At 42.6% G+C, this 70374-nt stretch overlaps 6 protein-coding genes across 10 annotated transcripts; 5 read left to right on the top strand and 1 right to left on the bottom strand.

The window, feature by feature from the left end:
* The first annotated feature begins 13128 nt into the window (after positions 1–13128).
* On the top strand, positions 13129–16219 carry LOC133893347 (uncharacterized). Its single transcript, XM_062334348.1, has 2 exons — positions 13129–14252; positions 15928–16219. The coding sequence occupies exons 1-2, from the start codon at positions 13903–13905 to the stop codon at positions 15983–15985; spliced, it is 408 nt and encodes a 135-aa protein (XP_062190332.1). The 5' UTR covers positions 13129–13902; the 3' UTR covers positions 15986–16219.
* A 598-nt stretch (positions 16220–16817) lies between these two features.
* LOC133893109 (folate-biopterin transporter 1, chloroplastic-like) lies at positions 16818–22831 on the top strand. Of its 3 annotated transcripts, XR_009904447.1 has the most exons (10): positions 16818–17121; positions 17929–18227; positions 18377–18441; positions 18523–18685; positions 19853–20001; positions 20088–20336; positions 21135–21303; positions 21382–21474; positions 21839–22354; positions 22439–22831. XR_009904447.1 is itself a non-coding variant. In XM_062334072.1 (9 exons), the coding sequence occupies exons 1-9, from the start codon at positions 17001–17003 to the stop codon at positions 22121–22123; spliced, it is 1593 nt and encodes a 530-aa protein (XP_062190056.1). In that variant the 5' UTR covers positions 16818–17000; the 3' UTR covers positions 22124–22831. The 3 variants fall into 3 exon arrangements, 2 of the variants coding, with proteins under 2 accessions (XP_062190056.1, XP_062190057.1); XM_062334072.1 differs by having other exon boundaries at positions 21839–22831; XM_062334073.1 differs by having other exon boundaries at positions 16819–17121; positions 17971–18227; positions 21839–22831.
* Positions 22832–27363: 4532 nt separating this feature from the next.
* LOC133893647 (uncharacterized) lies at positions 27364–28735 on the top strand. Its single transcript, XM_062334730.1, has one exon. The coding sequence runs from the start codon at positions 27551–27553 to the stop codon at positions 28055–28057; it is 507 nt and encodes a 168-aa protein (XP_062190714.1). The 5' UTR covers positions 27364–27550; the 3' UTR covers positions 28058–28735.
* A 1785-nt stretch (positions 28736–30520) lies between these two features.
* LOC133893646 (FRIGIDA-like protein 4a) lies at positions 30521–33978 on the bottom strand. 2 transcript variants are annotated; one of them, XM_062334729.1, is made up of 4 exons: positions 32947–33978; positions 31712–31890; positions 31172–31497; positions 30521–31141 (listed from the first exon to the last, which is right to left on the bottom strand). In XM_062334729.1, exons 1-4 carry the CDS (start codon positions 33863–33865, stop codon positions 30793–30795), a joined length of 1773 nt encoding a protein of 590 aa, XP_062190713.1. In that variant the 5' UTR covers positions 33866–33978; the 3' UTR covers positions 30521–30792. The 2 variants fall into 2 exon arrangements, with proteins under 2 accessions (XP_062190713.1, XP_062190712.1); XM_062334728.1 differs by having other exon boundaries at positions 30521–31497; positions 32947–33977.
* A 16251-nt stretch (positions 33979–50229) lies between these two features.
* LOC133893603 (uncharacterized) lies at positions 50230–59720 on the top strand. Of its 2 annotated transcripts, XM_062334668.1 has the most exons (12): positions 50230–50398; positions 50576–52981; positions 53114–53228; positions 53325–53419; positions 54362–54600; positions 55009–55095; positions 55336–55435; positions 56130–56343; positions 56488–57159; positions 57454–57633; positions 58230–58377; positions 59323–59720. In XM_062334668.1, the coding sequence occupies exons 2-10, from the start codon at positions 50645–50647 to the stop codon at positions 57609–57611; spliced, it is 4017 nt and encodes a 1338-aa protein (XP_062190652.1). In that variant the 5' UTR covers positions 50230–50398; positions 50576–50644; the 3' UTR covers positions 57612–57633; positions 58230–58377; positions 59323–59720. The 2 variants fall into 2 exon arrangements, with proteins under 2 accessions (XP_062190652.1, XP_062190651.1); XM_062334667.1 differs by having other exon boundaries at positions 56488–57633.
* Positions 59721–60164: 444 nt separating this feature from the next.
* On the top strand, positions 60165–63190 carry LOC133893673 (small ribosomal subunit protein uS13z/uS13y/uS13x). Its single transcript, XM_062334763.1, has 4 exons — positions 60165–60315; positions 60398–60558; positions 62374–62562; positions 62874–63190. Exons 1-4 carry the CDS (start codon positions 60313–60315, stop codon positions 62977–62979), a joined length of 459 nt encoding a protein of 152 aa, XP_062190747.1. The 5' UTR covers positions 60165–60312; the 3' UTR covers positions 62980–63190.
* Positions 63191–70374: the final 7184 nt, after the last annotated feature.

The raw sequence follows: 70374 nt of genomic DNA, 5'->3' as shown, positions 1-70374 counted from the left end.
ATCAAACCATAGTATGTCTTTGACCGAGGATACAGCTATCTAGATAGGTTTAACACTCTGCAGAGATTGTAAACTTTACCCAAAAGATATGCACAGACTCTAACCTTAACAACTGGCGGAACTGTCATAACGAGACGCAACGACCTCACAACGTAGTCACAATATCCACCTATAGGGCACTAAGATACCAAGGTCTTAGAAGATCCACGAGAAGAACCACTTAGCAATCTCAAGGCTTTGACATAGCCTCAACAATATCATCAGCCGGACCTTGGCTACGTACTACCCAAGTCTTATCCTAGTTGCCATTGCCACTACCGGCCTCCGAGTGGATACCGAACTAAGTTGGAGGGGTTGGGTCAAGTCTTACCCAATCAGGTCATGTGGTTGTACGATTGGATACTATGTAGGATGTCACAGTGAATCAGTCCTTATACGACTGAGACAAGTGTCTCCCAGCAAGAACACCACAAAGGCGAACCTTCCTCCAAGGTAGTTTTCACCTTTATGGGGTACCTTACTCACCCTCGTCAATAATACTCTAGAGTTTTTCAAGAACATAAATCTTACATGCACACACTAAGTACACAACACTTCATATTTTTTAAAAGGCGTGATTTGTAAATACCTTGATTCTTTCTTTTGAGGAAAACAATCCTAAGCATGCTAGTAAACAGGTATTCATCCAAACAATTGTTATAGTTGATGTTTGGGAACTTATAGGGTTTCAACGGAATAAAGGTAACAATATCAAGGCATATCATAAACAAGCTAGGTCTTAACTATATTAACATATTCTTTAAAGTTACAGTCATTAACTTAAATATGCATATCCCTATAGTTTGAAACAATGGCTCTACGGGTTGTATTTGAAAATATATGATCAACATGATCAATGGTATAGGACTTGCCTTTGTTGAAGTCCTCGTCCGCTCCTTCTTCAAACTCCGAATCCTCTGGGTCTTCCTCGAACACGCCTTCCTCTAACAATCGCAACATATGATAAAAGCGCACACAATCAATCAAATAATTATATTAAAACTTAAATAAATTACAAAATTATGGAATTGACATAATTGGGTAGATCTTGAATTTAGATGAATATTGGTGGAAGAATCGTCGAAAACGGAGTTAGGACGGAGGAGAAACGGGTTTCGACAGTTTTGCCAGGAGAGAAAATCAGAAGAAAAAAAAAAGAGAGAATATTCCTGAAATATTCCAGTTTTGGAATCGGCTCGGCTCAGCAATCAGCTCGTCTTAGCGGCTCGGCCGGGCCCACCTATCAGCGAGGGAGAGAGAGAAAACAAGGGAGGGAGAGGGGAGCCGGCCCGATAACTGACAGGGAGCGCGAGAGGGCGAGAGGGAGAGAGAGAGAGAGGTGACAGGGCGGCGGCGAGCACGGCGGAGGCTCTGCTAATCGGCGGAATGAGGCAGCGGTGGCTGGATCCGGCCCGAGTAAGGGCAGATATGGCCGGTGGAGGGGCGTGGGTGTCGACTGGTGACGACGAAGAAGGTGGCTCTGTACGCTCCTCTGGGGGAAAGGGAGATAGAGAGGGAGTGACGGTGGAGCTCACCAGTGGTGGCTTCGGAGCGATGGCGGCGGCGATGCTCGGAGAAGAAGAGAGGGAGGCGGTGGAGGTGAGTGAGAGGAGGGTGGCACGGTACGGACGGTGCGAACGGGGAAGAAGGGAAATGGTACTGTTCACCTTTTATAGGGGGCGACGGCGGTTGCATGGCGCGCGAGGCGAGGCAAGGCGTGGGACACGAGGAGGCGGCGCGGGGCCTAAGGAAGCGGCATGGGGCACGAGGTCCACCTACAACGCGCGGCGACGGGACGGCGCGGTGCGGCGCAGCGTAGAGCAGGAGCGGCGCTGGGTCAGGGGGGAGAGAAGGGGAGTGAGAGTAATTTTATCTTCTGAGTTTTTTTTTAATCTTTCTGAGAGAACACGGGTGTGACAGCCATACTAGCCCATCCAGACACCTGGATAGGGTTTTCACCCGGAGAAGCATCCAGGATGGAGGAGACACAATAATGTCGCCACTAGGGAGGGAATGATGCCCGAGGACGTTAACGACATTGGCACCAATAAGCCAGATAGAGCTTTTGCTCATGACTCCTTACCCCAAAAGCGTGCACAAAAGGTGGCACGGGCCACAACAAGCCGCAGGTAGAACCCTGCGACAACTCAAACAAAGGTAGCCACCACCTCCACACAGCGCCACCCAGGGCCACCACCATGCCGTTTGTAACATCCTGAGTTTAAACATGCCAATTAATTACAAAGTTCGCTCCAAATTAAAACTTTTAGGATTAATTAAGCTAGATAAGGGTTAAGAAAATAAGTGTGTAGATGTATATATATACTAGTACATATATGTGCATTCATGTTTACGAGTGGTGCTAAATTGCATAAGTGGTTCAAGGTGCACTAGAATCAATTTCAGAGAAGTTTATGCATTAAGTAGGTTCATATGCTCTAGTTTGATATTTTTATGGTTCTTTGTGTGGATATTTAAAATTAAATATCTTTCAATTTGAAATCTACTCTTAGATTCTATTCAGCTCAAATTCCTTAAATTCAAATCCTCTCCCAAAGATCTTTATCCAAATCCAAATCAAAGTTCAAATATTCCAAATGGAGTTGATCTTAATCCCAAATCAAATTTCAAATTTCAAATTCAAAATTTCCATTTTGAATTTTTCCCCAAAATCCCTCTCTCTTTTCTTTTTCTTTCCCTCTTTCTTTTTCTCCTTCTATTTCTTTTCTTTTCTTTTCTTGTTCCGGGCCGGTTTCCTTTTTCCTCTCTCTTTCTCGGCCTGGCCTGCTCCACCCCCCTTCTCCGCGCTCTCAGGACGCCGCAGCCTCGCGCAGCCCATTCCTGTATCGCACCAGCCTGTCCCCCCCCCCCACGCGCTCCTGCGCGAGTGCCCGCACGTGGCCAACCATGTGTCGCCAATCCTGCGAGCGCCCGCGCCTCTCCTCCCTCCAGCGTGGTGCACTTGTCACCCGCCGCCGTTTTCTCTCTCCCGGGGAAATATCCCATGCCTCGATCGGCCTCTGCTTCTCTGCTCTCTCCATCCTCTCTCCACCCATGCTCGCATGCCCATGCCGTGCGACTTTCGTGCCTGCAAGCGCGTGGCCGGCGCAGAGCGCCCACGCCGAGAGGAATATGGTGGGCGTCGTTCCACCACCTCACACCGCACCGCTCGCCGACGTCCTCCCGACGTCACGCACGCACCGCCTCTGTGCTCCCTCTCCCTCTCTATAAATAGCAGGCCCATGTCTCTCTCTCCCCCTCTTTCACCATTTTGCCTCGCCACAGCATTGCCGCCGTTGCCATTGTCACTGTTGTGACCTCTTCATCGCCCATCCACCGTCAACGTGCTACCGGGGAGCACCGGGGAGCCTTCACCATCCCTGTGCTGTCACCCGTCCGCCAGAAGCCTGACAAGAGCCACCCGTGCACAGAGCCGAGCCATTCCGCTGTCACCTCTTTGCCAAATCGCTGGCCACCGCCCTCTTCGGTCGCCGTTCACCCACTCGGTGAGCCTCCCTTTCCTTCTTGCATCGCATAGATAACATTTAGACATCTCTCGAGCTTCCTCTTAGCTTTTTGCCACTCGTCGTCATGCATTGCCTCCGCCGTGCTTCTGCTCTGTGTTGTGATCCGAACATCATGCCGTGATGCTTAGAGGCGCCGCGACCTCTTTTCTTTGCAGGATTGGCCCCTCCCCGTGCAGGGGAGGTGCTGTCCAATTCGTCGTGCCGTTGTCTCCTCTCTGGCGGTGATCTGGTGTTGTTCTCGTCGCCAACCGCCATCGAGATGCTCCCTGCTGAGTCTGTCGTATCACGTAGAAGGCCGGCATCCGCTCTTAGTCGTGAAGCTCCGATGAAAACCCAACCCCAGCGACCTTTCCGGCAACACCCCGCCGATTCTCCCCCCTTCTCCACCGCGTGCCCACGCGAGCGTGCAGCTGAGTCATCACCCACGCGCGCGTGGAAATCGGCCTCGGGCCGTGGCTCAGCCTGGCTCGGCCCAGTGGCCGACCTCGCCAACCCAGCCGCCAGACAGGCCACTTAGCGGGCCAACCTGCCTCCGTGGCCCGTTAGCCAGCCAGCCCAAGACTCGAGCGGGCTTACACGATGCGGGCCCAACACTGTGCAGCCAGCCCATCCAATCCAAACCCAGGCCATCTAGCCCCATTTAGGCTCGGATCCGGCCCATCCAAGCCCATTCGGCCCAAACTCGTATTGTTCATATGGGTCCCACCGATCATTGTTCATGTGAGGCCAGGTTACTGTTCAGTGGGTTCCACCCGTGGGCCCCACCTATAAACAGTGCTATTTCTTATTTTTCCGATTTAAATTCTGATTCAATCTTTCAAGAGCTATAACTTCTCCGTTCTAGCTTCGATTTTGGTGATTCTTTCACCAAAATTCATCTAAAATTGAGATATACTCATCTATCATGTTATGGTATCCATTATGGCTCATTTAGCTTTTCATTTAGTGTTAATTGATTCTTCTTTAGTATCATCGTTATTGATCATAATCGCGATTTCAGAGCAACCAGAGTTCTGCGAGTGCTACGCAAAAAGCATCAGGAGCGAAGAAGATCCTGATTAAAACTAAGGTTTTAAAGAAAACTCCGAAGAAGGAAAGTCTTATCTCTTTGATCATATTGAACCTATGTTTTTAAATAATATATATGATCAACTAAAATCGGACTTATTATCGCATGTGCTATATATTACGCTTTTACAAAACTACTTGTAATAGTTAATCCTATCAAACACATACTATGTCATAAATATTATCATCCAGAATACATATCACCCTAGGATTACCTGTCGTTACCTATATTAACGTCGGACGATGCCATAATATCTAGCATGCTCAGGATTGAATATATCTCATTGGAGATGTCGCTTTTAAAACACCTCTCCTCGGAGATAAGATTTATTGTTATCAATGATAACTCATATACTATAAATCCTTGATGGTTGTGAATTCTATGATGGTTGTGAAATCCTTGATGTCGTGTGAGATATGGATGGTGATGTGTAAAAATGGGTGAGAACTGTTTTGGCACGGGCAGGTAGAGTGGTCCTCTGGGGAGGATGCTCTTGGGGGTTGAGTTACATGATGGTATTCATTGCTCATGAAGATGCCTAGCCTGGCCAATTAAGGATCGAGTCTTGCACCATCATGCTTAGCCACTCCCGTGCAACTATACATTTTGTATGGGCAGGACTTGACTTTTTTTTCACTGAACTGAGTTGGGCATCATACCAGGAGGCTGAGAGCAACGAGCAGCAAAGGGTCCATCTGTCCCACTGTTTGGAGGTTTCAGGGACCGGCTTAGGCTTAAAAAGGGATGCTGATCTTTGAAACATGCAGCTCTGGGACTTGGCATGTCTCGTGGAAAAGCCCGACAGGAAAGATGTTTGAGAAGTTTCGGTATGATTCACTCCTTCGCTAGCTACAGTTAGAGGCTGAGCATATCGCATGGGTAAAGCTGTACAACCTCTGCAGAGTGTAAATCTATTCGAATAGCCGTGTCCACGGTCATGGACGTGCGAATGCATGGTCACACTTGAATAGACTCTGGGTGCGTGAGTCTTGATGAGTGAGTGTGTGGACTAGATGTCCGTGTGATGAGGTTTCTGGCTCATCCCGCCAGAAGCTGTGTGGTACTAGAGGTACACCGGATATGATAAAAGGGACTTTAGAGTGAGGTATAGCCCCTGTCAGAACCGAGAAACCCCAGATACAGCTCGTTGCGTATTTTTGAACTACTTAAAATGTTTTGAAGTCGATCATAGTTGATACAATTGGTAATCTGCATAATCTGCTTTACGCTTAAATCCAAACTGTAAAGCTTATCCTTGAATAAACCCTTTATGCATCTATCAACCCTTTGAAGTAGTATAGGGCTTGCTGAGTACCTTCCGTACTCACTCTTGCTGTCATTCAGATGAAGATCACAATGCCGACTTCGCTACAGGTGAAGCCGGGGATGAAGAATAGTCCCTGAAGTCGCGTCCGCACCCTCGCTACTTGTGGCTTGAGCTTTTTGCTTCCGTGATGTGTTTTGACGGCCGCTAGACCAGGCTTGTAATATTCGGTATGGCTTGTAAGCCTTTTGCACCCAGAACCTTACTATTTACATACGAAGTTTGACTGTGATATTACAACTGTTATACTGTGCATATTAGGTACGTAATCTAGAGACTGATACAGGAGGCACATGAGATCTCGATAATGGGGGTCTTACACCGTCGAGCTCCCGCGGGCCAGATTAGGGGGAGAGTAGACCAATCTGGCAACGGGAGGAGCACAAACAGTAATGGGGCCCAAGAAGCAGGCATATGGGTAGAGAGGGCCGATGACCAATGTAGAACCGCTAACGAACCAGCCATCACGCCAACGGGTCGCCCATCGAGCCACAGACCGAGCCATTAGGCCGTCAGGTGAGCAGATCTAACCGACAGGCAACCCATCGCACTGTTGGGCCAACCACCAAAGCAAGACACGGTGCCAAAATGGTGACAATGGCACAAGAGAAGCACCTACAGTGTTGGCACTACTTGGGCATAGGTGGAGCACGTAGCCCCAGCTGAGCACACCAACACCACGAGCGACCACCATGCCATGTGCGCTTGGCATGACCAAGCCGACCCTCATGGCCAATGTCACCATGCCACACATGACACATGAGCACACACTTGGAGAGGTTGGAAGCACAGTGAGGCGGAGGAGTGGATGACTGCGACGCGAGACTGACACATCGAAAGGTGCCCACATCATCACATCTAGACGATGCCGTCGCAGGCCGCCACAACCAGCCCTCGACAAAGCACGCCGCACCAACGCCGGATCTGCCCAGATCCAACCCACTGATGCCTCGATCCACCTAGCAAAAGGCGGATCCGCCCACTGCCACCTCGAACCACTCCAGAAGGAGAGGGATGCAGAGGAAGGAGGGAGAGGGGAGGGGGAGCACACGACGGACGCCGCTTGATGTCGCCGGCTGGTAGTGGCGGCAGCGGCCGCATGAGGCCATGGAAGAGAGGGCTCCTGGTTGGCGACAGCGCATCGCCCCTTGGGAGAGCGATGCGGGGCCAGTTCCCTCGAGTGAGCGCAAATTCACAGTCCTAAATTCTGAACAAAGCAAAATGTATAGTAAACAGTGGGCTGTTTGTTTTCCTTTTCGGCCTGCTAATCGAAAGGGCTCCTATCTATCTCAGCACTGGAAACAAACATAGCCTTTGTTGCAGGAACTGGTTTGTTAGTTTGAATTCATTCATTCTTCAGGTAAAGGCTCTAGTTGGGCAAAAATTCGCTGACATTTTGACTCGACACCTGTGTACACGGATACGAACACGGGTGTTGGAGTCCAACTCGGGTGTGGGTGTCTGATTCGGCAAACTATAAAGAGGATTCGTCGAGGATTCGTCAAGGATTTGTCATATATATATATATATATATATATATATATATATATATATATATATATATATATATATATATATAGTTTTATTTTTTTTATGTTTGAAACCTAAGTATAGACATAATATATATATATAACATAGACATCTACCTCTTCTTTAATACATTAGAAGGGGAAATAAAATCATAGTTCTAATTTAGAATCAAATTCACTGGAGTTGTCAAAGAAAATAGAAAAGAATAAAAGTGGAATGGGCTCAATTCATCATTTGTTACCCACTTGGCCCATCCAGTCACTGGCTCATCTAAGCCGCACGCCCTAAGCCTCCAACCGCACGCATCAGTCATCACGCACACAACTGTCTCCTCAGTCCTCTCGAGTCCTCAACGCCGCCGCCTGTCGCACGCCTGCTGTCGTCGCCTCTCCCCTGCTGCTGCCTTCACCTCTCCCCCACCTGCTGCCACCACCTCTCCCCCACCTGCTATCGTTGCCTCTCCCTGCCTTGGACACGGCCACACCGCGTCGGATGCGTGTTGCACCGCGTCCGACACGAGTCGACACGATGATACGTGTTGACACGGTAAAAAATTTGTGGATACGCGTGTCCTAACACAGCTCGACACTAGAGAGTTCGTGTTCCAAAAAGGTAAAGTTAACCTTGAACTTCTCCTGTTAGAACTTGAAATGACAGTTTATGAATCCTTCACAATGGCTCAGATACTCCCTATCTATGACAAAGGGGTAGCGTGCAAGCAACTTTGGCAGGCGTAGGAATGTAGGATGCATGGTGTGCAACACATGTGCTTCTTTTCGTCAGTGCTCACACTTTTTGATTCTTTCTTTATTAGAAAACAAAAGTACGTGATCTTTTTCTCACTACGTAAACATAGTCCGGGAAGCCCTTGGATATACACTCCATCGAAAACAAAGATGCATTACTGCTACGAATGAATTCGGTTGGAATTTCACGGGAAACAGCATAACTCCGGTAAGAATCCTGCGAAGTCCGGAATTTTCCATACGATCGTTGTAGCTTTAGGCCCCTTTGGATTGCAAGAAAAACTTAGAAAAACCATAGGAATAAGAACCCAATAGGAACATTCAGTGTTCACCCTTTTGTTCACAGGACTGGGGTAAAGGAATAACACGTGAAAATTTCCTTTCCAATCGATTCCACAGGAAAAATACCGGGGAAAAAAGAATCCACTTCGAGCACTTTTTCTCTTTTTATCAGATAGTATCGAGTTAGATTGGGTGCTGATACTGCTAATCCTAGAAATAGGAAGAAGAAGCTATAGTAGATTATCGGTGAGGAAGCGGATCTTGATGGATCCCGAAAATGGAATCTCCTTGACGTGTGAACACACTGATGGTGACAATTTCCTACGTTTTTACACCTCATCCAAACAACTTTCCAACAAAAACTATGTGTTTTTCATTCTCTATTTTTCACATGCATTCAAATCATATTCCTATATTTTTCCTACTTCTACGTTTTGGCTATCACAATTATGTAAAAAATAGATATAGAAGATACTACATAAATGACAGATCAAAATATGATCCGTCACTTATGATAAAAATAATAGATCGTAATTGTGATCCGTCACTAATACTAGTTATTAGTGATGGTGAAAATTTGACTCGTCACTAATAACGACTCATCACCTACAGATCATCGTAGACCAGTCATTGATGACAAATCAAATTTTAACTCGTCACCAACTTGACCCATACTAACTCATATCGCGCCTTCCAAATGGGCCTTAGCTTGAAATAAAAAAGAAGTTCAATGACAACCGGAACCAGGAACGAGCTGCAGCCTGCAGCTGCCCATTTCGAGCTCATAACACCTCGTGCTGAACCTATCTATCGCCACGAGGCTGACGGCTGACGAGACAGAAGAAGAGGAAGGGAAGCTGTTGGCCGCACGCTGCCGATAGGGCGAAAGGTCCCCCCTTCCCGCGCCCGCGTTGGCCTCTGTCCTCTTCACCTGCTGAAAATTCCTGACGTGAGAACACCATGGGGGAGCATCATCGAGAATCCGATCCTCTGCGTCCATTCCAGCCTGCTGCCTCTCCATGCATTTCCATTGCCTCACATACTCACTGGAACTGAAGACGAAATTTCAGAATACCAGGCATGTGCAGGTATTCTCTTCATACAAAAGATGACCCCTTTAAAATATGAGCTTTTTTACGGTGATTCATACTAGGTAGGAGTTAATATAAATTTAATCTAATTATTCATGTGATTGGACATTTCTGTAATTACGATAATAATGTTAATATTTATTCATCATACCATCGAAGTGCACTGCAATCTTTTTTATACCTAATCCCTAAATAATCGTTCAACCAAATAATTAGCATTCAGACCAGTCTAAACATTAAATCTATAAATTTGCACAATATAATTATCATGCTATTTTTTTCCAAACATATTCTTATACTATATATACTTTTCTCATATACTACTCATACTAACTCTAAATAATGAGTAATATTCTAACCAATCTAGATCATTCGATGAAAAAATAGATGGCTCAAGTTCCTCCAAGACCACCGTAAAATTTTTCTTATATATATAAAAGATGATGTCTAAAATTGGTTAATGTTTCGGGTGATGACGCGTAAAATTGGTTTCTATATGTTTTGGGCAAATACAGACAAACAGTGTTGCTGATTTACGATAGATAATCGCAAAGAGCTAGGCCCTGTTCCGATACAAACTCTTTCTGGAATTTTGGAAAAATGCTATGGTTTTACAAAATAATTTGGTTTTGAAAAACATGAAGGCGTTTGTATGTAAGAGATCTTGCAGTTTTGAAAATTATAGTGTTGCTAAAACTATAGTGGTTTTGGAGTTTTGGAAACTCCACCCCGGACCTCTCTTTTTTCTAAACCACGAAATTACGTGTTTCTGATTTCGAAAACTGCAGTTTCTCAATATCATAGTTTTTTAAGACTGTGACATCCAAACAGGTTTTTGTATGTACGAAAAGTCTTTGCAAGGTACTTCTACTTTGAGGTTAGGTTTCTGAAACTATAAAATGTTGATGGGCCATCTGGTTAGTATCTAGGATAATGATGCTTAAGTGTCATGCACCTTATTATATCTGGGTCACTATCTAAACTGAAATGTTCACGGAATGATCGCTCGTTCAGATAGCTTTCACAGCCAGTGGCGATATTCATTATTGCGAAGGAAATCCACATGTTCTATCTAAATAATTGGATTCGTATCTCTTTGATTAGGTCAAGTCATGCCTAGTTGTCTCGTAGTACATGTCTATTTTCATGTTATCAAATGCAGATAAATAAAATGTTTTGACAAGTTTTGCGGATGCATTTAAATACAACTTGTTTTGGAAAGACAAAATTAGATGTGGATAAAAAACGATTTGGTGAGTTTTACGGATACATCTAAAACACATATTATTTTGTGAAGATAGTATTAAATGTGGATAAGAAAACGCTAGGCGATTTTGCGGATTCATCTACAACACAACTTGTTTCGCAAAGATGGTATTAAATATGGATCAAAAGCACTCCAGCGAGTTTTGCGGATACATCTAAGTACAACTTATTTTGCAAAGACATACTTAAATGAGGATAAGAAAATGCTTTGACTAGTTTGCGGATGCATCTGAAATACACTTTATATTGCAAAAATAATATTAAACACAGATAAGAAAACGTTTGGTGAGTTTTGCAGATGCATCTAAAACACTACTTGTTTTGTGAAGGTAGTATCAACTACGGATAAAAAAAAAACATACCTCGAGTTTTATAGATGTATCTAAAATATGGCTTGTCTCACAAAGACATTATCAAATGCGGATAAAAAAATTGCACTGAAGAGTTTTATGGATACATCTGTAATGCACCTTCTTTTGCAAAAGCACTATTGAATGCGGACAAGAAAACACTCGTAGAGTTTTCTAGATGCATCTAAAACACATATTATTTTGCAAATATAGTATTACATGTGGAAAGAAAACGCTAGGCGAATTTTGCGGATGCATCTGCAACACGATTTGTTTTGCAAAGATGATATTAAATATGATCAAAAGAAGCACTTCGACAAGTTTTGCAGATACATCTAAAGTACAACTTATTTTTAAAAAAATAAATGAGGATAACAAAATGCTAGGACTAGTTTGTGGATGCATCTAAAATACATCTTATATTGCAAAAATAGTATTAAACACAGATAAGAAAACACTTGGCGAGTTTTGCGGATGCATCTAAAACACTACTTGTTTCGTGAAGGTAGTATCAATCTCGGATCAAAAGAAAACATACCATGAGTTTTACTGATGCATCTAAAATATGGCTGGTCTTGCAAAGGCAGTACCAAATGCGGATAGAAAAAACGCACCGATAAGTTTTATGGATTCATCGATAATACACCTTCTTTTGCAAATGCACTATTGAATGCGGATAAGATAACGCTCAGCCAGTTTTTTTTGATGCATCTAAAACACATATTATTTTGCAAAGATAATATTACATGTGGATGAGAAAACGTTGGGCGAATTCTGCGGATGCATCTACAACATGACTTATTTCGCAAAGATGATATTAAATATGGATCAAAAGAAGCACTCCGATGAGTTTTGCGCATACATCTAAAGTACAACTTATTTTGCAAATAAAAAATTAAATGAGGGTAAGAAAATGCTATGACGAGTTTGCGGATGCATATGAAATACACCTTACATTGCAAAATAGTACTAAACATGGGCAAGAAAACGCTTGGCGACTTTTGCGGATGCATCTAAAACACTACTTGTTTCGCGAAGGTAGTATCAATCGCGGATCAAAAGAAAATATATCACGAGTTTTACTGATGTATCTAAAATATAGCTTGTCTCGCAAAGACAGTATCAAATGCGGATAAAAAAAAACGCATCGACGGGTTTCATGGATACATCTATAATACACCTTCTTTTGCAAATGCACTATTGAATACGGATAAGAAAACGCTCAGCGAGTTTTCCGGATGCATCTAAAACACATATTATTTTGCAAAGATAGTATTACATGTGGATGAGAAAACATTGGGCGAATTTTGCGGATGCATCTACAACATGACTTGTTTCGCAAAGATGATATTAAATACAGATCAAAAGAAGCACTCCGGCGAGTTTTGCGGATACATCTAAAGTACAACTTATTTTGCAAAGACAAAATTAAATGAGGATAAGAAAATGCTACGACGAGTTTGCGGATGCATATGAAATACACCTTATATTGCAAAATAGTATTAAACACGGATAAAAAAACGTTTGGCGAGTTTTGCGGATGTATCTAAAACACTACTTGTTTCACGGAGGCAGCATTAACTGTGGATTAAAAGAAAACATTCCGCGAGTTTTATAGATACATCTAAAATATAGTTTCTTATCCGCAAAGATAGTATCAAATGCGGATAAAAAATAGACCGATAGGTTTTATGAATACATCTATAATACACCTTCTTTTGCAAAAGCATTATTGAATGCGGATAAGAAAACACTCGGCAAAGCAGTACTAAAATACGTGTAAAGATGTTGGATATGTAACAAGTTGTGTAACCAAAAGATAGACGTCAAAACTCAAAAGCCACCACAAACTCCATATATAAAACACAGGCTGGGCGATCCTGAAAGCAGTGAAAAACTGAGTACGGAAACCCAAAGAAGAAAGGCAGCGCACACTACACCGAAACAAACAAAATTCACGTTGTTTTCTCTCGGCACTTGTCTTCTTCCACTGGAGCAAATGGAGATGCTACCACTCCTAGACCGCCACAATTATGCATTTCCACGTCTATAAGACCACCACCAGTTTTTATCCTTTGCTTCCACTTGATCTCTCTCTCCACTCCTCTCCATCAAGAATTCCACCTGCAGAAGTGAGATTTGTGCGATTTTTGCTCGGTTTCTTGTGGGGCAGGCTGCGAGCCTGCGAGGCAAGGCAAGGCAGCAGCAAAAGTTGCGATCTTCATCGGCTGGATTCCTCTCCCCATCCTCTCTCTCTCTCCCCTTCGGCCCTTCCTTCGTGCTTCGTTGTTGAGACCCACTTGCCTTTCTCTCTCTCTCTCTCTCTCTCTCTCTCTCTCTCTCTCATCCCCCTTCCAACTCCGTCTGGTCCCTGGAAAAAGGAGATCTTTTGGTGCAAGATTCGATCTGCTGTTGCCGCCTTGCTGCGTAAAGATTTGCTCCTTTCTTGGACTGTTTCTTGGCCGGTTTAGCTTGGTGGTTTCTTGGCTAGCTTGTGCTGTTCTTGATCCAGACACAGATTGAGGTGGTGAATGCTTGTTCCAAGGTCGTGGTTGCTGTTTTTGGTGTGATCCTGGGTCGCTTTTGGTGGCGGTGGCCTCCCTTGATTCGTTCATCTGGGAGATTTTGGTTGATGTGGTGGGTTTTCTCGGAGTTCAGTTCCCCAATTCGCCATTTTGATGAGGAGTTCTTCCAACTGTGAGAGCAACTGCGCTCCTCCCTTTTGCTGCCTCCCTTGCCTCCACAAATCCAAAGATGATGCAGACGGTGATCCGGTGTCCGGGTCTCCGAGTCCGGCCTCTGTCACTGAGGACAAGCCGCCTCTGGTCCAGAAGATTGAGTCGGCTGCGGCAGCCACCGGCGGCGATGATGATGATGATGATGAGGGTTTTAAGCAGGTGGCGGTGGCTCCCAAGAGTAGCCTGAAGAGGGTTAACTGTGTGGACAACAAGAATGTGGTGAAAGGCAATGTGAAGTGGATGGATTTTCTGGGGAACGAACTCACACAAGTCAAAGAATTTGAGCCAAGGTACATGTTGTTTTCTTGCCATGTTTCTTTACTAGTACTGTCTAGAAGAGATTATGGGTGAATTTAGGTGTGATATAGGTTCATATTGAAGAATGGTTTCCATGTGATGTGCTTGTTCACCATTTTAGGTAGAGGTCAATTCTGCTAGTGGACATGTGGCATGCCTCTGATCTCTAGGTGTATGTTCTTGTTTTAGGTCTCCGCAACACACATTTGCATATGAGTCATGGTCACCTGCAGTTGAGTTGACATTAAGAAAACACTTTCTAGTGGCAAAGTCAACGGCCGTCGTATGCCTCATGTCCCTTGGCAATGGTGGCCATCTTTTGTTGTTCCAAGGTGGTGGATTAATTAGATAAGATTAGGCAAGTCATTGTGTATTACACAATTCTACTATATTTGACCTTGGTTGGAGTGTGAAAGTATGGATGTGGATGCATTGGGCTTGCTGTCTATCTGTTCACCATCTGATTGAGAATCAAATGGTCCAGATCGTGTTTTAAAGATGTAAAGATACTTTAAGCATTATTCAGAATGAGTTCGTTGTAATGAAACCCAGTTTTTTTGTGTCTGGGCGAATCTATAGACCAAAGTAATCATCCACTTTCTGGTTGGATGGTTGCCCAAGCCTCCTTCCTAACTGGGATCTGCTTTTTCTTCAGTGTGCCCTGACAGTTTTCTTCAATGCATCAAGGAAACGTAATCAAACAGTTAATGTGGTTTTGTCGCTATCTAGATTTAGGTCAGTCCACCTGAGTAAATCGAGGCCTTGCAACCTTTTTTTTTTGTTTGCTTAGGAAGGTCTGTTAAGTACTTTGAGCGTGTTTTGTGCTGGTATGTGGAATGTAAACCGAAAGATGCTTTCAGCTTGATACGTTTTCTTTTCAGACCACAAATATATCTGTGCACTAGTCAAAGTTAGATTTGAGGTGTTGGGTGGACATGGTCTTTGTAAATATGGGTCATGTCCATCCATGAGTGAAATGACCTGGGTGTGCTTCTCAAGTAATCAACGATAATTGGTGCGTTCACTCAGCTAGTTATTTTCGGAAATTGCATATCATATTGCATTTGCCAGCAGTTCATGTTCATATATTAAGCCACAATCTGTTTGTTTTGTTTTGTTGTTTCCTTGTTAAGAAAAGGTTTTGTTGATATGAAATCTGAAGCGTGCCAATGTGCCATGTGGTTGATTGAATATGACCTTGTAATAATCCTTTGCAGGAAAAAATAAAATACTTAGCTATAGACCAATCAAACTTTCAATCCAAGTCAGCTCATATTTTTAAAAGAAATGAAATCACCTTCATTTTCCGCAGGTCATTTTGCTATAGTTGCTTCCAGCTGCTTTATAGGACCATATCATGACTGGATACGTTGAATGTTGATTAAGTTTGCTGCAGTCCCGTCACTCATTTAAACCTAGTAATGGTGCACTGACACAGCATTACTAACATCATTTTCATTATTCTGCTGTGATGGGAATAAACATACAGATATATTAACTGTCCATTCTTGTGTTAATTTCCATCCTTTTCAGAGGGGGGTGTGTGTGTGTGTTCAAGTTTTTCCACACTAGAGTGTGTACCTTGACTGCCCAACCTCAACTATATCAGAATAAAAGATATATCACATATCTAGCCTTGATGCTTACAAAATCTTTTCTTCCACGCAGCGAATCTGGAGACTCCGACGATGAAGACGGCAACGCCTGCATCTGTGTCATCCAATGAGCCCAGAGATCTCCACTGTAAATTCTGTGAAAAAAAAGCAAAACAAAAACAAAAGAGGATTGTCTAGTCAGCCATTAGTCCTTGTCTCTAGAGACTAGAGAACCCCATTATTGTGTGTGTTGGTATCTGGATGCCATGGCTTCGATTGTGTTTTATCATCAGCTTCAACAGTAAAATGTTGTTACAAGTGCATAGCTTTAGAAGATTTTCTGCCAAATGTGTCATTTTCCTGTCTGAGTTTGTTCTGGTTGTTGTGGCAGTCTGCCACATTCCTACTCTACCAAGATTGATTGTGTGGGCTGGTAATTTTGCTGACAGGCTGGGCTGGACTTGGCCCTGTCCAATCTGATCGGACCGATGGGGCTCGGCTGGGCATTTTGGGACGAATGCAATTTTCTTCCTTTTTTAATTTCATGCGCAGCAATATTATGGTCACTGGAATCGCAAAAAGAAAACAGTATTGTTGACATAACTGCATCTTTCGCGAAGGGATCCTCGTTCCTTTTAGCGTTCTAACGATTTATTTGTAGGACGAGATTCTCTTATTTTTCTTTACGAATCTTTTCAAAAGTAAGTTGTTGAAGATGAAAGAAAATAAAAAAAATAAGAATGAGGAGAGAAATTAAAAAGTGAACGAAATAAAGAAAATATGGTTAAGATGATCTTGGTGAACCTTGCATATCAAAGACGAAGTTATCCTGTGCTGTGCAGTTACGTTAGAGAAATTGTGCGGGGCCCACTGATCAGAGGGAGAAACGCAGGGCTGAATGGCTGATGCTTCACTCGGCTACTCTCAGCTCAGCACCTCAGCTCGACAAACAGAAGAGGGAGCGGGCGTGGGTGGGCCCATTTGTCAGAGAGAGAAGCATCGGGCAGATGTTACCGCTGCGCTGCGCAAATCTCGCTTCCCACTTCTTCGGCCCGTGCTCTGCATTCTCCATCTCCGACCACCGCATCCGCCGCGTGCCCCCATCGGCATCGCCGGAGACTGCGCCGCGGCCTTAGGTAGCGCGGGATGGCCTCAGGTAGCTCGGCCGGCCGCGACCCGTACGACGAGGAGGCCGCCGTCCGCCGGCCCCTCGAGCTCGACGCCCGTGACGCCGCCGCCGCATCGTCATCCTCCGACCACCGGTCTGGTGAGCTCGAGGTTCTCTACCCGGGGGTTGGAGCTGCCTAGTTGCGAGGGATCTGGTGCGGGATTGCGGTTTGTGGTGTTAGGATTGGGGAAATTTCAGCGTATCGTTGGATTTTTTGTGGTAGAAGAGGGGATCGAGCTGAACTGGGAAGAGGAAATGGGAACTGAGAGTGTGCTTTGCTGAGGTAGCATGTTCTGACTCCTATGTGCTAGGGTTGTGGGCGTTTGATTGTTGGCTGGTGCAATGTAGTTGCTGTGTGCAGCTGCAATTGGTGAATTAGAGCTAGAAGAGGCTTTCTGATGCATCTCCATTGAGCCTCTGTTTTATGTCCCGATCAAATCATCGATAAGTGGATTGGGAATGAGAATTTGGGGTAGATAGCATAGCAAGAGATTGGTGAACAGAAGAATTAGGGAGGAAGTCACACGCACTTTTTCGTTTATGAGTTCACCCGGGTTTGGCCAAACACTCACACATGCTACGCATACAACTGCCCATGGCCCAAATTACAATTCAATTCAATTAGCTTGGGTGGCAGTCTGAATCTTCTTGGAGCACTGCGGCTGCTGCGTCGCAAGGCATGACACTTTGGTGGCTGTGATGCCTAATGCGTAACAGTGGGCACCACTACAAAATGTGCTAGAAAGTTAAGGCCAGTTTGCATATGCTTTTCTGCACCGTGATATCTAGTTAGTTAAGGAAATCTTTACTAGTTCTAGTTGGACACTGCTGTTAGCCTTATGTTTTCAGACTATGTTGTATGGATTAAATTCTTAGCTGTATGCGTTTGTTCCGCCCCTGAATCAGGATCATCTCAAATGCTCATTCCTGTCATGTTACCTATTGTAGCAAGTGTCATGCCTAGATATCAAGCCTCAACGAAGGGTGATGCAAGTAATATATACTCTGAGGAGTGGCGGCAGCCTAGTACAGATGTTGTGTGCAAGAGCAAGCCTGGGTCGAGATACTTCACGGCATTTGGAGTGGATTTGTCCCCTGATAATATGGCTGTTGCCATTGTATATTTTGTGCAAGGGGTTTTAGGTCTTGCCCGACTTGCTGTGAGCTTTTACTTAAAAGATGATCTTCATCTCGATCCAGCTGAGGCATGTAGTGCTCACTCCTTTTTTTTCCTAAATATATTTTTCTATATGGTCTTTGTATTTACAGACCTGCTTTTATTCCATTCATGCAATAATTTCTCTTTCTAAAAAATAGGTGTTGGTAAGTATCTAAGATGGTTTCTATTATATAGACTGCAGTTATATCTGGTTTCTCATCCTTACCATGGTTGATCAAGCCCCTCTATGGCTTCATCAGGTCTCATTAAAACCCCCCACATACATTTCTTTCCTGTATATTATGTAAACTTGATTATGATTCCTCCCTCTCACCTTTCAGTGATTCCATTCCACTCTTTGGATATCGACGAAGGTCATACCTTATTCTATCAGGATTCCTTGGAGCACTTTCGTGGAGTTTGATGGCTACAGTAGTGAACAGTAAATACGGTGCAGCTTTCTCTATTCTTCTTGGATCACTTTCTGTTGCCTTCTCTGATGTTGTAAGTACAAACTGAATATTATACTCTCAAGTTATCTTTGTCAATCCTGTATATTGATAATCAATAATATTAAGTGCTATGTATTCCCTTTTTTTCAGTCTTTAGCATTCATTACAGTGATGATGTACTGCAATTTTTCTTGATACTTTCTTTTTTTCCTTTTTAATAGTTATAATTGATGCTAATTTCTTAACCTAGTTTACATGCTAAGAAAGATGCTGCCTGAATATGAGGAGTTGATGTCCTTGTATATTGAGTTCTATATCCTGTTATGTATAGTCCAATTAAAACTGTGATAATAAAAGTGTGACCATTTTTTGTAATATAATATTCCCTTCGTCAGCATAGTTTTGTTTTTAGATTAAAAAAAGGCACAGCACAAATTCGCATTGAGCTGTCCCACGACTCAATCTAACTTTACAGATTAATACAGGCATAGGAACACCTTTAACAAGTATGAAAAATAAAACAAATACATTGGAAACAAACATCTGAGAAGGAACATATACTCTGCAAATGAATCATCGTTGTTGCATTAGTTCTTGTAAATGTTATCTCTAAACAAATTTCTTCATCGTGCTTTCCTGCCTGCTTCTTGTTAATACTACCCCCTATGTAATATTGAATACACAAAAAAATAAACTGTCTAGGAATCAGTAATTGATGTATATTAGAAAGTATTTTCTTCTCTTGATTCCAAGTTTCTGTAGGTACAGAGCTTATCTTCTTACATGATGCAGCTTTACAACTGCATCCTTCAATCAATTGACAATTTATGCACCTCATCATTAACAATTTTTTCCCTGGTTGAAGTGGAGGCACATTGGCTAGTTTTGAAATTGGCTTGTATTGCTTTATTTTATTTTCTTGCAACATCTAGTATTTCTAGGCATTTGTTCTAGCTAGTTTGTATACTAATAGTGCACCTTTGTGGTTATAATACTGCCACTTTTATTTAAAATCTTTGTAGTTATAATACTGCCACTTTTCTTTAAGAAGGTACTGACATTGAAAACATCTAGTCAAGCATGCCATTGTGAATTTAGCGAAACCATATCATTTGCATCACATATTGGAGATATGTATTGCATGAATTGGGACAAGGGGACTTGTTTTATAAGTATTGCTGCTTTGATATTGTCTCAATAGCACAAGTGGGAACTGCAGGTGGTGGATTCTATGGTTGTTGAGAGAGCTCGTGGTGAATCACAAAGTACATCTGGATCTCTCCAGTCACTGTGTTGGGGATCTTCTGCCTTTGGAGGAATTGTGAGTGCATACTTTAGCGGTTCGCTTGTGGATACTTATGGAGTAAGGTTTGTCCACAGTGTCATTATAGCTGACTCACGTCCTATTATTTTGTGGTGCAGTCTACTGATGAAAGTATTCCTGTAAAATGCAGATTTGTCTTTGGTGTTACAGCATTTTTACCCCTGATGACATCTGCTGTTGCAGTTCTTGTAAATGAACACCGTATACCTTCGGGGGAACGTAGTATCTTACATTCTGGTTCAGGATTTGTTGAGAGCTCTAAGCAGCACATCAGGCAGCTTTGGACTTCAGTAAAGCAACCAAACATTTTCTTGCCCACCCTGTTTATATTCCTCTGGCAAGCAACACCGCAATCAGACTCCGCTATGTTTTTCTTCATGTATGTATAAAATATCCTTTACAATATCACTCTGTAATGGCTGTATCTTGTTCATGGCTTGCTTGATTGCTTTTCACTGTTGCATTGTAGCTAGTTGTAAATCCAATAACTACAGCTTTCATGGCCTAGGAGAATGGTCCTAATTCTGGTAGGTTATTAGATGCTTCCTCTAGCTCATCTTTTTGTGGAGCAATTTCACTACCATAGGGTGTAAAACATACAAAAAAGGCAACAAAATTTACTTTAAAAAATACAGTGAGAAAGAGACGACTTTGCATAACTAAATTTGGAACATAAAATTATTACATGCCACATGTTCCAACCCTTCGGCAGTTGATCATATCAATCGATGTGGTTTGCATTTTAAATGTCCTGTAACATATGCAATACTTCTCATTACATGTTATACCAGCCAAACTGGATCGTGTGTGTGTGTAGGTGTGTTTTTCTCAGATTTGTTTCTTTTCTGGCTTGAAGTCCTTTTGTACCCTAGACACACACACACACACACACACACACACACACACACACACTTTTGGCCAATCATGATATAACGATCATCATAGCAACCCTTGCCTGTAACTCTTCTCATATAGTGGATCTTCGCCTCTTTGCTCATGTAGGTTTTTTCTCCAGTTTGGGTTTTCCACATTAAATCTATGTCTATTATAGTAGTATGTGATTGATCTTTTTCTTCATTCCTTGTGTGCTTTGACAACGATGTGCGTGATTTACTGGCTTCATCTGTGTGATGTTTAAAATGACCGAAATTTTATGCCCCCTTATATTTGATTTCAGCACAAATAAGCTTGGATTTACCCCAGAATTTCTAGGGCGTGTAAAGCTTGTTACCTCTATTGCATCCCTGCTTGGTGTTGGGCTCTACAACTATTTTCTGAAGGAAGTTCCTCTAAGGAAAATTTTCCTTGTGACAACCATCATAGGCTCAGCCCTTGGAATGACACAGGTGCTTTTTGTGCTATTTATTTGATTGATGCTGCAATTATTTTCCATCCTTAAAACATACTATGTTGTATGTATTCAGATTCTTCTTGTAACCGAGCTTAATCGACATTTTGGGATCAGTGATGAGTGGTTCTCCATTGGTGATTCATTAATCATCACAGTCCTTGGTCAGGTATGTAACACTTCTGCAATTGATTACTGATAGTAAACTCTTTTACATAACTGGGGTCCATGGGAAAAAGGTTTGCTGATTGCAAAAAAAGTGTGTTCACCGATCATTTGCCTTCTTCCTGACATAGTGACCATGAAACCTAGTTCCTTTATTTGCCCACAACTGAGTCTGTCCAGAATCAGCAGAGCTGGCTTATGAGTTTCTATCCCTCCTTTGAGGAGAGCATTCTCATGTGTCAATGGTCCTACAATTATAGCATCGTTTGGATACCATTATATCTGGCTTAGACCTGTGTTTTAGATATTGTCCTGCCTTCAATTACTTTTCTTTTATGAAATCTTATGTTGTCTGAATTTTGCTGTAGGCTTCATTTATGCCGGTCTTGGTGTTAGCTGCAAAATTATGTCCTCCAGGAATGGAAGCAACTTTGTTTGCTACTCTGATGTCCATTTCTAATGCTGGAAGTGTTACTGGTGGTCTGGTTGGCGCTGGCCTAACTCGGGTTTTTGGGGTCACTAGGGACACCTTTGGGAATCTACCTCTCTTGATTGTCGTCTGCAATCTTAGTTCGCTGCTGCCCCTACCTCTTTTAGGTTTCCTTCTAGAGGAATCAGACAGCGTAGATAACAGAGAAACAAAACATAACTGACTAGCTGAGGTTTTATCTCCATGTGTTCCCGGCTCTCAAGTATGGCACACCACCTTCCACAGTTGATATGGCCTATTCAGCAGGGGAATATGGAACTCGCATTGCATATCTTCAGTTGGCCACTGCTGTCATCATTCATTTAATCTACTGTGAGTCTGTAACCATTAACTTATGTGATCAAAAAATGATCCATGGTCATCTGAAAATGATCTTCAATGCTACAGCATACAGGTACTTGCTCATTTTTCAGTTTCTACTTTACCTTGTATGCTCTGACAAATTTTAATTGTCTTTTACCTTTACGCTCTTTGTTAGCTAATGTAACCCCCATGAGAAATAGACTGAGGGTTGAAGATAGCAGTTGAACAATGATTCCCTTACAAATTTGAATGTATTGTGCCAAAGAAAAAAGATCCTGAATATTTGTGCCCTATGAAGAAAGAGATACTTCCGCACAATGCGACTTGTGATACTGTATCAGATTCTGCGTAGTCTTCTTTGCAAGTGATCGTATGCATTCTGTTAGGCCCAGAACAAAGTGGAATCAGAGGCACACACGGGAGCAGGCACGACAGAAATGCAACACCCATTACAACTGACCTATGTTTCCAGTGGCAATAGACAGTTTGTGTAAAATACTAAAACCATAGACCTTTCCCTTTGATGTCAACATGAAATATGATTCCAATTTATTGGCAAGTTAAATCACAGTTCACATTAAATATATGATTCGAATTAGTGCAGTGTGAAAGATTATCTAAATACTCACGAAATGGTGTGCTTGTAGTTGTTTTTTGTTGACTTTTAGGGCACCTTGTGCTTCTACAGTTGATATGTTTGACGGTGGACTAGCATCAGTTAAGTTATATTATGGGTACAATTCATTGTTATTTCTCTACCAAAAAATGTTGTCTCCATTTCTCTGTTCTAAATTACCGTTCTACATCAGTTTGAAATTAGGCAAATGTACAGGTTTTAACTGTTTCGTACATGGTAATGGAGTACAGTATAAATGGCAAGGTACATCTGAACATCTGAATATTTCTGTAGGGGTTGCTCTTGTCGTCCTGACAGGTCAGAAGGTGAGCAAGAGCAATACAACTTGCTTGTACTAGTACCATACTACTCCCTGGGCTACAGATATTTGTCGCTTTGATCAAGATTCGGTTAAACTTTTAAAACTTTGACCGTTAATAGCCTCTAAAATATTTAGTTTGGAAACATAAAAATCATATGTGTAGATTGTCTTAAAAAATACTTTCATAATATTATATTTTTATTAGATATTATAATTGTATTATAATAGAAAATAATAGTTAAAGTAGCACGTCAAATACTGTAAAAAATCAAAAGCAACAAGTATTTCTGACCGGAGGGACTACCATTCAGGTTTCAGTCAACATTGCCTCTACATCATGTCCTTGCATCAGTTTATCTCCTAGATTTTATATTCACACTGGTCCCGTGTAGGCATATGCATCGTGTCAGCATTCCAGTGTATGTTTCCGTATTATAAGTGCTAATCTAATCAGCATAGTTGGATTATTCTACCACATGAAGGATTCTTACTGACTTTTAGTTTCATTGCAATTGTGGGGTCAACTCTGAACTGCACCCTTATTTTTTTCTGATAAAAAGGGCAGGAGATTTTATTCTGATCCGATTTCTGGGATCAGATCCAGCCTTTCTGTCCTTCGTTCCTAGATCAACACCATTCACAAGCACCCAGAGATGCTTCATATGATTGTAGAAGTCTTGACTCTCATCATGAACAAAATTATGAATTTGGGTACAAATCGTAACTGTACTAGTGGTACTTGTTTGTATGGATGCCTCCATGCAAGTCCTGATGGTGAAAGTGGCGAGCTAAGCCTATTCTATTATACTCCCTTGTGTCAAAAATACTTTACGTTGACATGACATGCTCTTTGATAGGTAACTTTGATCACTATTTTTTACTAGAGTATACTCCATCCGATTGTAAATGTAGGCCGTTTTAGGTTTATACGTAAGGATTAAGAAAGTAGATTAAACGATCTTGTTGCCTCTTATTTATTCTGTTTTGGAAAAGATAACTTATTCATTTGTGAAAGTGATAGCATTTATTAAACAAGTGCGAGAAGGGAATAAAAGAGAAAAAAAATGTATAAAAGTTTGAGAATGATTTATATTTAGAGAATAGTTGAGGAGATTAAAACGACCTACATTTGCAATCGGAGGGAGTATTTATAAAGTCTAATAAGTTTGTGAGATTATAAAAGTATTTTTCAAGACAAATTTATACTTATAATTTTCATGTTTTGAAACTAACATTTCAAAAGTTATTAATGGACAAAGTTTATATTTTTTTATTAGATTTTATCCAAAATGTTATGTATTTATAACCGGATGAAGTAATATTTGTTTTATTACTCTGATCCGTACGAAAGTGTGTTAAGCCAGATGTGTACAAGTTTGGCCACGTAGTGATCCACTTACAGCCTCAACTAGCTAGTAATAACTAGCAAGCAACTATAATTTTGGGTTTTAGATTACTTGCCGGTTTGCCCAGTTTGACAAAAGGATTCATGAATTTGGCTGCCAAATTTTTGTGCTAATTTTACTCGTGACATTTGTGCATGCATCTTTATAAAGCAAGAACTTAGCAGCATAATTCAATTCATGTAGGAATTTGAGACGAGTCCTCCATGTGCCAAATAACTACAAGTAGAGTACAGATTGCAGAGGTCCTGGTGCTCAAGTGCTCAAAATACGGGTGCAATTTGCAATGAAGAAATTTTTGGGAAATGGCCCTCCAATTAGATGTGCTTTATGTTTCTCAACATGCAAAAATTTCTGGTAACATTGTTGATCCGGTCTTTAGCATGTGGGGTCCATGTTGTGGTGCCCCCGCCACTTGGAGGATTGCGACGTGTATGCTCCTGCGTGGACAAGGACAGTGCATATCGTAACGTGTGCGCTATCTTATCCTACGATCCTATCCTCTCTAGGAATCACCACCTCCCTTTGTTTTGTTCTCTCTTTTCCGGACGTGAATTAACTTCCAACTTTTTTATTTCTATCTTCAAACTTTTTTTATTACAAGGTGAACCATAAGGGTGTATTTGGTTTGGAAGCAAAATGAGATGGTATTGAGCTATCTCTTTTTTAAGACATGATGATCTTTTATGGATGGGAAGGTTATTTTTTGTTTGGTTGGAGAGACGATAATTATCAACTAATTGTATCTTTTAATTTTAAATAATAATTATTAATAATACACTAATCAACATGTACTAACGGTATTAATGTTATTTTTGCTATAGTCATTTCTAATTAACACTAAAATATGCTAATTCATCCTAATCATACTTTAATTAGCTCATTAATTGTCACTAATTAGCACATTAACTTTTACAAATTCTAATCTTATAGTAATATATACTAATATTATTAATTATTTTACTAATGAGCATGATTAGTAAAGATGATGGTTTCGTCTCATCAATTTGAAGAGATAGCTTCATTCATTATATTAAGAGAATATTTCTTATAAGTGATGATCTCATTCCTATTGTTTCTAAATCAAACATCACAAAAATAGAGATTGCTTTCTCACATCCCACCTCATCCCTAAAACAAACACACCCTAAGTATGCACATCATATTCACATACCTCTACAAATGTCTACAAATATCGTGAGCATCCAGATTTAAATACTGATAGGGTGGAGTTGTTCCTTACACCTTCACTGTCACGTAAAAAGGTGGTTCCCGGTCACTAAACTCTTTTTTACTATGTAGAGATTTGAGATCAAACTTGTTAAATCACTTGGATCAAACTTTGTTTGTTAAAGGTCTTGTTATTACCTTTTGACTTAGCTGGGATTTGAGATCAGCTTGCTAAATCCCTTCGATCAAACTTTGTTTGTTAAATCTGCTGTTGAGTCCTGTCCAACGTCAATTTTTCTTTGATGTGGCGCATGCGGTGTAAACTCTGAGTTGCTCGAATTTCTGTTTTCAATTGATTGCAAACCCTAGTGTGATGAGCTCCGAAAAAAAAAAATCGAACAGATCAACTTCACTGCATCTAATCAATATGATGCAAGCCGGTGAACAAAGTCTTATATCACACCGTGGCAATTAAGCATACTGCAAAAAAAAACATGATTATATTGAGATAGATTTTCTTGTCGGCAAATCAAACAAAGTTTAGCATGTTGTTCGAACTATATCGACAATCGGCTATTCTTTAAGCCAAGGTTAAGTGGATGGATTCGCCATGATCCTTTGGATCCCATGTATTGCATGACCTCGTTTTGAGCGAAGAAAATCTATATGAAGTTTCACGTGAAAAGGCTTAAATTTGTATGAACATGCAAAATCACACATTTGAATCGCGGTCTTAGATTTTTTTTTATTCTGATTATAGATTATATCTTTAAAAGCAAAAGTAAAATAAATGATCACAATATAAAATTAATTCTCACAATACATAAGTCAATTTGCACAACAAAATCTTACAAACTACGATCTGATAAAAAGGAGGTTCCACAGATTCTACAAACTAGATTAAATTCTTACAGTATAAAATTAAAATAAACATGCCCTTAGTCATGCAAATCTTGTTTCAACTCTCTAATCTTTTATTCTTCAAGACAAGGCAAAACTCTCTAATTTTCTTTTTTGTCGTAGCTTCCACTTATTTTTTGTTAAAATAAACCAAATTAAACTCTAAAAAAACCAAATTAAAATCATACCACAACCTATTGCCCACCACCGCTTCGTTCCGCCTCTTCCTCCCCAATTCCCCAATGCAGGAGCTCCACACCTTGAGCGCGGATTTCAAAGCACCCCTTCGGTCTCTCTCCCCTCCATGCGCGTCTAGAGTTAGGTTTTATTTTTTATTCTGATTATAGATTTTAGCTTTAAAAGTAAAAGTAAAAATAAATGATCATAATATAAAATTTATTCTCACAATCCATAAATCAATTTGTATAATAATCTCACGAACCACGATCTGATAAGAAAGAGGTTCCTCAGATTCTACAGACTAGATTGATTCTTACAGTCTAAAGCTAAAATAAACATTTCTTTAGTCATGCAAATCTTGTTTCAACTCTCTAATCTTGTATTCTTCGAGACAAGAAAAAAAGCTCTCTAATTTTCTTTTTTGTCATGGCTTCCACTTATTTTTTGTTAAAAGAAAAACCCAAATTAAACCTAAAAAAACCAAATTAAAATCACACCCCAACCCGTTGCCCACCACCGCTTCCGTTCCGCCTCTTCCTCCCCAATTCCCCAACGCAGGAGCTGCACACCACGAGCGCGGGTTTCAAAGCACCCCTCCGATCTCCTTCCATCTCCCCTCCCCTCCGCGCGCGCGCGTCTAGAGTTAGGGTTTCGCGTCCTCCCTTCCTCCCGACGCGGCCGCGCCCGGCGCCAGACATGAGGGTCCACCCGGCCCCGCGGAAGCGCACCATCGCCGTGCAGCGCTGCGCTGCGGCGGGCGCGGTTGGCGGGAAGAAGCTGCGGCGCCTGCCTCACATCTTCGCGAAGGTGCTCGAGCTCCCCTTCGCCGCCGACGCCGACGTCTCCGTCGAGGAGGACGCCGCGGCGCTGCGCTTCGTGGCGGTCGCCGTCGACGGGTTCTCCCCCGCCGGCGCCCGCGCCCACACCGTCGAGATCCACCCCGGGGTCACCAAGGTCGTCGTCCGGGATCTCTCCGTCGGGGATTCCGACGCCGACGACGGCGCCGCCGCGTTCGAGCTCGACCGATGGCGCTTCCGCCTCCCGCCCTGCACGCGCCCCGCCATGGCCACCGCGACCTACGCCGAGGGCGAGCTCATCGTCACCGTCCCCAAGGGTGCCGGCCCTGATGACGGCGACGGCGACGGAGCCGCCGTACTTGGAGGCGCTGGCGCCGGCACCGGGAGCGTCCTCCTGCTTGTATAGTAAATTTATGCCAGAACTCGACTATTTTGCTGATCGCCTGTTTCAACTAATATTTAATATTTATATCATGCGAGTTGATGATATGCTCACAGCATGGCATTAAGAGTAACAATAATATATGAATCGCTGTTTGCTGCTAATTCTCCGTTGGAACTTCTGATCTGTTCATGCGATCTGTCGTTAGTTTCTGTCAGTTCTTGTATAACATATGTAGCATATAACTGATCTGGTTAGGTTGGTGAGACTAAGTTGAAGTAGCATTCCAGGATCCAGCATATCTTGTGGCTGGATTAGCTTGGCATGGTTTTAATTACTCTCGTGTTTACAGTAAGCCGACTAGCACATTGATTCCGACAGTCTGTTCATCTGGCTTGATGAGAAATGGGAAATCTACTTGATCAGATGGTTTCATGAGAGATCAAGAATCAGCTTTGCAAGTAGCCATGTATTGTAGCAACTTAATGGTTCGTATGCTGGAAGACTCCAGGGTTGACTTTATAATCTGAATGGTCATTATGTCTACTGTTATTTTTCATTTAGCTGGATCTTTTGAGCAATCTTTTGATCTCATGGCATCTGAGGTGATGCTTTGAATGTCTCTAATTGTATTTGTCCCACAAGTTTAGTTGCGTATGTATGCTTCTTCTGTGCTGAATCAATAAGAATGATTGTGTTGCATTTCGAGGTTGAGAGGTCAATGTATGATTCAATTCGATCAAGTTTCTTTTTCTTATCCTTTTGTCTTATATCTTAAACCGGGTCACAATCTTTGTGTGGTTGTGCTTGTTTTTTGTTCAGTGTTTTTGAATGGTGATGCCTATCAATCAATCACCAATCTATTCACAGGACCTATCTAGTTTGTTTTACATGCTTCATATATAAAACATAAGTTTGCTTTTGCTTCATATAATGTGAAATAGTTACATTCTTATTGCAATGGAACGTATCCCATCGCCTTCTGCACGTACTTAGGTTTCAGATTTCGTTTTTTAGCTTTATTATGTTTTGTTGCAGTGTGTTCACTCCCTCTCTACCCCCATCTTTGCTGTCACAAGATGCTTGATTTGCTTGTCAAACTAGCTGCTTAGAGCAAGTGAGCAACCTCTTTCTTGAGTTTTTTTTTTTGTGCATTTGTTCAAGTATGAACAATCAATTCCTGCCACATGTTGTCGTTTTTACTAGAGTGGTATTGTGGGAATAATAGTATTTAGGTGAGGCCTATTGGAGTTGTTATTTTTCTGAACTAGTCGACTTTTTCCATGTTCTTCCTGTTTTGCCTCTGAACTGCTGTGTCATTTTTCTGTGGTAGTTGTTTCATCTGCACTGTTTACCTTGTTTTTCTTTCCCTTTTTCTTCTTCTTTATTTTACCACGTCGGCCTAGTGCATTCTTCAGTGCAGCTGCTGAAGTATCTGCAAAGTCATGAGAAAATTTCACTATTTCTGCTGCAACTTTCTAAGTGAGAGTGGAAGCAACAAAAATGGAGAGGAACATTCTGTATCTTTACCCCTCATGTTCCTGCGACTTTTGGCCCGAAAGGTGGAGATATTTTTTTGGTTGCGTTGCAAAATTGAAAGGTAAAGAGAATATTATGTCCTTTTCTGGGAGGAAAGTGATGGAATTTTCTATCGCCTCCGCCAGGGGATTTTTCACTGAGGGCGTGATGTAGAAGACCTAGAAACGATGGCTTCATGCTGTGGCATTGCTTTTGAGTTTCTATCGTTATCCTGACGGTATGAGCATGAGCAGAGCATCAGGCTGCCAACCCAACAGAGCAAGGCGCGGGGAACACGAATCAACGATTGCAGCTCGTTCTTGCCATGCTGAGTTGAGTGAAATGAGGAACGAAAGAATCCTTGCCATGCTTTGTCTATGAACAAAATCCTTTTTATCAAACGCTTGTAAACCTAGACAGATTTGATATGCATAGCTATGTTTATAAACAAAAATGTTATTTGGACTTTTTCCAACATAAAAAGTAGAGATGCTACCAAGCTTGAAAAAAATGTTGCCTCCTATTAAAATGCTCGTCTGCGGCACCATCGGATCAAAATGACCAGCAACAGCAAAGCAATCTCATCAAATGAAATGCTATCAGAAAAATGATAAACAAGGTAAAATAGCTATGGGAGGAACATGCATGCATCTGCTGGCCTGCCTGCTCTTGCCACTACACTGGTACCAGGTTAGACAGGCACATCCATGTGACCACAGCCCACACCATTATGACCTAACATGAGCAACATCTCCTGTTCACTCACTAACCTTCCCCCCTCCAAATCAACTCCAGCTGCACAGCATCTAACATGAGACAAACAAACAATAAATATGCACACCAAACACAATCAGATCTCAAGTGCCAAAACCATGAAAGGCGCACATCATAGCTAAACTTAAAAAAGGCCTTTAATTAAGTCCATGGAACATCCAGTACTTAAGGATTACATGCTGATTTTTTTGGGGGGGGGGGCTTTTCATAGTTCTGAATAGAATTACATAAGGCGACAGGAGTCTCGCCGATAGCATACATAATTTACAACCAGATTCCTTAGTAGTGGCCTAGCATGAGATGAGAGCTAACACAAAGCGTCTAGTAGTGGTAAGAACATATGAGATGAGATACCCAACCTAGCGTTGTAGTCAGTCACTACAAAATAGAGCCAGTGTGCGATTCGAGTCGTTGGCATCATCAGTTGTCATGTGTCATTCATCAGCGACTTTTTTTCCTGACTGAACCTACCGGTAGTAAGCCTGGTGGAAGGCAGGAGCCATTCCGTTGTTGTAAGTTCCCATTCCATTGCCATATCTGCCATACGGGGCGGGATAGCTCAGGGGTGGGGAAGTGTATGGCATGGCAATACCGACATTTGATACCTCAGCTGGGTAGACATATGGCTCCCTCATCACCGGTGGGCTCCGGTTGCAGTATAGGGCATGTCCAGCCGGCCTATCGTAGGTATAGGGGGAGGCCATGGCATATGATGCGTGAGAAGGGGAGACAGTGTATGATGTGTGGGAAGGGGAAGCTGTGGCAGATGATGTGTGGGAAGGGGAGGTTGTGGCATACGACATGTGGGACGGGGAGGTTGTGGCATACGACATGTGGGACGGGGAGGTTGTGGCATACGACATGTGGGATGGGGAGCCGGCAAATGTGGTGGGAGCTGGGAAAGAAGACACACAAGTGTTGTTAGTGAGACGACCTGCCTTGGCAGGAGGCATTGGGCCTCCATTGCTTGCACGGATGCGCTTGTTGGCAGGGCCACTGCTACCACCACTGGAAGCGCTTGATGCTGCCTTTTTCTTCTCGGTCTTGGCCTTCTCCAGTTCTTCGAGCTGCTTCCGAAGATCCTCCGGGGGAAACTCGGCTTCCAGCTTACGGTCCTCAACACACTTTATAACAGCTCGCAGTGCAGACTGCTCTTTCTTGTTCACATTGCTCTGCAAGACAAATAACATCAGATCCCATTGGGTTCCATATAACAGACACCAAGATAGAATCCATTTAGCAGGCGAGTTATAGAAAGAAAAGTGAAATTAGAGGTAGAAAATAGAGGGTAAATAGCACCATGAATATTAAACATACTACCATTGTTCTCAAGTCACTTAACAATTTTGAGTTTAAGAGATACTTTAGAATTGCAACTATACATACCCCTGACTGGCCACTGCTAGTGCTCGAATTATCTGAAGCAATGGATGGTGTCTTCTTAGAGTCTTCCAGGTAGGACTTCAAAAGAGGAACAGGAGGGAACTTCTCCTGAAGACCAGCCTCATATGTGAAATTCACGGCATCAAGCTGCTGCCTCTTAGCAATTAATTCCTCAATGATATCTGCAAAAGAGTAATTACATGTAGTGAGTAGTCTACTTAAGTCTGAACAAGGCCTTTATCTGCCATCAAGAAAACACACCGAAATTGACCAAGAAAATAGTCCATACATAAGCATCACACATGCAACAGTGAAGGTGCCCAGGAAGGCAAAACCAAACTGTGAGGACCATGAATTAGGCAGCAAACTCCATGGTAATAACAGAAATAATTAGATACAACAATGAAGAGGCATGAAATTATCGGTGTTGTAGCGGCATGATAAATTAATATAATGTAGTATGTGTTGGAAGTTGGAACAGAAAAGAAGGCCGTTAACCTGTTAGGCACTTTGTGGTGTTACCGTGAGATGTGCGGCACTGGAACATGAGTCCAGAAACTTGTTGAAGATACTGCAAAACTGGATTGCCTTTCACTCTAGGGCAACAGTACTGTAGGTACAAGAATCTGACGACATCTAAAGGTTAAAGCAATGGCCCCAAGACAAGCGCCACTAAGAATGATGGCCATCAGGTTCAGGTACAGAAGAACAGTTGTCCTTAGCACTTGATAAACACTAGACAACCTTTTTCTAGCACATGGCTATGACAGAGACCACCCAACCCAGCAAAAGACCTAGCTTCCTCAGCAGTGTAGCACTAATTGGGGGGAAAAGAATTCTTTTCTTCATTTTTTTGCCCGGGTGATTTTTTTACCTTTTATGCAAAGCCTATTATTGATGTGCTGCTGACACTCTGATCTACAATTACTGGTGCCAGTCACTTAATCCTATTGACAATTCAATGCTAGATCTAGGCCAATTAACACTACTGCACACTTGGTTCATCCACAAATGAACAATCAGCACCCTAAAGAACTAGTTCCTCCAGTCCGAAGTGTCGTTTTGGACATGATGCGGTCCCAAAATACAACTGACTACTACTTTTTGTTGGAAGTTTGAAATAATTGACTAAACGCAACCCAACGACACTTATTTTGGACTGGAAGGAGGAACAACAAACATTTTTGTAGCAAAATGGAAAAGAATGCAGGCAGAAAGCAAGAAACAAGCATATATACCAGCCATTTCTTCCTCAAGGCCGAGGGTCACCGCGAGGCGTGGCATCTGTCGGCGCCAAGAGAAGCTCACTATAATCCTGCGGTAAAGCGGCCGGTCCTCCCTCTCTGCCACGGCGAAAGTCGCCACGTGCTGCAGGAAGGCGTGCGCGTCCGGCGGCTTGGCCCCTTCCACCCCTCCCTTCCTCTCGACCGCCTCCTTCCACCCCCTCGCCATGCCCCGTGCGCGCTCCTTCATGGCCCGCGGCACCAGGGGGCGCGCAGCACCGATCTCCGGGTCCGGGTCCGCCAGAGCCGGCACCGCCGACTCGAAGATGAGCACGCACGCCCAGGCCAGGTCGGCTGGGTTCTTCACCTCGCGGCGGTCCACGGGGAACACGTCGGCAACCGCGTCCATGACGAACTTGGCCGGATCCACGCAGTGCTTGAGCGCGGAAGGCATCTCGGCCCGCAGAGCGTCCGCCTCCTTCCGCCGCGCGGCCACGAACCCGAGGAACGCCGCGGAGTCCATCCTGGTGCAGAGCGCCCGCAGGCTCTCGGCGAGTCCGGCAGCGTCGGCGTCGGCGTCGGCGTCGGAGGGAACCCCCTTGCCCCCGCCGGAGGCCGCGGCGGCGGAGAGGGAGTCGAGGTGGTCGAGCGCGCGGGAGACGGAGCCGTCGATGGAGGCCTCCCGTCGGTGCAGCGAGTCGAGCGCGCGGTGGGTGCGCGCGTCAAAGGTGCGGCGGCGGACGCGGAGCGCGTCGGAGCGGGCCGCGAGCCCGCGCTCCAGCGAGCCGAAGTGGTCGGTGAGCTGCTGGTACAGGCGCGTGCAGGTCGCCAGCAGCTGCTGCTGCCGCTCCAGCTCCGCGAACCCCGCGCTCACCATCGCGCCCGTCACCGCCCCCTCACCCTCCGCCGCCGCCGCCGCCGCCGGCGACGCCATGGGGGCGCCGCTCCCTCGAACGTAACCCTAGCCGCTCTCCCTCTCTCGAACCGCGAAACCCTAGCCCAGAATTCCTTCTCCCCGAGGCGTCGAATGGAAGGGGGAAGGGAAAGGGCGAGGTGGGAATGAATAAAGAGGTGGGTGGGGAGGGGAGTGGGCCAATAGGGGCACGACGCGTGCCCGTTGCGGCACTGTAAAGAGGGCGCTGGCCGACTCCCGTGTTACGCGGAGGGAAGACGGTGTGTGTCCCTTACAGGTGGGGTCGGGCCTCGGTGGGGTCGGAATGTTAGTGAGAGTGGTCAGATGTGTCTTCGTGAGGGGCAAAACGGCGGGGAAAGCGGGCGGAGTGGTGGCGGGCAGTGTGGGATGGCGCGAACGGGTGGGAGGGAGGGAGGGAGCGCGCATGCAGAGTACACACCGCCGGCGACCGTTTTCTTCACCGTGGTTGGCTGCCGACGCCGCAAGCCTGCAATCATCCTATTCCTACCCTGCACAAGGCAGCTGGCACTAATGAGTACTGCCACTAGTGAGCAGTGTCCATGTCCGTGATGGACCAGCGGTCCAGCACCCTACTACACAAACGGTATGTTTGGTTGAATCTTTCGTACTATGATCCAATAGATATATATAATTTTAGAAACGAATATATTTAGTTGTTTGTATTTATTGTTTCAGTTTAATTTAGTAGATATAAATATATAATTTTATTCTGGATTTAAGTTTCACTTCACAGTCTGATCCGACGGAAACAGATTTTACATCTGCTCATGCAGATGGACCTACTTATCAGTATCATAAAATCATCTTCATACGAATAAACTATCATAATCTCAATTATTACATCTACTTATATGACCTTAGATTTAGTTAACCAATTAAAAACTCAGCTCAATCTGCTGAACACTCATTTTTTGATAAATATAACTTCGCTTAACCTGCTTACCATCAATCCGCTTATACGATGCAGCTTTATAAAATCTCATATGAAAAGCAAACACGACCAAAGGTACTTCCACCTAGGATTCGAAAAATCGTCGGTAACCGACCGATTCGGTTTGCACCATATTCATATAAGTCGGCCAGTTTTTTATCAAATCCAAATTTAAAATTAAAAAAATAAAAATTTGGTGAAATTCGTTTGATTTTCACCGAACTACTACGTGATTACTGCCCGTGGGCGGTTTTCAGTGATCAAACGTATTGGTGAACCATGTCCCGCATTGGTGAACCATGTCCCACCTCCGGTGTTCATTCCATCATCCGCCGAGGGCAGGATGTAACACGGAAGAGAGACTAAGTTGCGAGGAATAAGGTGTGAGAGGCCCAATGCTCAATGAGAAATGAACTCCCGTGGCATGCCTTGGCTCGTCTCTGTGCTCTCCAAAATCCGTTAATGTAATATCAAAACATATCATGTTACTCCCTCCTGTTAGCTACCAGGTGTCCGTTCATGCACACATCTGTTTGTTTGGCCTATTCTTCGGGATCATGCTTAGCTTCTAGGATCAATCCATTATGGTTAACTGCCTTTGTACATGTATAAGTTCAACACTACACGATCAATGCAATCAACGTTGTTTCAATTCTTCTCCTGTCTTCCTTACATGGTATTAGCTTTCTTCCAATTCTGAAATTTCTCTGCACCTTCCTCCCTGCGTTTGCTTATGAAATTCAGCCATGAGCTCCTCCTCCTCTGTTGCCTCTGATTCCGACTCTGAGCAGAGCTCTCTGCCCATTGGTCTACGCGTCGCCACCAACCCTCCACCTGCCTCCTAAATTCAACTCATCAACATCAAAGGTCATGTCCCCATCATCCTGGATCTTGCTGAATCCAACTACAGCCAATGGCGGCGGTTCTTCCATGTTGTCTTTGGCAAATCCGGCCTTGGCGACCATGTCGACGGGAGTCCGCCCAAAGGCGACTCTGACTGGATCCAAAACGATTTCTCCATCGTTTCATGGTTCTACACCACCATCTCCGGCGAGGTTCTGCAGATCGTGCAGACAAACGACGACACCGCCCGTTCCCTGTGGGTGAGCATCCGCTCCCTGTTTCGCGACAACAGCGAGATGCGTGCTGTCTACATTGAAGCATGATTAGTACTCCTGTACGTCTGATTGAAAAAGGTGTGTTCCAATGCACTTATGCACAAAGGCCGTGCATGCATTTTATGCTTAATGCCAATTAACAACACCTTGCACAGCTAGTTTGGTTCTCTGATGAAGGAAGAGTACAAATGCATGTGTGCAAGTTTGGCCGCAACCACCATGTCTAGCTAGTTCATAAATCAAAATAAACGGTGATGCTGATTGAACTATATATATTTTAACTAATTATTGATCGTTCCTTGCTAACAGGTACAATATAATGATGCTAGCTAATGTTTGCCTTTTCGAATCATTTATAGGCCTTTGTTTAGCGGGCTTTTAGAAGAAGCTGGCTTCGAACGAACCTGCATCCCACCATTCACAGGTTCACAGAATTATGTGATGCTCAATGTGGCAATCGCATGGACCGGCCTAGCTCAAAAGCCATGGCTCCCTCGTGTTCCAAAGTTTCCCATGATAAGCCTTAAAACTGTGGAGAATTTTGTTTGTAGAACTTTGACGCTTATTTTCAAAGATGAAAAAACTTATGTAACATATATAGCTTACTTGACCCATTTCATCTTCAAGTCTTTTATTTTTTTTAAAGCACAAGAGCGCACACACTTATGCACGCATACCACACTCACACTCACGCACACAAACCCATGTAAGTGTGTTCTAGCACATATCTAAATAAGATTAGAGGTATAACGTCACGTAACGCGAGTACGCACTTTGACCATTGAATGCACCATATGTGCATGTATTATTTCTCTCAAAATTTAATAAAAAAATACGAGCACACGTGCCGAGTCTAGAACTTAAACTCGGATGAGCAGATTCCACCATAAGGACCCTAACCAATTGAGATATACTTGGTTTGCATTTAATCTTAAAGTCTTAGTTCTTCTAGAAGATGCTCATTAATGATTTGGTACCAAAAGGATACTGTCAACGATCGGTGAACCATCGATTTTACAAATTTTTAGAATAGATAGGGGATGTCTTGAACAAACGAATCAAATGAACACATATATAAGTTTTTAAATAGATTTGACCCTCCTTTAAGATAATAACCCTATGTCATATTTATCTTGTATTGATCTAAATTTGTTACAAGGGGAATGCGTAGCTAGCCTAGATAGTTCTATCCTAGTCAGCGACTTTCTTGCTTGGTTTGTGTTGTTTTCTGGCTTGTGCGACTTATTTGACCTCTACTGAGTTGTCATTCGCAGGGTCCCTATGCTCCGTATATATAAGGGGCGGCGTACGTACTCTAAAGTCGTCCTTTACGTTCTTGGAAATAAACTCCCTATTTATGGGATCCCCTGGTATCTATAGGTATTTTTTTTCATCTACAGATCCCCTTCCCAAAGATAAAGATATGCTCCAAGAATTACGAGAAACCCTAAAGTGACCGAATATAGTAATTATATAGTAGTTATCGTCAACACCCCCCCACCAGTACGTAAACGAGAATTCAACAGGTCAAGTACTTGACCAACAAAGATAAACATTTTGTCTGACTATGTCATCAAGTAAGACTCGGGTTCTCGATTAGGATGATGCATCAAACTAGGTTTTTTTTAGGTCCCAAATCATCTATTAGGGTTTCTAAATGTCTCCGAGTTTTCGAACGAGTTATTGAGAAGGCGTTCCATCTGAGTAGGGTTTTCTGATCAACCAGAAAGTATCATCATGTTCTTGTAAAAGTATAGAGGAGATAAGACTTATCGCTGGCCATGATCGGAAGTTGATCCGTCGTGACGGAAGTTATGCGTGGTGGTGAAGAGATTCTCTGTCACAAGTTTGGCGAAGAAATTGTTCCATCTTCTCAACTGCCCCGTGTGCTTCGAAAAATGTGACAGGTAAATGGCTGCACCAGTTGACTGCCTCTTTGTCTGTGTAAGCCCACCGAAAAGACATGACCTCAATGACCGACCGATGCTTGGACGCCCATGATCCATAATGTGGCTACGCCCGAAATTAATGCTTAGGATGCAAAGAGATATCGTCTGTTGACCTGTTAGCCTATAAAAAGCTCCCAAGTGCCAAAGATTGGCTACATCAAACCTAAGTTCGATCATGGAACCTCCTCCTTCATCAAAATACTCTTCATCTTCTACCTAGTACTCTCCTCTCACACCACCGTCATCTCCCATCAAATCTGGTTTGATAGTGGAGGTTATTAACATCTCCCCCAACAAGGAGGTTGGAGAGAAGGTGGTGACCCACGGCATCCCTGTTAAATACGACAAGCCCCTGACATCCTCAGTGATGTCCCAAGTCCAAGATGAAGTGGACTGGGACTTCTTAGAGGCAGAAATACTGAAAGAAGAGGCAACGACTGAGGTAGAGGAAGAGTACGTCCGGCAGCATCTTCGTTAAAGATGGCAGGGCACCGACTGCTTCATCCCCTTTGTCCTCAGGCAATGCCGGTGAAGCTGGCTGAAGGGAGTAGCCATGAGAGCGACACTGATGGGTTCAAGGAGGAGCCAATGACTCTCCCAAACTCATCATCGTTGGCGATGTCAGTGGTCGGGCAGCGACACCAGCGAGTTCAGCAGGGAGCCAGGGCCTCTCTAATGCCCTCATCATCTCCATTGGCGTCAGTGGTCGGGTTAAAAAATTAAGAGAGTTAGGGAAGTCTCTCCTTCCTCTTGCTGCACGGCATCAAGTAAATCTTTTAGGACTTCTTGTAATCCTCTTTTCATTAGCTTATATGTAAAAGAGCTCGAAATTTTGTTAAATGAAAGAATCATGTGAATCTTTCGTGAATAAAAGAAGAAAGATGTTTCACCCATCACCTTGCTAGATATCGTTCAGAAGATACAGGAGAGCGCTAGACGGATCCTTATTATCTACCGTCCTTCTAACCATTAGATTTTAGAGTGTATAGAGCATATTAGGTAACTCGGAAGCCTAGGTTTTAGTGTAGGCGGATAAGCAGTTGATGACGTGAGTCTTGATTCCTTAGAGTACTAGACTATTCACCCGCTCGACCTATCCATTAATTGTGGATGGGCCACGGACGCAAAGCAGACTGTAGTGCCTAGTGCTTCATAGTAATCGATGAATGTCGCGCTAGAGAACTGAGTGATGTGGTTAGTGATAATCCTACTCGGGAAATTGAACCTTGTCATGACGCTCTTCATGATAAACTTTTTGGCGGCTACTAAAGTGATTTTATCGATCGTCTCAGCTTTAATCCACTAGGTGAAGGTGTCAATTACAATGAATAAGAACTTGAAGCCCTTGGACGCTACTGGGAAGGACCCTAGAATATCCAGCCCCCAAGTTGCGAATGGCTATTGTCGGAGGATGAATTCCTCAAGCGGGGATCCTGAGGGACCCCCTTTGAGATTCGGTCGGGGGGGGGGGGGATGATTCTGAATCTACCTCGTACGTGGATTAAATGTGAGTATGAGAGATGTAGGCGGGACGGATGATCGGATGCTAGTGGGAGTAAATGCTCGAGGGATTTTAGACAGGTTCGGGCCGCACGAAGCGTAATACCCTACTCCTGTGTGTATGCTATTAATGCTTTGGGAATGCTTTTTTCTAGATCTCTTGTGTTACAAGGGTTTTTGTCTAAGTCTAGAGCTTCTTCTTCTTCGATCCATCAAAGCTTATACTTCAGCTCGTCTGGACTTGTTCAGCTTCTAAAACCTGTCTTGGCCCATAAAAACTTAGCTTTGCCCGCTCTTCTCCGAGGTGCACATCCCCCTTTTTATCCTGTCGGGGGAGGCTTGGCGTACCCAGAAAGGAGGGCACAAATTCCCATGAGGCATAAATGGAAAACAACCATCATGGGGCTGCCGTTTGACGTTACAGAGGGTTGAAAATGCGCCCTCGGCCAGTCTTGTCACCCATTACGCCACCTTTTAGCGGGCGCAGCAGGGGGGCCCACCAAGCAGCCACCGAGCAACCCCGCGTGCCCGCCCGGTCAGAGCAGACTTGACACAGTAGGGCGGCATGCGATATGCCTCGAGCCCAATGACGATATCTCCAAGCCGCGCAGGGTGAAGTGCGATGGGACCCGTCGCATTAAATGTTCCCACGCCTCCCTGCCAGGCGGTGGCAGGGACTGACAACAGGTGTGGGGGGAGTGGTTGGAAGTGACAGGCCATTCTCCCTCTTTAAATGCATCATCGGGCCTCTCGCCAATTGACACCTCACCGCTGAGCCCTTGCGGGACCCATCGGCAAGGGTCTTCTCGGGTCCTCGGGGAACTCGGGTACTCGGGGACCACTGTTCATGGCCCCGAGCGCCCTCTCCCGGAACTGTGCCTTCTCGGGTCCTTGGGGACTCGAGTGCTCGGGGATCACTGTCCATGGCCCCGAGCGCCCTCTCCCGGAACTGTGCCTTCTCGGGTCCTTGGGGACTCGGGTGCTCGGGGATCACTGTCCATGGCCCCGAGCGCCCTCTTCTGGAACTGTGTCTTCTCGGATCCTCAGGGAACTCGGGTACTCGAGGATCACTGTTCATGGCCCCGAGCACCCTCTCCCGGAACTGTGTCTTCTCGGGTCCTCGAGGAACTCGGGTACTCGGGGATCACTGTTCATGGCCCCGAGCACACCTCTCGGAACTGGGTCTTCTCGGGCCTCGGGGAGATAGTCCCCGAGGGAAAGCGCCATGTGGCATTTTGTTGTCCTGGCCTCGGGACTCGGGGACCGCTAGTTCCCATGTCACCGACAGCTATGATAAGGGGATCGTCTGTAGGGTTTGAGTGGGTTGATGTGCATGTCTACTATAAAATTGATAGCTGGAATATTTTTTTACCAACTACTGGTATCGGGATTTCCATCTATGACCAGGGAACTGGTCGCGTGAGCCCCACCTAGTCATGTGGGGGACATGGTTTTGAAGATATCAACTGCTAGCTGACATCTATCGGCCTAGGCCCTCCTCACAGGGGACCCCTTATTCTTTACATCGATAATCGTCTTTGATGATACGCCAGCAACACCGGTAGAAACGGCATGTGTATCCATTCGGCCCGAGAGACTTGTCGGGTGCGAGTTGCTTAATTGTCGACCACACCTCTTCCTCCGTGAGAGGACAATCAAGAACATCGAGGTCATGTTTCCTAAAAGCACACCACGTCATCCTTAATAAAGGCAACAACATCCTAGACAGAATCACATCCCAAAACCTTGTTTAACCCACGGATGTTCCATATTATAATATTGGAAGTCGACATGGAGACGAAGACTTTAACAAACAACCAAAGCCCGCTTGGCTCAAACTAACACCATTACGGTGTCAGTTGCCCTCATTTGTCCCTCGTCAGGGCACACCATCCAAACAGGGTCGCTAAGGCCACAATATGTGTATGCGACAACTGATTAGCAAATAGCCTTGTATAATTGTCTTGAGCCCCCTAATCAACTCGCTCATGCTCTTGGTCAAGACCCAGAGCACGAATGACTTGAGATCTTGCTTGAAGCCCCAAGGAGTATTCTTGACATTTCAGTATAACTTATTTTTTTTAAAGGAAAATATGATTCATTAGGCAATGACACGAGTTTACCCTATTTGCACTTGTATTGTATCAGTAACAATCCCTCCCATTACCTGTCACCAACAACTTTGCTATTCGTAACTTAGCTATTTCATATCGATCAATTAGTTGAAATTCTTTGGATGTGCATGTAATTAGTGAAATCCTTTGGATGCGCATCAAGATTGATAATGATTTTATCTGTGTCTCTTTAGCACTGATAGTTCCATTTATGTTGATTGCAACTTTCTTTTCACTGCCAGACTTTGGGACATTTGTGTGTGTTGTTTCTTTTCCGCATGTGTCATTCCTTGCTATTTGTGTGTATGTCACTTGTACTTGCATGCATGTCCCTAGTCCCCCAATGACCTTTATGTGTGTGATATACGTACAAATTCAAGCGTGGCATACATAGAAAAATCAAGTATGTGATGACACGCTAGCAAAGTAACGGGTTCCTAGTGGCATGTACACAAATTTCCCCAAGATGTTTGGCCTCGACAATAGAGGTGCCTGACAATGCATATCAACGATAACGATCTAAAGCAGTGACATCCTAGTGGTTATGAGGCGGCGTATGTTGGTGATTTCTCCGCGGGACCTAAAGTGTAAGTAAATGTGGTTCTATGGGAGCCATCCTTAAAAGAACTTTTCTTGTTATCCACTCGCTTTCTCCCAGTTGAGACATGTCTATCGCTAATCAGATCTCAGATACTCCCAATGATTTCGACACGTAGGTAGTTGGACCCATAGCATTGCCTACAGCTAGTGAAACCTTAAAAGAACCTTAAAAGAACTTCTCTTGTTATTCGACTATGTAGTTAGGGATAGAACCAAAATATGGTTGCAAATTTGTTAGCAAATTTTTCAATGATGAGTTGTGGTATAGATGTTCTGCTACTTTATTCCGCTGCTTGTATCACTACGACAATTGCTACAGATTATAACCCTATTCATAAGTAATAAAGCTCTTTTATTTCCAAAAAAGGTAGAGCATTGCCTATCGCAAGTTAGGCCTTGATACCTCCGGGTTTGTAGTTAGGCCAAAGCACCGCTTACGCTATTCGAATCTCAGATACACTTGCAGATTCAACAGGTACGTGGCTAGGGCCAAAGCACCGACTACCACTAGTCCGAGTGTCTGACATCGAATACCCCACAACCACTAGAATGGTTAGCCCTTTAGCGGTATGCTCCATTCTACTTTTGATATTTATACCTATTCAAAATTATGATTATATCACCAGTGTTGCTATTTTTATCTACAAATCAGGACATATGCATATTTATGCTATCAATTAGAGAGATACAATCAAAATTGTATTTTGCATTTCACCTTTCCATTATATTTATGTATGAATTCGGATGGAGGAAGACAGTTGGATGAATAGTTAGGATGTTTGTGTCGTGTTAATTTTATCCATTGAATAGTTGGTATTTTAGTCATGTGTTTTGCCATTGCATTCAAGTATCCAACCATTGAAATAAAATAAAATAAGGGAGTGTCTACCACTAGGCTAATAAGGGAGTGTCTAGCTGTCTAGCGACAGATTTTGAAAGCAAAAATCCATCAGATTTTGAACCTATGACTGCTGCCTGGTTGTGCTACCAGGAAGGCCAACAAACTATAAAAGCAACCTCAAACCTGCAAATAGGTCCGAAAAAATGCCCAAAACCCGCAAATAGGCTTAACTAAAGATACAAATACAAAAGGGCCCACAAACATTTCAAGGTTGCAAAAAAGAAGCAAAATAGACCTAAAAAAGCTAAAAATTGCTATTGGCTCCTATGAGCCCAGCAACAACACAACATAACAAGAATTGCAGCCCACACATAAGTTTAAAATATAGCATCATGTTGTAAAAAGATATTTAAAATTATGGTTGGCAAAATTACGAAATCATTATTTTGCAGAATAGCTTGTTTATGACTATAAGTAGGATAACATATTACCTTAATTAGTTGCTTCAACAATTTAATCAGGTAAAAAAGAAGGCTAATAAATCAATAGATAGAGATACAAACACACCTATTTCAGAAATATAGTAGCATATACAATGATACAAGAAAGACATAGAGATACGCATATAGATAGAGAGATGGAGAGAGAAAGAGATACAAAGATAGAGATATAGATAGAGATAGAGAGAGAAAAATAGAGATAAAATGAGAGAGAGAGATTAAGATATGGAGAGAGAAAGAGATACAAAGACAAAGATAAAGATAGAGAGAGACAGAAATACATAACGAGATATATAGAGGAAGATAAAGAAAGAGAAATAGAAAGAGAGTAGATAGAAATACATAAAGAGTGATAGAGTGATATATTTATACAAACATAAAGAATAAGGAAAAACAAAGATATATGTATATATATAGAGAGAGACAGATAAAATATAGAGAGACAAAAAAGGCATGGACAGTCAATACAACATAAAAATTACTTGTAATCGTTAACCAATATCAAATTATTATCTACTTACTTATGATCACGCATATCGTAATTAACAAAGGATTAACATTTCATTAGCAATGTCATGAATTAAGTTTATTCCATTCCTAATATGTACAACATACTGAATTTATTTTGTTTTTTCATGCATGTAATAACAAGATGTCATGAATCAAGTGTTGATCACAATAAATCAAGGATGCCAAAACTGTTCGGCTCTCCAGCCTCTTCAATGGGGTTGCAAGTGCTATCAAAATCTGATAATAGAAAAAGTCCATCAAAGAATTATCAAACAACTCACAACTACCAAAGCAAATCAGAGTAAAAAATTAGACACATTTGAGAGCAAGAAATCTATCAACAGATAAATAGCAAATCTTGTTATGTACTAAATATTTATTGACTATTAGAAATTGGTATGCAAGAATATAGAGAACAAAGAGAGTAGGAGATAAAATTAAATATTCCTATTGTCTTCTATCATATGCATGCAAACTCCTATATATATCAATACAACATTATTTTAAGAATTGATGCTAAGAGAGTTACATCACTAATGCCATAGAGGTTAAAGATTTGATGGTATAGGAGTTATGGATATCCACATAAATGAATATTTCATAACACTCCTCCTTGGATGTCCATTAATTGTGAATATGTATGCCTCGTTAAAAACCTTGCCAAGGAAAAATCAGTGGAAAAAAACTATGGTCAAGGAAAAAAAGAGTACACACATATTCACTCTCCTTGATGGCAATATCACTTAATATCTTTAAGTCGCCGTAGTTCAACATCATGAGTCAATTTCTTGAATACTGAAGTGGGGAGTGCTTTGGTGAATAAGTCTTCTAGATTCTCAGTTGAACAAATTTATTGGACTATAATAACACCATCCTTTTGAAGATCATGGGTGAAGAAAAACTTCGACGATATATGTTTCACTCTATCTCCTTTGATATATATATATATATATATATATCTTTTAATTGAGTGATGCAAGCCATATTATCTTCGTGTATGGTTGTAGGCACTTCTTATTCTTAAAGTAATTGCATTCTTTGCGAATATGATGTGTCATATCCCTTAACTACACACATTCCCTACTGACTTCATGATTGCCAAAATTTATGCATGGTTAGATGAAGTTCCTGCTATAGTTTGCTTCATTGAGCATCATGAGATAGATGCACCATCACACATGAAAACATAACCAATTTGTGATTGACCATTGTTTTGATAAGATAGATAGTCTGCATCTGCAAAACCAACTAGTTCTCCCTTGCATATATTAGAAAAATATAAACCAATGTCCTTTGTATCTTGAAGATAACGAAATATATGCTTCACACCATTTCAATGTCGTCGTGTAGGACAAGAGCTATATCTTGCCAATAAATTAACAACGAATGCAATATCAGATCGTGTATGAGTAAAAAGATATATGGGTGCTCCTATGACACTTAAGTATGGCACCTCAGGATCAAGAATTTCACTGTCACTTTTTGGTGCGTGAAAAAGATCTTTGGTTACATCAAGTGATCTGACAACCATGAGGTACTTAAGGGATGCGCTTTATCCATGTAAAATTGTTTCAATATTTTGTCTCTATATGTTGTTTGATGCAATAGAATTCCATCCTCGAGATGTTCAATTTGTAATCCAAGGCAAATTTTAGTTCCGATTAAGAACAAACTCCTAACCAAGAACCCCAACTTAGCACAAGACCGGAGATTCCGACCATAGAACAGAGACAATATATAAAATAAATAGACTACAAATAATATCTTATCATGGAAAGGATACGACGATCAGCAAAATATTCTTAAAGAAATGTAATTCACGATGCTTATAGAGACAGTCGTGCTGATAATATGTTATATACTAACTACTTGTTGACTATCAGAAATTGGTATGCAAGAATGTAGAGAACTAAGAGAGTGGGAGATAAAATTAGATATTCTTATTGTCTTCTATCAGATACATGCAAACTCCTATATATATAGCCATACAATATAGTTTCAAGAATTGATGCTAGGAGAGTTACATCACTAATGCCATGAAGATTAAAGATTTGATGGTATAAGAATTATGGACATCCATATAAATGAAGATTTGATAACAAATCCGATAAAATAAAACCGAAGTCTAAGCTATAAAAGTGTGAATGCATCTGGTGTCAATACCTCATCCAACCCCTCTAGATCGAATCAACGGTCCTTGCTCACCCCACCGCAATGCGTTGCGTCTTTCTGCCCACCACCCTGCTTCCCACAACAGAACCAGCGCCCCCTCCCCCCACCCCCACACGCACGCGCACACGCCGCCCCTACCCCATGGCACACGCCGCTCATGCCAGCCCCCCTCGTCCTCGCTTCCCCGCACTCACCCTCCACGGAGGGAGATGACGAGGAGGCGCTAGCCTCGGATCTGGAGTGATGGCCAGAGGTCCTGGCGACATCAGCGCCGACGTCGCTCTGGGTGCCCAACATGGTGCAGGTGTTCAATGAACTTCCACGTGCCTCCATCATCGCCGTCTCGCACCCCGACGCAGGGACATCATGCCCATGCTGCTCTCCTACACCATCGAGGTCCACTACAAGCAGATCCGCGGATCCCCCTCCCCGGTGCTTTGCGCTTTGCAGATCCTCCTTCCGGTCCCCCTCCCCTGCGCCTCCATTGTCTTCTCCTGTGCGGTTGTCCCTGCTTCGTGCCACCACCATGGCTAAGGAGATCGAGACGAGGCTGGCGTCAGCGATCTCGTGGGGCCATGTGCCAGAGGACGACATGGAGAAGGGCGAGATCGTCGATGATGCCTCCGCGCTCGCCCCGCAGGCACCCAACCTTGCCCAATGCTCCCTGATTGTTTCTTGTGCTTGAATGTGTGGATGTAGTGGAGTGACAAAGTGTTGCAAGAGAGATACAAATTCTTTTATCAACAGTGATACGAGTACAAGCTCTGCTCCAGTCTCCAGTGCTCGCCCGACGCCCACCGTGCCTCGGCTGCTCGGCGCTCGCGGCCTTTGGCTGCCTGGCTACCGTGCCACTCTCGCAGGACCACGCTCTCGGATCTCCATTCTCCAGTGCCACTCCACCTCCACCAATCGTCGTCACGCAGTGCCCTCCCTCCCATCTCTCGTGTGGCCATTTGGCGCCCACGCTCCCTAGTCCCTAGTAGACCACAGTCTATAACTCTGTACTCTATAGTGCTAGTAGTAGCAGACTTGATTAATTGATTTTGAAAGCATTTGATAATTTGATTGATAGAATGATAGTCATAGTCTAGGATTCTCTATTGAATTTTTAATAGCATCAATCACATTCAGAAATCAAATGGCAATGTTAGTTTGGTTTTTCCCCAATCATCCTATGCATGTCTCATTCAGAGACCAAATAAATTCTAGCAATATGAAGGCTATGCAAGTGCACAGAAAATTAATATACATTATGCTTAAGTAAAAGTAAGAGTTATACGATAGCACAAGTGCACAACAGGCATGATTCCACCATGCAACATTTCAGCCATGATTCCACCATGCTATGTTATGGCTTTGTTCAAGAGGTTCTAACCTGGCTATATGAGGGGCAATAGCAAGACTTTCCTACATAGTACATGCTAATGAATCCAGAGTAACCTACTATTACAACCAAGTTACATAGGCGGCACACAATGGCACTACCCACTATAGCTTTGGTTCACTATTGTAGATTAATGGATTTGCATTTTTAGTTTAACGGAGGTATGACTTGGCTCAATTGTTGACTCTTCTGATAATTGTTCAACTGCGCTATTCACACTTTCGTTGTCTAGACTATACTAATGAATGAAATATCACATAGTTAGTCTAAAGGTATCTGTTAACAACATTGGATGTTTCTTCTAGACATTGTTTCTGTTCTTTTGAATTTTGTTCCTAAAATTTTAGGTAAGGTTAGAACTATATCTTAGTGACAAGAAGAATGAGATAACAGATAAAAAGTATTTTGAGTCAAGTATCAGTGGCCTACTAAAAAATGAACTTGTCTGCCTTGTCAATCACCAAAACTATTGCATGAGATAACAAGATGTCAAGGTTAATATGGTTATGATTGGTATTTCTAATTTGAAACACAGTGATATATTGTTAGAGCTGTCAGGGTAAAAAATCCATAGGTTGTGACTCATATTTCTAATTTGATAAAAAGTGATATATTGTTGGAGCTGTATTTCACTTGGTCTTCTCACTCTTTTGTGCTGCATTTGTGTTTTTTCATGAGCAGAAGTTTCTTGTCGGTGTCATTCTCATGGTGCTATGCTGTGCAGTCGAGTCGGTAAGGTGCTATGTTATGATTTTGTTCAAGAGATTCTAACCTAGCTATATAAGGGGCAATAGCAAGACTTTCCTACATAGTACATGCTAATGAACCACGAGTGAGCTGCTATTACAACCAAGTTACACAGGCAATACACAATGACGCCGCCCGCTACAACCTTAGATCACCGTTGTAGATTAATGGATTTGCATTTTTAGTTTAACGACTTGGGTCAATTGTTGACTCCTTTGGTAATTATTCAGCTGCACTATTTATAGTTTTCTTGTCTAGACTATACTAATGAATGAAATATCACATAGTTAGTCTAAAGGTATATGTTAACAACATTGGATGTTTCTTCTAGACATTGTTTTATGTTCTTTTGAATTTTGTTCCTAAAAATTTAGGTAAGGTTAGAACTATATCTTAGTGACAAGAAGAATGAGATAACAGATAAAAAGTCTTTCGAGTCAAGTGTTAGTGGCCTGCCAACAAATAAACTTGCTTGCCTTATCAGTCACCAAACTATTGCATGAGATAACAAGATGTCAACGTTAATGTGGTTATGATTGGTATTTCTAATTTGAAACACAGTGATATATTGTTAGAGCTATCAGCATACAAAAATCCATATAGTATTTCTAATTTGAAACAAAGTGATATATTGTTAGAGCTGTATTTTACTTGGTCTTCTTACTCTTTTGTGCTGTGTCTGTGTTTTTTCATGAGCAGAAGTTTCTTGTCGGTGTATAATGGTGCCATGCTATACAATCTAATTGATAAGGTGCTATGTTACGACTTTCTTCAAGAGATTTATGTGTGTTTATACTCGCAGTATTGGATTAGATTAATTTAGCTGTTCAATTTTGTTTACTACTATTCTCATAAAAAAAAATTACTACATTGCGTAACATTTAATGAGTATCCTTGCAGTACATATCATTGGTAAATCCATCAATAAGTGTTGACATCGAGATTCTACGAGACGACCATGAGGCCTTTGCTATGTACTGCTTTGGGCGGTATTTAGTTGCTTGCTTAGGTACTCTTCTGTCAAGTAGTCTCCGTTCCAACGCTGTTATCCACATCCTAAACCTTCTATAAATCCTGCTTTGTTCATGCCAGGTGGGGAAGATGGGACAATTGAATTTCTGAAGAAGGAGGGAGGTTCAAGTTCTGATGTACCACTTTTAGGCCAAACATCTGAACAACGATATGTGAACAATCCTTTTCCAATGAATTATCTACTGAAACCATGGCCTCTAGGCGAATGGTTCTACTTGATCATCAAGTTTGGGCTTGTTCAGTATGTATGTGGCTCTTTACCTCCCAACCCTTTTGCAGCATGTGATGGAAATTCAAACTAATGCATTTTCCTGGTGCTGGGATAGATGATAATAAAAACAATATGTGCTATTCTTGCGATGATTCTTGAGTCCTTTGGAGTGTACTGTGAAGGAGAGTTCAAGTGGAATTGCGGGTAAACAAAATTGAGTCCTTTAGAGTGTACATATTGTTCTATTTATTCGAGACTTGTATCATTAACACGTTTCCTCCTTTTATCTAACGTGTCGTTTAATATAATACCGGACATGGTATTATAGTTACAATTGTTGCCGATGAAGCGCATGCTTCCAAGGTTAGTCTAAGAATCATGCTCCCACAGACTTTCACCTGTAAGTATTATTCCTTGACGCGATAGTTTCAATGACTCGGTTTAGAAAACATAATTACTTTGTCATAATAACATGTAATCCATATTGGGAGGAGATAACAAGATAACTATTCTCGAACCAGACACCACGAGATAGATCAGAACTTGCTGCGAGTATTGAATATGAAATACATCTATACGCGTATATAAAAATTACACATGCGTGTCGTACATGGTTACTAGTAAGGAAAGAAAGCCGAGCCTAAAACTGATGCGCAAATCACCTACTCTACAGGGTCTCACATACAAATATCCACATCAGTCTCAAAATTACAAACACCCCCTCTCCGACCCAATATTAATCGGTAGACCCCGCGGCCCCCTCCCGACGACGAGCACCAGAAGCAGCAGCGAGCAAGCCAATCCCGCCGCGCACCGCATCGTCTTCTCCCACCTCCCCCCCAAATCCCCCGCGATCCCCGAAACCCTAGTCCCCGACGCCGCAATCCGACCTCACCGCCGCCTCCCAGCGCTCCCGCGATCCAGGTGAACCCGACTCTCTCCCCTATCGCGCGGAATTTCGACCTCCCGGGTGGTCGGAGCCCGCGCCGTTGCGGAATTTTTTTGGGTGTTTTTTTGGCCTTGTTTTGGTTGAATGTTTGATGGAGATTGCTCGGGCTCTGAGAAGTTGGGGTTTTTTTTTCCTCGTGGTTTTTGATCCAGGGGCGCTCTGCGATGGTTCCGGAGCGGGAGGTTTGAGCTGTCTTGGGGTCGGTCTCGAGGAGGTTTTGGATGGGTTTGGACGGGGAAGGCGGCGCGGAGGCGAGGAAGCCGCGTAAGAGGCAACTGGTAATGGAGTCAAGCGATTCTGAGGCAGACGAGTACCGCATCTCGGCGCGGGAGAAGGCTGGACGTGTCGGCGACTCTGCGGGCAATGCCGGTGCCGGCAGCCAAGGCAATGGTGATCAGTCGGATGAGAAAGTGGTCGATGTTAGTGCTGAGAAGGTTTCGGAGGCTAGGTCCCGTGATGGAGACGTTTCAGAGAAGAACAAGGGAGGTGATCTGGATAGGAGTGATTCACAGCCTGACCGCAAGAGGATCAGAGTTGATGCTGTCCATGGTGGTGGCAGTGGAAGCAGTGGAAGTGTGTCTAAGGATGGAACTGGTGGGAGAATGCTGCCCCGGGGGTTCCCGACATGGCGGTTTGAGAAGCCAGAGGTAAGGGCGGGGTGGGTTCTTGATGAGAAAGGCGGAGTGGAGATGAAGGTAAGCGGTGCTTCAAAGGTGAAGGATCAGATGCCGAGTTTTGATGGCAAGAGGAGGCGGGTAGAGCCACAGAAACATGAGAAACGGACGCCATTAAAGACTGATCAAGGCAAACTTGCTGATTCTGGCCAACAGGAGGTTATAAGGTTGCAAGGGAAAAGGGGTGTTTTGAGGATATTGCCGAAAAACGATAAGGTGGTCAGGGATACTGGTGATGGCAAGATTCTGCTGACGAACACTAAGGTGGATGAGAAGACTGGTGATGGTAGGATTCAAACAAAGAGAGGTGTTTTAAAGCTCCTGCCGAAGAACATTAAGGTGGATGGGGAAGCTGGGGATGACAGGATTCCGACGAAGAACATTAAGGTGGATAAGGAGACCGGTGATGGCGAGATTCGGATTAATAGAACTAAGTTGGATGGAGAGTTTGGTGGTGACAAGATGCCAACGAAGAACTCTACTGTGAATTTGGAAACTTCTGTTGGAAAGTTTCTGCCCAGGAACAGTAAGGTGGATGGCGAAACCAGTGATAGCTATAAAGGAGATGAGGAGAAAAGTGGTGCCCTTGCAGAGTTCCAGAAGCAGGATGCAAATGGTGAGAAGAGAGTTATGGGAAAGCTAGTCTCTCCCATCACGCTGAGGAAAAGTGATCCAAGCGTAGCGGGAGTTTCTTTGGGCCAGAGAATGAAACAGCAAAATTCAAAGCAACAACTGAAGATCTCCTCACTAAACCATCATCGGCCTTCAGTGAGTCGGAAAGATGAGAACATTAAATCAAGTGAACACAAGAATCTGAAAAAGAGATTGCACGAGCATAAAGGGTCTCCGGAAGATTTATCGAAGAAGGCAAAATCAAAAGCCATTGGTCTGCAAAGCGCATCTGGTCCTGCACTCAAGAAGCCTGAAATGAAGAAGTCAAAGGGAGGACCTCGCAACAAACTCAAGCAGGATCTCAGGAATCAGATAAAACGCTTGCTTTTAGATAATGGATGGAAAATTGATCTAAGGCGTAGGAAAAGCAAAGATTATGAAGACTCTGTCTATGTTTCTCCTCAAGGGACTGGCTATTGGTCAATCACTAAGGCTTATGCAGTTTACCAAGAGCAGTTTCAAAATCCACGCGATGAGAAGCATATGGGCCGCTCATCTAAACTTAATAGTATTGAACCATGTGCTTCAGATGCCATATCAAAGGATCATCTAGCAATGCTGAGAAAGAATATAGTTAAGAGAAGGACAAAGGAAGAAATTGATGGTGCTGAAAAGAAATCTGGGGGCAGCAGAAGCAGAAACTCAAAAGATATCCTTGTTGTTAGAAGTTCTAGAAACAAGTATCAGAACAAGGAGGATAGTTTAATAGTCAGGCATCGGGGATGTGGGCTTCTTGTCCGTGGGAGTATGCATAATATGGAAGATAACATGGATGGCTATATTCCATATGAATGGAAGCGGACAGTATATTCATGGATGATAGATCTGGGGGTTGTTTCTGAAGACATGAAGGTCAAATACATGAACAATAAGGGAGCAAGGGCAATGTTGGAGGGTAAAATTACCAGGGAGGGTATTAACTGTGGATGCTGTTCCAAGATTCTCACAGTTGCGAAGTTTGAACTTCATGCTGGTTCAAAAGAGCAGCAGCCCTATGCAAACATCTTTCTAGAAGATGGTAGCGTTTCGTTGTTGCAATGCTTACTTGATGCATGGGAGAAGCACACACGATATGAAAATATGGGGTTTTACAAGATAGATCCTTGTGATGACCCATATGATGATACTTGTCCTATTTGTGGTGATGGTGGTGACTTGGTGTGCTGTGATTGCTGTACTTCAACTTTTCACTTGAATTGTTTAGGAATTAAGGTAAGCATACAAATATACATGTGCTGCAGCACATCGCTCTCTTCATCTCCAGCACATTTAGCTGAACAATCATTTGAATTTGGGCCGCATGTGTATATGCTTATATTTAGTTTATGTCAATTCCCTCTGCAGATGCCCCCTGAAGATTGGTATTGTCGCAGCTGTTTATGTAGGTTCTGTGGTTCTGTCCAAGAAAAGACTTCATCTTTTCCTGAGTTACTTTGTTGCTTGCAATGTTCAAGGAAATGTAAGACTTTCTACTATGCGCGACTCTGTGTGTGTGTGTGCGCGCGCGCCCGCGCGCGCTCATGCTTGAACATTGTCTTACGTGATAATTTTGCAGATCACCAAGCTTGTGCACCTGGAGCCGGGAGAGACTCTGTTTGTACCAATCCTAGTACCTCGATTGATTGCTTTTGCAGTCTAGGATGTAGAGAGGTACAAAGTGTTACTTAATTCTATTTATCTCTTATAAGTATCTTATTTATCATTTGCCTTCATTACTTGTATATCTTCCTGGCCTCCTCCCATTCTGCCATAACATGTGCCTGTATGCTTATGCTATGCGTTATCAATACTTACCATTTACCTTGCACATGATTGGGTTGGTGGTTTAGCAACACGCAGCTAATGACTAAGTTGAAGATTGGATGATTTTGTGTTGTTTTGTTTTTGGCATTTAAGGATTTGATTCGCCGAACCAAAGCTTTTCATTACGTCTTGTATCTTGATATGGAGATGAGAATCCCTGCAATTACTATTGCGTTCATCTGTTTGACTGTTTCAGTCTCTTAGTAACCTATACGAAAAAAAGAAGAAGATTGTTTGCTTCTGTATGATGGGAATGTATCGTGTATGAAATTTCTCCGAGGTTACCTGGATGTGTGCCCATCCATCTAGCAGAAAATAAGTTTGATCCTTCTGTTTGTCTGGGAATATATGACATACGAAATCTCCCTGACATGATGGAATGCATACTTATTACAAGAATGCAATCATCTACCCCTATGATGAATTCTTGCAGGTTGCATTCCAATATTCTGCAGTATGTCCAGAGTCATGGTTCCACATCCCATTGCTTTATAGATACTTACTATTGCTGAATATTTTATTGTTTATGCTTGACATTTTTTATTTTTTTTGGGTAGCATATATTAATATCCATACTTCATTATATCTGGATGATGATGCTTCTGTCCATAGCATTCATCACATCAGCCTGTGAACTTTCCTGTTTTGCATGATACATCTCAGTTAGTGATGGGCTGATGACTAATGTCTTGAGAAAAGTATCATATTTGCTGTTTTTTAGTTGCATATGTATTTCTGTAGTTTAAACACCTGGGCAGTAAATCTGTTTTGTTTGTTGAAATATCACAGATTTATAAACGACTAAAAAAGCTTCTTGGGATAAAGAATAATATGGAGGCTGGATTTTCTTGGAGTCTGGTTCGCTGTTTTTCTGATTGTCAGGCCATACCCCTCAAAAAGAAAGCACAATTGGTACATTGCAACTCCAAGACAGCCCTCGCTTTCTCAGTTATGGATGAGTGCTTTCGGCCACATATTGATGAGAGAAGTGGGATTAATATGATTCACAATGTTGTATATAACTGCGGGTAAGTATGCCTTTGTGTTCTTGATTCATTGTGGTTGTAGCTCTACAAACAATCAAGATGAATCAAATGCAACCTACCTAGCTAATTATGTTTTTCCTGAACCAGTTGCAATTGCAACAAAAGTCCAATACACTTGGAAACTAGGAAGTAGGAATTATGTTTTCCTTGACCTTCACCGTTCTTCAAGTCTGCAAGAGCATGTCTATATAAAAGTTAATTCTGATTGAGTTCATGGGCTGTCAGAAGTTCTTATTTGGGGAGCATGCTATAACATTGCTAAAACTGTCATTTTTGTGCTATAATTCAGACTACTTGATTATTCATCACCATAGCTGTTACAGATGTGCCACCCTTCTTGGATTTTTCAATGTAATCACTTATTGAAATTCTGTAAATGCGCTGTTGCAGGTCGGATTTCAGTCGTTTAGACTTTAGTGGCTTTTATTCATTTATCCTGGAACGAGGAGATGAAGTCATATCCGCGGCATCTGTTAGGTACATTTGTATGTGCATATGCTGTTACATTTTGTTATATTAATTAGGGACTGATTTTGTTATATTACTCTACCATGATTTTGTTATATTACTCTACCACGACCAATTGCTACCCGTGATGCATGAATATTGGACAACCTACAAACTCGCCTCTCTTTTCTTGTTCTTGTTGTGAATTTACATGAATCCTAACATAATTTCAGTTCTAAAATGTTTCACTTGTTTTTTTACATGAATCAGGATTCATGGAACTGACTTGGCAGAAATGCCATTCATAGGCACAAGGGGCATGTATAGGCACCAAGGGATGTGCCGTCGACTACTCAATGCAATTGAATTGGTAATTTACTTTCTCTTCTCTGTTGTACATTTGTGTACTAGCTTGCAGTTGCTTGCTGTCATATGTTTCTCCTTGTGTCATATCTTCACTTTTCTAGCCTCTTGGCCTCAAAAGATATTTCTGCCTTTTTCTATTCACTTAACATTCATGTAGGCTGATGTTTTTATGGATTTTTCATGTAATTGTATAAACAGTCCTAGTATGTTTGCAGAATTGATCTTATTCATGTAAAAGTCGATCAACATGTCTCTGAGTCGTTCTTCAAATGTTAATCTCTACCCTAATATGATTGCTGAATTGACTGGTGTATTGATTAGCAGGCAATTGTTTCTGCGAATTATGTGCTGTAGCCTTATAGTTGAACATCCACGTATGTTGTTTATAACAGCTGTGTACTGCTACGTCCAAAATGGGTATATGTATTCTGAAATGCCATCAATTCTATTATATGCTTTGTAATGCAAAGGAGGTATTATATAAAAGCTTAGTGTAGTTTCTTTTTTTACTTGTTGATGTTCAGAAAAAAGAGATCCACAAACTTCAAGCTTTACCCTTGTGTTTTACTTAACCAAACTAGAATCCTTGTTATCAAACCAAATTTTTTGTTTGTATAGCACACATGTGTCAGCATTGTCTTGTTTTCACTTTTCAGATCTTATGACATATTTTTGGGGTTAATTTTATTGTTTTGTAGGCCCTTTGTTCTCTCAATGTTCGAAAACTGGTAATACCTGCGGTACCTGAAATGGAAAACACTTGGACAACTGTTTTTGGTTTTAAGCCTGTTGAACCTTCCAAGAAACAAAAGATCAAGTCGGTAAATCTCTTGATTATCAATGGCACCGGTCTTCTAGAGAAGAGGTTGCTGCCAATAGGTGCAGGCGATGGACAGACCACTGCCAGTCCAGGTCGCAATACCAAACTATTCTAAGAGCAATTTCTCTAGTGCTCTTCTTGAGAGTATTGTAATGCTGTAGTTTGTTTCTTTTTCTTTTTTCTTAATCGGGTAATGCTCTAGTTCATATCTCAACAATGCTTATTTGTTCATGCAGCTAATCCCGTTGGATCTGATAAGACAGATGCTCAAATGTTAGGTGAAGCGAGTGGATCTGTGACACCTGTTCATGTTTCTCGTGAATTTGATGTTGCCGATGATCTTGAAACTAAGTATCATGAGAATCCTCGCCCATTAATTGGAAACTTTGCAGGCTCATCTGACCAGCCTCCTGCTGCTGAAGAAAATGAAGCAAAAATAACTCTAGAAAGGACACCTCCAGTATCCGTAAGTGGTGTTAAGTCACATACACTTCCAGGAGTTGATTGTGGAGATAACATGCAGTTCAAGTCTGAAGCAGACAACATTCAAGAAGAGAAATACACAGAAACAAATGGGAAATTAATTGCTGAAAACACTGTTGCAGAAGAGAAGTGTGGAGATATATCTAATTCCTATCATGCAAATTCACTGGCTACTCCAGTGGCAGTGGACCCATGTACTTGTTCATCTAATGAGATTGTTGAAGCTGCTGCCGTAACAGACAAAACTGAATTAAATTATCATTCTGTCCACTGTGCCAATCAAGAGGATAAGAAATCCCGTGCTGCTCCTGCTGACACTGACGTACCTTCAGTTACTATGGATGAAAAACCTGATAACCATGAGTTCAAAACTATGGTTGCTGATGGTTATATTCAATGCTCAACAGAAGATAAAGGTTTGGAAGGTATAACTAATGTAGTAGATGGAACATCAATAGATGCCTATAGAGATAAAGATACTAGTGAAGATTACAGTGCTTCTGCAGTTGGCCATGGAGTATCCATGAAGGGATCTGTTCAGCAGGCAGAGGTTATCAAGGACAAAATTGGCTCATTTTCACCAGATTTGAAACGTCCTTCTATTAGTAAACATATGCTCGAGAAATTAAATGAGTCAAAGTCAATTGAAAGTGATAACGTTGAAATGAATGATGCAACTATTAAGGTGGGAATGACAGTTGAGAGCTCTAATGATGCAGGAATAACAGCTCCGACGGTGGACATATCAAATGATGTTTGTGGTGAAGTTATAGCTAAGCGAACTCAAACTTGTGGGGAGGGTCAACTTCATGGAGAGGATGGCATATACTGTAGTATGGAAGATGACCCATCTTCTAGAGAACCTGTTAATGCATGATTTGTATTTTCTGCTACAAAAGGTATTCATCTAGAGAAGGGAATCAAATTGGTGTAGAGCTTATTCTTCTAAGAAATTATTTCCTACATTCGCTCTTTCCACTGTCATTGAGAATACTTTTGATGGCATGGTTTTCTTGACAAAATCCACTTATGGATGTATATATGGTAGTTTCAAACTGTTATATTGATGATATTGATACTTTTCAAAAAGATTTTTTAGAGCTTCAAATAGAACAACAATATTTGATCCGTGGAAGTGCATTCCAACTTTTCGTTTGACATAGGTTAATAATGCCTTGAGTGCATCTTGGTAGTGGTAGCTCTAATTTAGACTTTTCTGTTGCGGCAGCAACCTATGAAAGGCATGCTTCTGGTGTTATAGAACTCTTGGCTATGAGTTGATGTGGTTATTGTTATGTCAAGTTTCTTGTGAAGCCAGGTATCAGTCATGAAGATGTCCATTGTCACAGTTGGGATCCATTATTGTTGTGGAAGTCGGACAAATGATACTTATTGAAATGTGGATACAGCTTTGACATCTTAGTACTTTCTGCAGTTGCACCTTCCTCATTTTTTTATGCTTGATTTCTAACTTCTTTGCTTTACGTGAATACAGAGGTGATAAGGGGTAGGTGTTCTTCAGTTAGTGTAGTCAATCAAGTTGCTGGTTATGAAGGAAACATTTTGCTGGGCATTTGTTAATGTTGTGGTGCCTGGAAGAGCTGGAGCACAGGTGCTTGGGCTGATGTGAATGAATTGTTCTGGTAAGATGAATTATTTATCACAAATATGCTTCTTAATGCTCCTGATCTTGTGTATGCTTGGCAAGACTTGCAAATCATCATGTACCGCATGTAGCACCTACATAGTATCTGATTTGTTGTTGCAAATCTCAGCTAAATATTATCCGGTGTGGTTCAGATGCCCATCAATTTGTGCCATCTTTGTCTAAAAACAAAGAAATAATGTCTGAACCAAGTTTGTGAAAACTTCTGATGTCTTATTCGTTGCAGTCATGTAGTGTTACACTTACAAACCTACAGGAACTGCCAGTTCGCGTCGCTAACTTCCCTAGGCAGTATCTTTTCCATTTGACTTTCACTAATGCTCTGCGGCTCTGAGCCTGGAAACTGACTTACTGAGTTGCATTTCTTTATAATCAACGCTTACTTACTGTCAGTTATTCTAATAATCAATGCTTACTGTCAGTTATTCTAATATTTATAGATGTCTTCATCGGTGACCTAACGCTTGCTAGAAGACAAGAGCTAACAAGTTTGTGTTAGAATGCTCTATTTCTAGTTTTCGTTTGTCATTGACATGGGCCAAGAACACACAAAGAGGTGAAGAGGATAATAGCGTGATCTATTGTTAGCAGTGTTTTTACAGCCTGAACTTGTATGTAAATGTTTTTCTTTTTCGTGTTACTGCTTAGAGATTCTTTAGGTAAATGCCATGATGGCTAATGCACAACTGTTAAATAATCAATGCTATTTGTTACTTCAGTAAGCTGGGTATGACTTTAATTAGTTGGGAAGCAAAAATAGCTAGATGGCATTTGCAGTTTAAATTTCCGCAGGACATCAAGCCCTTCAACGATCTGCCGTGAGAAATTCTGTGCTAATCTTATTGCGGTCGTTTTGCACTCAATTATTTTTTCTTCATGATTTCTGAACTTAAATGATCTTGTCTTATTTCTGTACTGACAGTTTGCGAAGCAATGGGAGATGGTCTGATTTTGTGCGTGAAGCATGTCTCAGTTCTCAATTCTCAACACCTATAGCTGGAGCAATTGGACTAATTGCATTTTGCAGCTCTGGCTCATCGATGTTTCAGGACTTTTGGTTATTTCTCTGAGGCTGTAGATCATGAAGCCTTTTTTGAGTAGTAGACATAAGCGGTTTGTACCGGAGAAGCTCTATACGACCCGCAAACTGGGTCAAAATTTTTTTTTTGTACATAGATATGTGGGAGTTTTCTGTTGTCTTTCTGATCCAACTGGATTATCTCTGAAGATGGTTGGTATGCATGTTAAGGATGTAGGCATGGGCATCTGAACCTTTGCTATGTACCCTGTACAGTTTTCATAACGGTGACGGTACATGTACTCTTGTTGTCGCATGACGAAGCGAAGTCATCAACATCTGATCTTGAGCCATATGGATCCATTGAGCTGTGTTTCACGATGCTTTATTTACACTTTTTTTTTTGCATTTTGTTCGATGGGCTATGTTGTTTCACGAGGCCGCTGACACCTCTGTCGCCCATTGAGAAAACGATGTTAGGGATATAAATGGGTATCTAATAGGTAGTTTTAGGTCAGTATTAGTTTATTTTTTTCTTGAACCTAATGAAAAATACAAAACTTGCATCTTAGGCGACGCCTATAGTTTTGCAAAATTTTAAGACGAACATATATATTTAAATTTTCTGAATAAAAATATATAGAAATAAAAAATCCTACGTTGTTAACGCCCATTTGGATGTATTCTGGCAGCAACCCACGCCCCTCGATCCCGCCCCACATCCATCCTGGCCGTCGATCCGCAGCACCTAGTGTTACTTCTCCCCTTCACGCTCCCCAACTATAAAACATCTCCCCGCCGCGCCGCCACCGAGAGAAGGAACCCTACCCCGCGCCGCCGCCACCTCCGTCTCCACCGCCGGCGCGAGCCCGAGCACCACCCGCCGCCGCCGCCATGGTAAGCTCCGCTCTGCTCCGCCTCCAGTTGCTTCGTCCTCGACGGGTTGATCTGAAGGGTGGGTGGTTGGTTGCTGCTACAGTCGCTGATCGCGGGGGAGGACTTCCAGCACATCCTGCGTCTGCTCAACACCAACGTGGACGGCAAGCAGAAGATTATGTTCGCGCTCACCGCCATCAAGGGTGTGGGCCGCCGCTTCTCCAACATCGTCTGCAAGAAGGCCGACATCGACATGAACAAGAGGTGAGTTTTAGATTGCTTGCCATGTGGTGGAATGATTCCCGCGTCGGGTCGCTTGGGGTATGGTCTTGTGGGTGATTAGCAGTGTGATTTGTGGTCGGTTCGTCGGAAATTGGTGGAAGAGTAGCTCATTTGGGCATTGTTCTGAGAGTTCTTGGGGGCAGCTTCAGCTTTGTTGCTTGGAAGGAACAGATTTTGGGGTTTGAATCTAGATATTAGGGGCCAGTTTGTTTTTTCTTCTGAATGTTGGCAAGATCCTGTTTAATGTGTAAAATAATGTACAAGGAATGGTTGTTGCTGTGCGGGGGACTAAATGCCCGCTGTACGACAGATGGATATACGTAAGGTCATGATTTGGTGGTGAATGAGAACTTCCCTTGTTGGGCTTGGCATTATCGAGGTTATTTAGTACAATATTTTTGCCAAACAAGCAACAACTTTCAATTGTAATATGGATTTATTGCCATCTTGACTAGGGTTTAAACAACCACTAACCTTATTGGTAGTGTGTATATACATGCGTAAGCGATGCTTCCAGTGTAGGAACTGAAATTTTGCCTCACGCTGTAGCTGTAGAATTGTGAAACAAGCTAGAAGTATTTCTTGATTGGTTAACTGTTTAAACTATGTTTATTCATATAGTATGAAGATTCACTTCTCATTTCTCTTAACTAAAGTAACATGGCTGAGAAGTGGTTCAATGTGTCTTTTAGATGACCTGGATTTAGGCTTTGTTTGGTTTCTGATCTGGTTGGCAAGATTATTCTTCTGTACTTAATAGAGCTAAGAACTGTATCCAGATGATTGGCCATTTTGGTTTGTCTCAGGTGCAAGTTGGGCAACTGGGGAGAAACTGTAGCTACTGATTGTTCATAATTGGTACTCAAGCTGTGGCTTTGTGCCAACTGTTATCCACTATTTTGCATGCTATTTGAGAAAATTTAGTGAATCCCGTTAGAGAACTTGTCAAAAAACAGTATCTGCCATCTAGAATGATTTACCAACAAATGCAGAATTGAAATACATAGTTGTCATGGCGTTGAGATATTGTTACCATAACACCGATATATTGGCGTGGCGGAGAACAGTGTCTCGCCATGGGGACGCCACAACTTTTAGGTGTTGTGGCGGATGAGGGAGAGGGAGAGGGGTACCTGTATAATCGGGGTTGACTCTGTCCAGCGTCTGCCTCTCTCGTCTAGATCTTCGTCCGCCACCTGTGCTTGGTGTAGATCCGGTGGGAGCAGTCTGCGCGGGGAGGGTGGAGGGAGAAGGCGGCGCGGGGAGGGAGAAGGCGGCGCGGGGAGGGCGGAGGGAGTATGCGGCATGGGCGGCGCGTGTGAGGGAGGAGGCGGAGGTGTAGGGTAAGTAGAAGAGTGTGGGTGGGCTGGCTTACATGCGCTAAATTAGTGGGTTGGGTTGGTTTACATGGGTTAAATTTGTGTATTCTCCTTTTTTTTCCTTTTTATATGTACTTTGAGAGATGATATATATTAGGAAAAAGTATTGAAATGTGTGTACTCGCCACGCCGATGTGTGTATAGCGTCACCATGCCGTGCCCCAAAGCGCTATAAAGTTGTGAAGGTAGCGGGCCGTCGCACCTCACCACGCTGCTGTAACAACTATGTTGAAATACTTGTATAGGCAATCGAGGCATTGTGCAACATTACTAGTTTGCTCATGTTCACAAAACTTTCCCACTAAAATTTTCATGTGCCATATTTTCCAACTGTCTGTACAATGTTAGTTTTGTTTGTGTGACAATGCGGATTATTTCTATTGCATGTAGTACATCTCTGACATCTATGTTTGTGCAGGGCTGGTGAACTGTCCCCAGATGAGCTTGAGCGCCTCATGACTGTGGTCGCAAACCCCCGCCAGTTCAAGGTCCCTGATTGGTTTCTCAACAGGAAGAAGGACTACAAGGATGGTAGGTTCTCCCAGGTTGTTTCCAATGCCCTCGACATGAAGCTCAGGGATGACCTTGAGAGGCTGAAGAAGATCAGGTCAGTCATTTAGCACATGTTTGTGTTACCTTATTGCTCTACTAGTTAAGTTGCATTGCATCCGCACAGAGATTCATGCTCACTGCATTATTGAAAATACTAGCCGCATTTGTTCTGCATGAGTTGCTACAGATCATCTCATCCAGGGTAATTCTGGTTTAATCCTATTCATTCCCTTTCAAAAACTGTCACTGTATCTGCACAAAATATGCCTTTGTGCTGATGGTAGCACGCACACAAACTGCATATTTTGTTTTTCTGGTTGCCTTAATTCGTTGATTTTCTCCTAACAAAACCTTTGTGTTATCCAGAAACCACCGTGGTCTGCGTCACTACTGGGGCCTCCGTGTCCGCGGGCAGCACACCAAGACCACCGGCAGGCGTGGAAAGACTGTTGGTGTCTCGAAGAAGAGATAAACCCCGTCTCAAGGCACAGCACCCGGCATATCTTCAGTTTTGTCTTAATGATCCAGTTTTTGCGTTATCTTTCGCTGGAGGATGTTTTGCTCTAGGATAGATCATGAGCTGTTTTTGGTTTATGAAACTTCGATGCATCGTTTAGTACCTGATCTCGCAGCGGATCCAATTCAATGTTTTATGAACCGGGTAAAGTTTTGTGTTTGGAAAATGCATGCCCATTTCGCTCATCCAATCGGATTCGGACCCCGAAACGAAACACCGACTCGGATTTCCGATTTCGGTTCGGCTACTCGAGGGAGCACCGTCTGACCGACCCAGCTGTTAGACCGTACATCCATTAGACACGCGCCTGCACGTCATCGGCGAGAGCCTGCCAGGTCACGGCGTTGCCGCGGCGCCCGGTCGGAAGCAAGGCGCTCCTGGCTCCGTCCTCGACCTGCGGTGAAGCCTGTTAAAAGAATTTGATTATAATTAGTGATCAATTAGCAATAAAGTGTCTATCAAATGAACATGTTCTTTGGTTAAGGAACTTTATACTTTTTTATTGTGTTCTTTAAAGAGAGACATATCTCTTCAATGACACTCCTCCATATATATATTCATTCTCATCCAGCATACAACAAGTACTCAATGTCAAACATCCAGGGATATTCATTCTCGCAGGTGATGTTGCTTCTACACTACGCTAAGAAGTCGCCGACCAGACGAACAGATGCATCTCGTTCTACACGACGGCGTTCATCGGCCACCTCCAAACAACAAGAGGAAATCGACAATCAGATGCTGAAGATGGTTCATGAAGAACAAGAGAATCCCAATGACGATCGCCACTGTGGTTCTTCTGGTAGTTTTTTCATGATCAATACCTTCTTTTCATGGTCTTTAACATCCACTGTGTCACGTTCCTCGCCGTTGCCACGTTCGACGCCTCTGCTAATGCTCAGGCACCGCCGATCGTCGCGAGCCCTCTCTTTAGCGCAGATCAACGATGATGTCTGCCCCGTCTTTCACGCCCTCACGCGACGGCGGTCCCATGCGGGCCCGACAGTGGCGGCATGCTCACGCCTGAGCTGACCACAACCCGCATCTGCGCCTCCCTCCGATGGCGGTGCACCTGCAAGACTAATGGCGTGCAGATTGGCCGGCAGTGGCCCTCCATGGTCGTACCAAATCTGGTCGAGAACCGCCCTCCAGCAACGCACGACGACCTCCTCCCTCGACCCTGGGCCAGCAGCGTCCGACCGCGCGACACACATGATGGTGTCTCTCCGATGACATGCACGCACAGATCGATCCGGTGACACCCGCTCTCTGGTGGCGCCCAGATGACACGGGTCGGCGACGGCCGCACCCAGAACGGTGCAGCCTGGTAGCTCCCGCCCTCGGTGATCTATCGACGCCCATTCACCAAGCTAGCTACAAGTGCGGAGACACCTAAGCGCGCCCACGCGTACGAATGCACGGGGAATAGAGCCTTTGAGCTTCTTCATGTGCGCGCGAGAGTGGGAGGGGTGAACTATCCCCATGGCTGGCGACTCCACTAGCACCATGGCTTCATGGCGGTCCTCGACATCTGTCTCATCTCCTACGACGCCGCTCAACGCGACAGCTCTTTGGAGGTGGCGGCGCTCCGACTCCAAGCTTGGCTTTGGCCCACCCAACGAGCGGTGACGGCTACGCACAGTGAGGGGGAACAACGAACCCTAACCGCCACCTCCTCTTCCTTATATAAGATACGGGGAGGGGTGGAGCCGGAATGGGCCATGGGTCGAAAGGCCAATTGGGCTTAGGCTTAGGTTGCCTTGCCCCCTCACGCTAGAGCCTTCAACCAGCCTAAAGCCATTTTGTAAAACACCCCTCAAGTTTCTAGCATATTGCAAGATGGTCTAACTACAAGTACTGTGTATTAAGTACTTATCATGTTTAGGCCCTCAGTATTTTCAGTAATTACACATTGTGTTATTTATTGATGTAAAATTGTATTTCAGATCATATTTTTTGGAAAATCTGTAATGTTCAATGTGTTTACTATTAAACATTCCCTATAACATGTAGTTAAATTAACGGCCGTGTTAATTTTGCAATTGAGATTTTTCTTGCAGAATTACATATTAATTCACCTTAATTAAAACCAAGGAGATCCTACGCCCAAATGTGCTTAATTCAAGCAGAATTAAAATACAAAATCAAATTAAGTAATTACCTCAATTTAATATTTGTGAAACAAAAGGCGATAGAATCAAGTATCTACTGCACCTTTGTAGATTATGCTCTATCATTGTGAGGTCTACATAATATCAAAATGTCCCTCCAAATATTCAATTTCGCATAACACAAGGTAGTAAAACTATGACATCTACTGCATTTTGGTAGATTATTCACCAATACTGTGCGGTCTACACCACTTTTGGTGACTACCGTCAACGTATTAAATCACTAAATTAGATGTCTACATCATTTTCATGATTACCTTCTATGTGATTACTTGATATTCTAAATGAGCATAACTCAAAGTAATAGGAACATAGTCGTCCACTGACAAATATCAGATTATATCTCCTACTACTACGATATCTACACCATATTTGGTGATTATCTTTGATGTGTTAGCTACATAATTTGAGGTCTACACTATGTAATTCAAGTCTCAACTTAACTTTACAAATTTCGCATCAGTATTACAACATTACCACGATGATTTTTAATTTACCTACAATAAATTAATTAAATCTATGGTCAAATCTATTTATGATACAGTGACCGGCAAAGAGTTCGATAAACTCATATTTGATGGTCACAATTATCCAACATGAGCATAGACATTAAGGTCAGTCTTGCGTCTCACAGAATAGTAGCGGCATTCCAAACCTCCCCAAGTGGAAGATCTACATCTACTAGATCAAATAAAATATAGACCTTTATACATAATAAAGCACCATATACATGTAGATCTCAAATATGAGTATCTGATGGAAGAAAATCTAAGCACTCCATGGCTAGCTCTCAAAACCAGATCTGAATAATAGTAGACAGTTATTCTACCTGATGCAAGTCATGAATTGACACATCTCTAACTCCAGGACTTTAAGTTCGTCAGAGATTACATTCATGCTGTTCATAAAATCTGCTCAAAATTACATTTGTTTTTGCCAAAAAAAGAACCTATAGATATGGAAAAGATAGATAAAACTTTATCTACTATGCTTCCCGTAGATAGGATCTTACAGCAGCAATACCGTGTAAGAATACCAAGTTTATTCTGATTTAATCCATGTATTACTTTAGGTCGAAAAGTATGATAAACTCCTTCTAAAGAATCATTATTAGTGTCTAATTGGCACTGCTCCTTTACCTAAAGTACATACTAATATTCAGAATAACAACAAGTTTGATGGCTCTTTTAGACGTTATACAAATAACTTTAATAGTAAATGTAAATACAACAAAAAACAGAAGCCCTATGCACGAGATCAGGAAAAAGGTATTTCTAAATCCAAACTTGACAAATCAATTGTTTGTCATAAGTGTGAATGCTACAAACACTCCACTAAGAAATGCCACAACCTGAGACATTTAGTTGATATGTATTTATAATCCATGAGACGTAACCGACCTGCTCAAAGGTAAAGATTTGAAGCACACTTCAATCTTGACTCCATGAAGCAGGCTAATTATTCACAACAAGTTTTACAAGAACCAAGTAACAACCAGACTCTTCTGCAACCAGAAGATCCCATAAACACGTAAAATATGTTTGTCAAATTTGCTTTACACGACATGTTTGGAGAGCTTAACTAGTCTCCTAATTCCTTAGATATCGTGTTATCTACGTCCCATTAAATATTGTAATACAATATTGCATCAGTACTATGATACTACAATAAAGTATATATGTATTATATATATTTGATAAAGAATTTCATATTAAATTCTTTAAATCTATATATAGATTTCTACGAGAGTCAATCTGATGGAGGAATGTGCCTTATGGATAGATATACACAAATTCTATACTTAGGAAACCAAAATATTTTCAAACTTTTACTAAGAGATAAGAAAATATTTTGATAATCACAGGACGCAATATAGTAATTGTTGGCTCTGGTTGTGCCATAATTACTCTCCCTATGAGTACATAAGTCATAATCGTTGATGCTCTACTATATCCTGATTCAACTCGTACCTTACTATGTTATAAAGATATTCGTTAGAATGGTTTTCATATCGAAATCTATGATGACAACAAAGAGGAATTTATCCTCTTAATCAAAATAATAGATATGACAATCTTCCCAAATACCATATGGATTGTACTATACATATATCAAATCTCGTACCACATATTGCATACAAAATAATTTTTCTATCTTGGTTAAATTAAAACTTGGCATGATTGCCTTATTCACTCTACCTTAGAGATGATAAGAAAAATTATTAATAATTCTATTGGTCACAATATTATCAAAATCTTCAGATTTATGTATACCACATATGTCACATGGAATTTAATTTTAAGGTCCTCTTACTTAAAATTCAAAATACGCCACCCAATTTCTTGAATGCCTTCAAGAATATATATGTGCCTCTATTCAATAATATTATGGACAATCTAGGTACTCTACAATACTAATTGATGTATCTATAAAATAGTCTCACATGTGTTCTTATACATAAGGCACCATAATTATGCTAAACTCCTTGCGTATATAATTAAAATTAGAGTAAATTATCCTGGACACGGGATAAAATCTATTCACATGGATAATGTCATTTCTTAACGTGCATTCAATTATTGTTTAGCTTTAGGCATTACTGCATTAAATACCCTATGTGCATATTCATAATGGTCTAGCTGAATATCTCATCAAGAAAATCAATTAATTTGCATGACCAATCATAGAATTGTAACTTGCCAACATCTTGTTGGTGACATGTGACTTTACACACCGCATCATTAAACCAAATTCATTCAACTGCAATCATACAGCTCCCTCCGTTGCAGTTAATACGTGAAAATTTGGCATCAGTCAAGTATTTTCTATTTGCAAATCGATTACGTTTCACGTACTGATACCACCACCATACAATATACATCAAAGGGCACTGGAGATTCATATGAGGTATAATTATCCGTCAATCATATAATACCTCAAGTCCCTCACATGGGACATATTCATTGCCCGTATGATCATAGCATTTTGAGGATAATTCCCGATATTAGGGGAGATCAATACCATAAATAATGCCAGGAATCATAAGAGAATGTCATACATATTCACATTCAATCCTCATATCTACGTACCTGATATATGAATCCTTATTCAGAACATATTGTATTTGTAATATATTGCAAATAACCTGTCAAGATGAATTTACTGACAACAAAGGCGTCACAAAATCCTATATTTGTACTAGGAATGTGCCGGAAAGAGTATATGTAACAAATAAAATCACTTAACTCCCAAATCAAAATAAGAGGGGGAGAAGTACGGTCACAAAGAATAAAGCTTCTTCCAAGCTACCACGGAAACAGAAAAATCCCTCCTCCAAGACAGTTGTCGGTGGATGAACATAGCAAGCGGGGATCCTGAGGGACCCCCTTTGAGATTCGGCCGAGGGGCAGATTCTGGATCTACCTCGTACGTGGGGTTAATACGAATGTATGGGATCTAGGTGGCACGAATGATCGTCGGCTAGTAGGAGTAAATGCACAAGGAATTTAGACAGGTTCGGGCCGCACGGAGTGTAATACCCTACTCCTGTGTGTCTGATGTGCTATTAATGCTTTTGGAATGCCTTTCTTTGGATCTCTGTGTTACAAGGTTTTTTGTCTAAGTCTTGAGCTTCGTCTGAACTTGGCCTCAGCTTCGTCCGAACTTCTGACTTAACTTAGCCCCAACCTGTTGAACCTCGACTTCCAACTTTCAACCTCTAACTTCAGGTCTATCTCTGTCTGAACTTCTACGAATTGCTCCCCCCCCCTTTTATCCTACCAGGAGGAAGGCTCGGCACGCCCATAATGGGGGCACAAGTTTCCGTAAGCCATAAATGAAAAGCAACCACTATGGATCTACAGTTTGATGTTACAGGAGTTGAAAATGCGCCCTTCGGTCGGTCCCGTCGCTCATTACACCCCAACTTTAGCAGGTGCAGGGGGGCCACTTGCCAGCCGCTGAATATCCCCGCATGCCCGTCCGGTCAGAGTAGATCTGACACGGTCTGACTCGGCAGGGCAACAGGCGATACGCCTCGAGCCCATCGACGATATCCGCAAGCCGTCTTCCTTTATGGGCCCTGCAGGGTGACGTGCGATGGGACCTGTCGCATTAATTGTCCCCACACATTCCTACCAGGCGGTGGCAGGGACTGACGTACTCAGTACGACAGGCGTGGGGGGGGGGGAGTGGTTGGATGTGACCGGCCACGCTCCCCCTTAAATGCAGCATCGGGTTTTCCACCGATTGACACCTCACCATGGAGCCCTTGCGGGGTTCATCGGCAAGGGGATTCTCAGGTCCTCGGGGAACTCTGGGTATTCGGGGATCAACTGTTCTTGGCCCCGAGCACTCCCTCCCGGGCCTGGTTCTTCTCAGATCCTCAGGGAACTCTGGGTACTCGGGGACCAACTGTTCTTGATCCCGAGAACCCTCTCCCGGACTTGGCTCTTCTCGGGCCTTCGGGGAGCTCCGGGTACTCGGTGGCCAACTGTTCTTGGTCCCGAGCACCCCCTCCCATGTTTGGCTCTTCTCGGGCCATCGGGGAGATGGTCCCCGAGGGATGGCGCCACGTGGCACTGTGCTGTCCTGGCCTCGGGACTCGGGAACCCCCGGTTCCCATATCACCGACAACAGTAAATGCAAATTAACATCAAATTGATAGACATCTTGTAGATATTCACTATCCAAACGCCTATGAATGTTCAACATCTAAATGCCCAACATAAATATGTACACAAATTCAGGCGCTTGATCATGGGAACACCATAACTCTATTGTTTTGGGAAATACATGGAGTTAAATGGGATAATATTTTCATAAACTATATCGATTTCATAGAATCAATCAATACCAAAGACTATAAATTGTTGACAAATATTTCTCCTAAAAAATTATAGAAGATCTTCAATTGGATCAATGCCAAAGTCCATGGCCATGGCAGGGTGCCTCAAGCACTCAGACTAGACCAAATAAAAGAAAGCAATTCAAGTAGAATTGCACTTGCTTACAAAAAGTGAGGTATTCATAAAAGTGATACCTACATCTCGAATGTCTTCCCTACAAAAGGAAGATAAATTTTTATTCCATAAGGTGGTGAAATAGCAAGGCTAGTAGCACAAGGGTTCATACAAAGACCCGACATTAATTATGATGTTACATACCCTATGATATGTGT

The sequence above is a fragment of the Phragmites australis genome, chromosome 15 (genome assembly GCF_958298935.1).
Source record: "Phragmites australis chromosome 15, lpPhrAust1.1, whole genome shotgun sequence".
In the NCBI taxonomy this organism is placed as follows: domain Eukaryota; kingdom Viridiplantae; phylum Streptophyta; class Magnoliopsida; order Poales; family Poaceae; genus Phragmites; species Phragmites australis.
This window is presented reverse-complemented; position numbering and strand designations above follow the sequence as displayed.

What these genes read in the sequence shown, in the direction of transcription:
- LOC133893603 (XM_062334667.1), top strand. Translation starts at nt 50,645, where the DNA reads ATGGGTTTGGACGGGGAAGGCGGCGCGGAGGCGAGGAAGCCGCGTAAG. An exon ending in CTTGCAATGTTCAAGGAAAT is followed by an intron (nt 53,229 to 53,324) that starts GTAAGACTTTCT and finishes ATAATTTTGCAG; the next exon opens with ATCACCAAGCTTGTGCACCT. An exon ending in ATATCCGCGGCATCTGTTAG is followed by an intron (nt 55,096 to 55,335) that starts GTACATTTGTAT and finishes TACATGAATCAG; the next exon opens with GATTCATGGAACTGACTTGG.
- LOC133893646 (XM_062334728.1), bottom strand. Translation starts at nt 33,865, where the DNA reads ATGGCGTCGCCGGCGGCGGCGGCGGCGGCGGAGGGTGAGGGGGCGGTG. An exon ending in CCTTGAGGAAGAAATGGCTG is followed by an intron (nt 31,891 to 32,946) that starts GTATATATGCTT and finishes ACTCTTTTGCAG; the next exon opens with ATATCATTGAGGAATTAATT. An exon ending in CTAGCAGTGGCCAGTCAGGG is followed by an intron (nt 31,498 to 31,711) that starts GTATGTATAGTT and finishes TTTGTCTTGCAG; the next exon opens with AGCAATGTGAACAAGAAAGA.
- LOC133893347 (XM_062334348.1), top strand. Translation starts at nt 13,903, where the DNA reads ATGAGGAGTTCTTCCAACTGTGAGAGCAACTGCGCTCCTCCCTTTTGC. An exon ending in GTCAAAGAATTTGAGCCAAG is followed by an intron (nt 14,253 to 15,927) that starts GTACATGTTGTT and finishes TCTTCCACGCAG; the next exon opens with CGAATCTGGAGACTCCGACG.
- LOC133893109 (XM_062334072.1), top strand. Translation starts at nt 17,001, where the DNA reads ATGGCCTCAGGTAGCTCGGCCGGCCGCGACCCGTACGACGAGGAGGCC. An exon ending in CCCCTCTATGGCTTCATCAG is followed by an intron (nt 18,442 to 18,522) that starts GTCTCATTAAAA and finishes CTCACCTTTCAG; the next exon opens with TGATTCCATTCCACTCTTTG. An exon ending in TCCGCTATGTTTTTCTTCAT is followed by an intron (nt 20,337 to 21,134) that starts GTATGTATAAAA and finishes ATTTGATTTCAG; the next exon opens with CACAAATAAGCTTGGATTTA.
- LOC133893673 (XM_062334763.1), top strand. An exon ending in GACATCGACATGAACAAGAG is followed by an intron (nt 60,559 to 62,373) that starts GTGAGTTTTAGA and finishes ATGTTTGTGCAG; the next exon opens with GGCTGGTGAACTGTCCCCAG. An exon ending in GAGAGGCTGAAGAAGATCAG is followed by an intron (nt 62,563 to 62,873) that starts GTCAGTCATTTA and finishes TGTGTTATCCAG; the next exon opens with AAACCACCGTGGTCTGCGTC.
- LOC133893647 (XM_062334730.1), top strand. Translation starts at nt 27,551, where the DNA reads ATGAGGGTCCACCCGGCCCCGCGGAAGCGCACCATCGCCGTGCAGCGC.